Source organism: Phyllobates terribilis, unplaced genomic scaffold (assembly GCF_046119375.1).
Source record: "Phyllobates terribilis strain yellow unplaced genomic scaffold, ASM4611937v1 Scaffold_4__5_contigs__length_816908805, whole genome shotgun sequence".
Lineage (NCBI taxonomy): Eukaryota > Metazoa > Chordata > Amphibia > Anura > Dendrobatidae > Phyllobates > Phyllobates terribilis.
The window spans coordinates 101,128,338-101,200,426 of NW_027362764.1; the positions used below are offsets into that span (position 1 = coordinate 101,128,338).

Genomic DNA, 72,089 nt, shown 5'->3' on the forward strand with positions numbered 1-72,089 from the left:
TTAGTAAGTGAGACAAAATCATTCCCCCCAATACATCTGTTAAACTACAGATAAAATGGACTTTAAAATACAAAAAAGGGGACGTGATAATATAATCTCTGAGCGCTGCAGCAGTTTTAGATTATGCAGTGACTGATTACATATGATTTTCTGCTCTAGCGGCAATTAATTGAAGGAGCGGGAGAAATAACAGGGATAACATTTCTATTCAAATGAGGCCAATTTTGAAGAATAAGATATCTGCCATCTGTTAATATCAGATGAAACGGCGTCATTTTTGCTGGTGGGTAGGCTCGGTGATGCAATGTTATTGCTGCACTGATCAAATATGACCATTTTGGCAATGGAACGACACTTCAGAAGCGCACATCACAGCAGCTGATTCAGCTTTTAGAGCTCAGCTAAATTATATGGGAACAGTAACAGCCATTGTTAAAAAAGGCTGTTTGGAAAACAGTTTGTGACATTTCTATACGTCTTTTTAAATAAAGGTATAAAATAACCATTACTTCTGTGTTATCCTGTGTTTTTACCACACACTGCCACATATATTGTATATTCTTGCCAAATACATTTGTAATCTGGTATAACAAAAATTCAAGCTTAAGGGCTTTAAAGGATACTGCAAAATTTTATATTTTTTTACATACACGATCTGTCATGAATTTCTAACAAATTTGCAGCTGTTTCACCCATTGCAATAATGCATAATCTGCATCATAAATAATCTTCTGCAGCAGATTTCATGCATCTGTTGTATATGGATATGGAGAAAATTCCAATGTAAACCTTGGATCTAAGGGGTAGTGTTTCTCCTTGTGGAGAGTGGCATGCCAGGTCTGGAACACCAGTATGAGGAGACTTAAATGCCTTCCATGCTCCTCTGGGAAATTAAATGTGCAAATTGTCTCTTCAGAGAGAAAGAGGACTTGAACTCTAGTGCCACGTATTGGAAGTAGCAATCCTACAAGTCATTATCGACCCTTTAAACGAGTTATCCACTTCTTTCACATTGATGCCCTATGTATGATCGGCCGAGGTCCCGCACGCGGCACCCACGCCGATCAGCTTTTATCGGTGCTGCCGGCAGCGGCTGCCGGCCGGAAGTCCTTCCCTGCGGTGCTTGCCTGTCAAGTTGTAAGTGGCCGCCGCTTTTTTCTGCACATCCGCCTCCTATTCAATTGAATGGGAGGCGGATGTGCAGTACCCCGCACCGGCCACTACAACTTGACAGCCAAGCACCGCAGGGAAAGACTTCCGGCTGGCGGCCGCTGCCGGCAGCACGGATAACAGCCGCTTGCCGGACCCTGGCCGATCATATATTGATGCCCTATCCCACAGATAGGGCATCAATGTGAAAGTAGTGGACAACCCCTTTAACGAGCCTTGAAATATGACTTAAGATAAAAGCCAAATCAGAATCTCAATTTGTAGACAAGGTGTTTTGGGGTATTGCCCCTCATCAGTGCAAAGTATGAGATCTGATTTGGCTGGGTGAGAGGGTAAGACTTGGATCTAAGGGGTAAAGTTTCTCCTAGTGGAGAATGACATGCCTGGTCTGTCATGCCAGTATAAGGAGACTTAAACACCTTGCATGCCTCTGTGGGAAATTAAATATGCAAATTGTGTAAACCTTAAAATTTAGAAGCAATTGCAGGTGGAGACTTTCACATGTCCAACAATCACGGTCTAAGTATGGACCACAATGTCCAGACCGTCTGTGGATCTCCTACCCTGAAATCAACAGCCTCATAAAACATATGAAACCACCCTTACATGCCATTGGAGGCATCTGGAGGTACAGTAGGGGGCTTATGCATCTATATCATAGCATATCTTATACATATATTATCTATGGGTCTCTATCAGATTTAATATCAATATTCCATTCTTTCGATGTCACACACGTAAAAGGAACCTGAGCATGCTCGCCGAGTTTTTTAATTATGAAAACAATTCTAAAAATAAATGGAGAAAAAGACAACCTCAAATTGATACAAAAACAATAAAGCAAAGTATTTACCCATTGGTTGTTTATCCTATTATTTTTTTTATTTATGACTCATTAATTCTGTATAACTATTAAATTGTATAAGATTATCATCCGCAGCGTTTCAGAATCAAACATACACGGCTAAATCATGTAGCCAGTGTCTGATACATGCTGTCTCTGGATAGGGCAGCATTTATCAACTGTCAGGTTTAGTGATGAGCGTGCATGCTCGTTACTCAAGATTTATGAGCATGGTCGGGTGTTTCCAGAGTATCTTCAACGTGCTCGGGTGTTATGTTTTAGTCACTCCGTGCTCATGATTTGAGACTGTTTGACAGGTTTAATACATGTGAGGTATGCCTAAGAAACAGGCATTCCTCACATTTATTAAAGCTGTCAAACAGTCGCAAATCATGCACACAGCTTGACTAAAACATAACACCCGAGCACGTTGAAGATACTCTGGAAACACCCGACCATGCTCATAAATCTTGAGTAACGAGCATGCACGCTCATCACTAAACCTGACAGTTGATAAATGCTGCCCTATCCAGAGACAGCATGTATCAGACACTGGCTACATGATTTAGCCGTGTATGTTTGATTCTGAAACGCTGCGGATGATAATCTTATACAATTTAATAGTTATACAGAATTAATGAGTCATAAATAAAAAAAATAATAGGATAAACAACCAATGGGTAAATACTTTGCTTTATTGTTTTTGTATCAATTTGAGGTTGTCTTTTTCTCCATTTATTTTTAGAATTGTTTTCATAATTAGTTGGTTGCCATTAGCAGTCTGCCCTACCCGACTATAAAACAAGTTGTCCGATACCACATTAATGCTCAATTTTTTTGGGATTCACTCAAATTGCAATGTTACACAGTTCCTGATCTGAGGCATTATACTGCTCAACAGTGTCGGACTGGGGTGCCAAGGGCCCACCAATAACCAACTCCAGGGCCCCACTTTTCAACTACATGCAAATGTGACATTATCCTTAATCACAAATTTATATTACAATGAACTGGGTAGATTGTTAAATGAATAAGATGCTGCCTTTGTCTGTACATCGTGATTCAAGTATACAGTGCCAAGTACTGCTCATATAAGAGGGTGGTGGCCCACCGGAGGATTCCCCTGTTTTCCTATGGGCCAGTCCAAGCCTGATGCTCAATACCATTTTACATAGATCCACCCACTGTAAAATGACCTAATGAGTAAGTAATTTACTGGGTTCCTAAACCCCCTCTGGGCCCCAATGCAGATGGACACTACATTGTAGGACTCATAGATTTCTGCTCCATTTGAGTCCATTCTTCCTAGATTTTGGTGAATGCCCATAAGGAAGCAGCTAAAATAGAGCAGAAAGTGCTCAGTATTAAGCTGAAATCAAATGGCCATGAACCACGGTACAAATACAGACCGTGATTTTCAGACTAACTGGTATGAACGGAGCAGCTTCATAGGCTAAAGAGCGGATAGTTTACATCTCATCTCAGAAACCTCTTGCGTTTGATGGAACAGAGTGAGAGAATTACTGACCCTAGAATGCTTCATAATGCTAAAGCCTCATTCACAAGGTCAGTCAGGTTTTTTTTCATGTATAGAACACATATCCATTATAGTCTATGGGAATGTTTCCACATTACCGGTCACAGTGTTGGACACATCTGTTCATGCAATGGTTTCCTTGTTTTTGTTGGAATGTACACACTGTAGATAAACAGTAAAGAAACACATGTGAAACAAACCAGAAAATGGGTTAATGGGGTCATCTGGGAGTTTGCTTATTTTTCACTACGGGGTTAAAAAATTACAGGCAGGTAGTTTTTAATTACCTGTCTATTCTGCCCGGCGCCAATCTCTGCCATCTCAGAGTGGTCACGGACCACCCCTGCCAGCGATTCTGTGGCATCAGTTGACCTCACATCAACACAGCAGCTCTTCTGACCTGTTGACGGGGCGTCACTGATGATGTCATGTTGATTGACAGCCGGTTCCTTGCAGTTAGGCGGTCAATCAGCAAGACATCGTCAGAAACGCCACATTGACAGAGCAGAGCGGAAAAGAAGAAGCTGCTCTGTTGACGTGATGTCACCGGAAGCCACAGAATTGCCACCAGGAACTGTCCATTAGCAACTAAATGCCTGTAAGTTTTTAGACCCATAGGTAAAAATAATCAAAGTCCTGGAAAACTCCTTTAAACCTTAGATTCCTCAAAGTAATCCCCTTTTAGTCTAATGACAGCTTTACACCCCCTTGACATTTTCTCATGCAGTTTCAGCAGGTTGTCACCTGGAATGGCTTTCCAACAGTTTTGAAAGGGTTCCCATAGGTGCGGAGTAGGGATGGGCAGACCGATGGAAGTTCGTTTCTGGTACATAACTTTTGAAAAAGTTTGGTTCGGGTACCAGAGCAGTACCGGAACTTCCATCAGAACCCGAACCCCTTTGAAAATAATGGAGACTCGAACTCATGAGAAACTTAAAAAAATTCTCTCTCTCTCCCTTCTTACAAACAAGAAAAATTGATTCTATAGTAATAGCAAAAAATGGACAGAAAATTGGATAAAATCAGAATATAAAATCACTGGTGAAAATTGATCATTGTTTCTCTTATGCAGAACAAAAAGGAATGTCTCAATGAGTCCTAATAAATGCAAACATTTTACTAACTGGAAAATCGTGCATAGACGATTCAATTTAAAGGTTTTTGTTTATTTTTCCAAGGCGGACATTTATGATCTTCTACAGGATGATAATATATAGTATGTCTGATCCCCGGGAAGGGAGGTGTCTTCACTGTAATCCGACGCTGACCGTTACAAAGGGGGTCCCGTTCTAGTATTCTCACATCTCAGACTAAAATGAAAATGGGACAAATAACAATAGATGAAACTATGAGCATCAGATTACAAGATTAAAGAAATGTAAGTGATAACAGCTCATAAGTATTCTGCTCTGGGCTAAAAGTGAAGAGACAGGAAGTCTTTGGTACAGTACATGAAGTCCTAGCAGCATGTCGAGACGCCTGACAAATATGAGGTTACAACATACTGAGGGCCATGAATAACGTACATTTTTAGGAGCCATTAACTCTCTGCTATTGATAAAATGCTGCTCCAATGCGTTTTTCTTCCCCTTGGGCTTTCTAATTGCAAAGTCGGCAATTCCTGCAGTTTTGCAAACAGATCTGTTAAAAAAAAAATAAAATAAAGAGAATAGGAAGAACTGTCAGAACAAAGCTCAAGTATTTCAAGTTGTGTCAATGGCCGTAACTCCAAATATAAACATCTACTGCCACCTAGTGAGAGACTGCAGAATACGTCTAATCAGTAGATCGAAAACTGGCATGGAAATTATAATACACTGTGTTCCAAATTATTATGCAAATAATATTTTCTCAGATTTTCCCAAATGACCTATATGAATTGCAGTCATTGTAATTTTCCAGTCAAATAACTATTAGAGTACAATTGAAAGGTTTTTGTACAAACTGCCTATGATAACAGTATATTTTTAAAAAAATAAAAAACTCAAACTGCACTCAAAATGCACGGTCTAAATTATTATGCACAGTAGAGTTTTCAACCTTTTAATTTTAATAAAGAACAAAAAAATGGTCATTTTTGAAATTATAGGCATTAGCAGGTTATTACAAACTGAAATCAAACAGTTTTCAACTCAAAACTTTATTCTAGGTGATGTTACATTTGCACATAGGACCCCTTGTTCGAAAGGAGCTTCTGAACTCTCTCGTCCATTGAATTTGTCAGGTTTTGGATGGTTTCTGCTTCAATTGTTTTGCATGAGGACAGAATACCCTCCCAGAGCTGTTGCTTAGATGTGAACTGCCTCCCGCCTTCATAGACACTCCTTTTGATGATGCTCCAGAGGTTCTCAATGGGGTTGAGGTCAGGGGAGCATGGGGGTCACACCATAAGTTTGTCCCCTTTTATGCCCATAGCAGCCAGAGATGCAGATGTGTTATGTGCAGCATGAGACGGTGCATTATCATGTATGAAAATGATCTTGCTGCGGAATGCACGGTTCTTCTTCTTGAACCATGGAAGGAAGTGCTGTTTGAGAAAATCAACATACTTTATGGAGTTCATCTTTACCCTTTCAGGGATCCTAAAGGGGCCGACAATCTCTCTCCCAATGATTCCAGCCCAAAACATTACTCCACCTCCTCCTTGTTGGCGCCGTAGCCGTGTTTGCATGGGGTGTCCATCAACCAGCCATCCTCCACTCCATCCATCTGGACCATCGAGCGTTGCACGGCACTCATCCGTGAACAAAACAGTTTTAAAGTCAGTCTTCATGTATTGTTTGGCCCACTGGAGCCGTTTCTGCTTGTGGATAGAGGAGGTCGACAGGATGGCTTACGCACAGCTGCAAACCTCTGAAGGACCCTGCATCTTGTTGTTCGGGGGACGTTGGAGGCAACAGCAGCTTCAAAAACTTGTCTGCTGCTATGACAAGGCTTTTTTGCCGCTGATCTTTTAACCTGACGTAATTGCCTGTAGGAAAGAGTCCTCAATTTTCCCTTATCAGCACGCACATGTGTGTACTGTGAATCAGCTACATACTTCTTGATTGTGCGATGATCAGGATGAAGTGTCTTGGCAATGTTGATTGTAGTCATGCCTTGACCTAAACACTCCACAATTTGTTGCTTCTCAGCAGCCGACACATCTTTTTTCTTTCCCATTTTGGCAGAAAATGTAGGCTGCTTAATAATGTGGGACAGTCTTGCCTTTCATTGGACACACCTGCCAAACTATCTAGCACAGGTGTCTGCAATTGCTTACAGTGATATAAAGATCCCTGACACACATCAATATCAATGAGTTTAATTGACAAACAAAAAAATTCTTACCTTATCACTCCTAAACACTTTTTGCATAATAATTTGGAACACAGTGTATTTATCCATAATTCTACACTATATGCCAGACATATCCCAGCCTATAATACCGCTTCCGATGGAAAGTCAGATTCTGCGAACATCCTAGGCAGCAGAGGTAAAGAATGGGATCAAAGAAGCTTGTGGGTGCTATTACTATTAATAATAATTATCTAGCAGTATATAGCACCACCATATTCATTGATTTCAGGGGGGAAATGTACAAATAATATCAGACATTAAAGAGCAATACATTACTTTACAATTCAAAGAAGAGGAGTGAGGGCCCTGCTCACAAGAGCTTGTGAGGAAATAGGTAAAAAGTGCTTGTATTTGTAAGGTCTAGCCATCACTATAATAAGGTTATATATACAAAGCTTTATAATCCAGCCAGTATCTATATATGTCCAGGTATGACATGATACTGAGTGCATTGAGTGTGGATGAAACTGTTTAACCTCTTTACCCCCGAGGGTGGTTTGCATGTTAATGACCGGGCCAATTTTTACAATTCTGACCACTGTCACTTTATGAGGTAATTACTCTGGAACGCTTCAACGGATCCCCCTGATTCTGAGATTGTTTTGTCGTGACATATTGAACTTCATGACAGTGATGAAATTTGTTCAATATCATTTGTGAAAAAAACGGAAATTTGGGGAAAATTTTGCAATTTTCAAACTTTGAATTCTTGTGTCCTTAAATCAGAGAGATAAGTCACACAAAATGGTTAATAAATAATATTTCCCACATGTCTACTTTACATCAGCACAATTTTTTAAACAAGTTTTTTTTTGTTATGAAGTTATAAGGGTTAACAGTTGCTCAGCAATTTCTTATTTTTCCAACAAAATTTACAAAAACATTTTTTTTTAGGGACCATCACATTTGAAGTGACTTGGTCTACAGGTGCATCTCACAAAATTAGAATATCATCAAAAAGTTAATTTATCTCAGTTCTTCAATACAAGATTTATTTCTGTTAATGTTAATGATTATGGCTTACAGCCAATGAAAACACAAAAGTCATTATCTCAGTAAATTAGAATACTTTATAACAACAGCTTGAAAATGTTGGCCTATGGAAATGTATGTTCAGTAAATGCCCTCAATACTTGGTCGGGGCTCCTTTTGCATCAATTACTGCATCAATGCGGCGTGGCATGGAGGCGATCAGCCTGTGGCACTGCTGAGGTGTTATGGAAGCCCAGGTTGCTTTGATAGCAGCCTTCAGCTCGTCTGCATTGTTGGGTCTGGTGTCTTTCATCTGTTGACAATACCTCATAGATTCTCTATGGGGTTAAGGTCAGGCGAGTTTGCTGGCCAATCAATCACAGTGATACGGTTGTTTTTAAACCAGGTATTGGTACTTTTGGCAGTGTGGACAGGTGCCAAGTCCTGTTGGAGAATGAAATTTCCATTTCCAAAAAGCTTGTCGGCAGAGGGAAGCATGAAGTGCTCTAAAATTTCCTGGCAGACGGCTGCGCTGACTTTGGTCTTGATAAAACACAGTGGACCTACACCAGCAGATGACATGGCTCCCCAAACCATCTCTGATTGTGGAAACTGCATACTAGACCTCAAGCAGCTTGGATTGTGGCCTCTCCACTCTTCCTCCAGACTCTGGGACCTTGATTTCCAATTGAAATGCAAAATTGACTTAGTGTGTCAATGACTGCCTTCTGGACATCTGTCAAGTCAGCAGTCTTCTCCATGATTGTGGAGCCTACTGAAAAAGACTAAGGGACGTTTTTAAACGCTTAGGAAGCCTTTGCAGGTGTTTTTTGTTAATTATTTTAATTTGCTGAGATAATGACTTTTGTGTTTTCATTGGCTGTAAGCCATAATCACCAACATTAACAGAAATAAACACTTGAAATAGATCACTCTGTTTGTAATGACTCTTTATAATGAGTTTCACTTTTTCTATTGAAGAACTGAAATAAATCAACTTTTTGATGATATTCTAATTTTGTGAGATGAACCTGCATATGACAGAAAATACCCAAAAGTGACACCATTCTAAAAACTGCACCCCTCGAGGTGCTCAAAACCACATTTAAGAAGTGTATTAACCCTTCAGGTGCTTCACAGGAATTTTTGGACTGTGGAAGAAAAAAATGAACATTTTAACTTTTTTTTCACAAAAATGTTACTTTAGACCCAATTTTTTTTTTATTTTCGCAACGGTAACACAATGGACCACAAAATTTGTTGTGCAATTTCTCCTGAGCATGCTGATACCCCATATGTGGGGAAAATTGAGTGCAGGGAGCCAGTATTGAGCATGTTCTCCACGCTGGCTGTCAGTTTAACAGCTGGAGTGGAAAATGGGTGAATCATACTCCCAACGGGCAGCAAAACGCTGCCGCCTGAGTGACACCTCGGACCACCACATTAGACGAACCGACGGCGCTCCCTTGTGGCTGCACCCGGGGCAAATGTCCTGCCCACCCCTTTCTAGATACGCCCCTGCTGTTACTAAGTAAAAAAAGAAATAAAAAACAATATTAAAAAGACCAATATTAACACCATACAGTGACTACCAGTCCTGTAGAACATATAAGGGATTGCGGTTCAAGTATATATAATATAGTGACTTACAGCTGATGTTCTTTATGGTGACAGTGTAAGGTGCCCCAGCGAGGTAGTCGTGGGCGAGCTGTAGCCCCCTCTCGCTATGGCACCCTACAGTCAATACGTGTCCTCCCTCTGAAGTGTGGCTGTGTATGTAGTGCTCTTCACTTACTTCAAGCCATCCGATCGCGGCTGTCTCCAGGCATTTCTCTTCTGGGACCAGGGCAGCAATAAATTCAGAGGACACGAGGTTCTTAACCAGAACTTGGACTTTACTTGGGGAAGAGGAATATGTACAATATTTTCAGGCAGATATAATGGATAAGGCCCAACAGGTTATCATCTCTCTCACAGGTGCTGGTAACTCCTTCAGCCCTGATTCCCTCTTTAAGTGAAGCATCTCTGTGACTCTAATCTCTGGCCCAAGAGACTCTTCTGTAATACTGACAGTGACCTGGATCCGATATCTCTCCCCCACATCTTAGCTTGGAGTCCTATTTATCTTCCTCTGCTTCCTGCAGACTAGAAGTGCCCCGGGTCCTCACTACCTTTGATGAGTTTCTCCGGCCGGCTGACAGGACTCGTGCTCTTGTGTGGGGAGACTTGCACACTGGTGATCCCACTGTCTGAGGGTATGGAGCTCCCGTCTACCCTAGCAGCCACTATAGTCAGGCTGCCTGAACGATTTGCTGTCCAATCTCTTACTGAAGAATCACTTCCTGATTCTGGAAACTAAACAGAGATTTTCCTAATGTGCCCACCCTCAGTGAGCTGTCATCACACAGCATTAACTCATCCCTGTCTGTAACACTGCTAGCAGACTCAACCTGACATCTGCACCCAGGACAGTGGCATCTTGTGGCTGTTTACAGGTACTGCAGCCCACAATGAATTATGCCAGGAACAAGCTCTATATCACTCAAGGCTTGATCTGGGCACTAAGTTCCCCCTCTACTCTACTGACTGGACCACTGAAGCTAACCCCTTAGCTTGGCCTACCACAGTTCAGAGAGGATTAACTAAGGGAACATTTTCCTTAACTACTTCAGTGCCTAGGGAAGGCTACATCCTTCCCCACTATTACAACAGCGTTCACTTTTCCAGTCTCTTCTATCCGGCACAGACCGACATAATGACTTCTTCCAGCCACAACTCACCTGCAGAGTTTAGAAGAAAAACACATTTAGGGTATGTGCCCACGGTCAGGAGCCGCAGCGGAATCCCATCTCCTCTATGCGTCTCTGTGCACCTGCGGATCACCCGCGAAAACTGACATGCAGCGTGTCTTTCAGGACCGCAGCATGTCAATTTCACTTGTGGGTCTGCATGTGGACTTTCCCCATAGATTAACAACTATGAGGAAAATCGCATGTTAAAAAAAAAATCACGCCGCTCATTTGTATAAAATGAAGGTAGAAGCCACGCAGCTATCCCGTAGCATCGGGGCCACAGGCAGCTCCTGACCAAGGGCACATACCCTTAAAGGGAATCTGTCGCCAGAAATAACGCTATTAACCTACAGATATGCGGTTAATCTGCAGGTCATACCATTGGTGAAACCTGTGAGGCCGCACAGAAGCCCAAGAGGTAAAAGGACCCATTTCCACCTTCGAAGCAGGAGAAAATGTGTATTATTATCAGATTTTTGGCTGCAAAGCACCCTGATATTGTTTTTGTCTTCTGTCTGTGCCGCCAGTGCTGCAGGTTAATAGCTTATTATGCTTCCCGGCGCCGGGGGTGCGGTTACAGTCTCCGCTCTGTATACTCAGTGATGACTGAACCAGCACTGCCCCCCATGACAGATACCCAATGCTGGCGGGGAGAATAAAGTTAATTTTCTCCCTGCTGCATTCGGCTGCATGCAGGCACCGCACAGCATAATGCTATTACCCTGCAGCTTAACCGCATATCTGCAGGTTAACAGCATTATTTCTGCTGACAGCTTCCCTTTAACTTCTCACATTTCCAGCACTGTCCCTATCTATTCCCAAACTACAAAAACGCCTCATCCTGACTGCTCTTGCAGTGTGAACAGTGACCCCAATAATTAAAAAATTGTGTCATTACTATGATTACCCTCTTCCCCCAAAAAATGCTAGAGACTTTGTGTCAGATAGACGGTGCCTCTAAAAATTATAGTGTCCCATGCAAAGAATTAATGCTCCCACTATCCAACCTAGAAAGTAGTAATGCCCCCTGTATACTCCTATAAAAGTTATAACATCCCAAGTGCCCCGTCAAGCAAAGTGGTGTTCCCTTAAAGTAATAATGCCCCCCAAAAAAGTAATTATGCTAACCTGAGAGCCCAATCAAAAAAGTAATAATGCCCCCATTTAAACAAATGTCCCAAGTGTCCCCAAAGCTCTCTATATACTGTTTTATGGCCTCCAGCTACTTATACACTATATGATGGCCCCCACAACCCCTTATACACTGTATGATGGCCCCTATAGCCCCATATATACTGTATTATGGTCCTCACAGCCCTTTTTAAACTGTATTATAGTCCCATAGCCCCTTATATACTGTATTATGACCACCACAGCCTTATATATAGTACACCACAGCTCACCTATAGCCTCATAGTAACTTATACATAGTATTATGACCCTCACAGCCCTTTATATACTGTATTACGGCCACTAAAGCAATATGGCCCGCACAGCTCACTATATATAGTATAATGGCCCCTACAGCCCCTTACACACTGATTTATGTCCCCCAAAGACCCGTTCCCTACATCTGTCTCTGGCGACTGTGTACTCATGACAACGCTCATTATTGTTGCTGCCTCATGCTGCGCTCAGCGAGACTCGGTGGCTCTGATGAGCATTATCGTCACAACCTGGCGCCTGTGAATAGTAATTTTACTGCTATTCACAGTCACCAGAGACAGATTCAGGGAACATGAACTACGGCGAAGCTTCGTGGGAACATTTTGGGTAATAAATTGGTGTACGAAGCACTGTCTGTTGTTTTTGTCTTTTTATGTTTCTCAGGGTTCCTTTTCTGGAGTACTTCGGATTTGGTGTAATACTGCAGACCTGCAAGGGATTTTTTTTCAATAAGTTGGTGAGCGAATGATAGTGTGGGGGATTCTTTATTCAAATTGTTTTTTTTTTCTGTGTGTTTTTATTTTTTATTAACGGGTTAGTAATGGGGGTGTCTGATAGACACCTCTCCATTACTAACACCAGGGCTTGATGATAGCTGACATTTATGACAAATCACAGCTGTCATCAACCCTCCAGCCCAAATACCCAGATTGCCACTGATCCAGGGCAATCGGGAAGAACCGGGCAAAGCATCAGAATTGGCGCATGTCATCTGATGCACCAATTCTGGGGCAGCTGCAGGCTTGTATTTTTAGGCTGGAAAGGGCCTAATAACCAAGGACCTTCCCAGCCTGATAATATGAGCCTGCAGCTGTCTGCTTTACCTTAGCTGGTTATTAAAAATAAGGAGGACTCTACATCTTTTTTTTTTTTTTTAATTTGGTTAAATAAGGCTAAACACCCTTTAGTGCCACATGAAAGTCACTAAAGGGTACAATTTTATTATATGTAGGGGGCTTGTGAAATTATATGTCTACAGGATATCTATTTATTCTAGCTATTTATTATCTAATATCTTCTATCTGTATCTTTATATAGCAACTAGCTTTAAATTACATAGAGAATTACAATATGTAAAAGATGTTAAAAAAGCATGTCATACAGATGCTAGGTGAGAATAATCGCATTGTGTTCGCATTACTCTCGTCCGACTTTTCAGGAGCAACATTTTAGCTATTTTTAATACTCTGATGTGAGCGAACCCTTAGATCGTCTTTATACACAGTGGGTACGGAAAGTATTCAGACTCCTTTAAATTTTTCACTCTTTGTTTCATTGCAGCCATTTGGTAAATTCTAAAAATTTAATTTCTTTCTCATTAAAGTACACTCTGCACCCCATCATGACTGAAAAAAAACAGAAATGTAGAAATTTTTGCAAATTTATTAAAAAAGAAAAACTGAAGTATCACATGGTCATAAGTATTCAGACCCTTTGCTCAGTATTGAGTAGAAGCACCCTTTTGAGCTAGTACAGCCATGAGTCTTCTTGGGAATGATGCAACAAGTTTTTCACACCTGGATTTGGGGATCCTCTGCCATTCTTCCTTGCAGATCCTCTCCAGTTCCGTCAGGTTGGATGGTGAACGTGGGTGGACAGCCATTTTCAGGTCTCTCCAGAGATGCTCAATTGGATTTAGGTCAGGGCTCTGGCTGGGCCAGTCAAGAATGGTCACAGAGTTGTTCTAAAGCCACTCCTTTGTTATTTTAGATGTGTGCTTAGGGTCATTGTCTTGTTGGAAGGTGAACCTTTGGCCAAGTCTGAGGTCTAGTGCATTCTGGAAGAGGTTTTCATCCAGGATATCTCTGTAATTGGCTGCATTCATGTTTCCTTCAATTGCAACCAGTCGTCCTGTCCCTGCAGCTGAAAAACACCCCCATAGCATGATGCTGCCACCACCATGTTTCACTGTTAGGATTGTATTGGGCAGGTGATGAGCAGTGCCTGGTTTTCTCCACACATACCACTTAGAACTTTGTGGTGATAATTCTATCTTTGTCTCATCAGACCAAAGAATCTTATTTCTCATAGCCTGGGAGTCCTTCATGTGTTTTTGAGCAAACTCTATGCAGGCTTTCATATGTCTTGCACTGAGGAGAGGCTTCCGTCGGGCCACTCTGCCATAAAGGCTCGACTGGTGGAGAGCTGCAGTGATAGTTGACATTGTGGAACTTTCTCCCATCTCCCTTCTGCATCTCTGGAGCCTCAGCCACAGTGATCTTGGGGTTCTTCTTTACCTCTCTCACCAAGGCTCTTCTCCCACGATTGCTCAGTTTGGCTGGACGGCCAGGTCTAGGAAGACTTCTGGTGGTCCTAAACTTCTTCCATTTAAGGATAATGGAGGCCACTGTGCTCTTAGGAACCTTGAGTAATGCAGAAATTATTTTGTAACCTTGGCCAGATCTGTGCCTTGCCACAATTCTGTCTCTGAGCTTCTTGGGCAGTTCCTTTGAGCTCATGATTCTCATTTTGGTCTGACATGCACTGTGAGGTCTTATATAGACAGGTGTGTGCCTTTCCAAATCAAGTCCTATCAGTATAATTAAACACAGCTGGACTCCAATGAAGGAGTAGAACCATCTCAAGGAGGATCACAAGGAAATGGACAGCATGTGACTTAAATATGAGTGTCTGAGCAAAGGGTCTGAATACTTGTGACCATGTAATATTTCAGTTTTTCTTTTTTAATAAATTTGCAAAAATTTCTACATTTGTTTTTTTTTTTCAGTCAATATGGGGTGCAGAGTGTATTTTAATGAGAAAAACAATAACTTTTTAGAATTTACCAAATGGCTGCAATGAAACAAGGAGTGAAAAATTTAAAGGAGTCTGAATACTTTCCATTCCCACTGTACATATTATTAGTTTGGGGTTTAAAATCCTGATGACAGGTACCTTTTAAGTCCTGGGATGCCCAGAGCCACGTACCTCCTTCCCTTTAAGTGCCTACAGTAGTGCTGGAGAAGTATTGTATTCTGCACTGTGCTGTTGAGTAACCTGTCGACTAGGATTCTCTGCTTTGTTCCAGTGGATCCAATACTACTATTAGCACACAGGGACTGCTTGTATAGCTATGGAAACGGAGCCGGGTCTGACAATCTGAAAATAAAAGGTGTTCATTGCATAATTAGAAAAAGCTTGCAAATAAACTTGCTGTATAATTTATGGTTTTCTGGATCTCTATTTTGAATTGTCCACTGTATTTGCAGTTGATGAAAGTCAGAAATGGCCATGTGATGGACACGGAGGTGCACGGCAAGTTACAAACCATTGCTCTGAAAGCTGTAGTGTAAGGGTGTGTGCACACGGTCCGGAAACACTGCAGATTTTACGCAGCACACTTGCGCTGCGTGCAATCCACAGCGGCCAGATGTTACAGCATAGTCCACTATGCGTCTCCGTACTCCTGCGGATCACCCGTGGACACGGACATGCAGCATGTCTTCACAGACCGCAGCATGTCAATTTCTCTTGCAGAGACGATATAGTCTCCGCAAGAGAAATTCTCATTGTAATGTATAGGATGCGGTGAATCCACATGGTTCATTGAACACATGTGGATTCACCTGCGTGCAGCGCTTTGGACGAAGCATCAAGTATCCTGCGTTCAAAGCACAGCAAATACCGACCTTGTGCACATACCCTAATTGTATGTAAGAGTCCTGCATTAGTGGAGTCGGTTTCAGCCAAAAGCAATAAATTTTGTTATGGTGCCCACACTAATAGTGGTGCTATATCCCAATCTCCAGACCAGTTCAGCAACCGATGACCGTCTAGGTAAGCTCTAAGTGACTGCGCAGTTTGTGTAGGATTTCTTGCTTCCATGCTTGTGATAGCACGTGGCACTGGACTGTCACGAATGTTCTGCATCCTGATTAGACCTTTGCGGTATCTGGGATCAGACTGGCAGATCACAGATCTTCTTTGGAGTCCGCTTGGCGTTTAACTTGAATGTGCAGATTGATTTTTGGTTGGTGTAGATGGGTTTAAGAGTTCCTTTTTGATCCTCCTGGGATTCCATATGGCTCTAATCTCAGCTGCTGCATCTTACTGTCACTCCCTTCCATTATTTAAACTCACTCCTCGCTCTGTCCTGTGTCGGTTATAGGTGTCCTATGCTGACCTCCCTGGAGAAGTTGTTCCAGTTTAAGAAGTTGTGGAGTTCCAGTTGTTGTTTGATTGCTCCCTGTTTGTTTCCCTCCCGTTTCCTTACCTTAGTTGTGAGACTTGTGTCTTGCTGACTTACTCACTAGTTAGAGCCAGCCAGGGTTTAGGCACCTGATGGCGCATGGGGGGGCGGACCCATCCGGGAACAATAGGAAGCACAGGGTGCAGTCTTAGGCGAGTGTTCAGGGGTGTCCCTTCTCCCCTTTCCCTAGCGTGTCAGGGCAACCTTTACCTTCTTTCCCTTCTTTGTGCCGCACTTGGGCATTTCCTTGCTCCAGTCATGGACTGGCACAAGATACAAGCTTGTTCTGACTGCCACATGCATTTCCACAAGTATTCCTTAACAAGAGATGCTGGTTTGGGTGCCAACAAGGAATGAATAGAGAAAAAAATCCCCCAAATTACAAAACATGCCCTGCTCAATCACAAGCTATATAATGGACGGAGAAATGGCAATGCATCGAAGGAAAAATAATCCAGATATGCGTCACCTGACAGACCATGGGACATAGAATCTCCATACATCAGTTTTCTACCATAAAACTGCTGAAAATGTCTCAAAATGTTTGCACAACTCATAGTGGTGCAGAAAATATTGAGATTTTTAATGATTCTTAGGCAGTTTGTTTCAGCCACGTCCGCCTACTTTTTGAAAAGTTGGGGCTTTTTTTTGAGATGGCGGGGCTGAGTGTAGCCCACTCCCTTCAAAAAAAGTCATAATTTAAGCCATAAAAGTCGCATGTAAATTACGACAGACATGTATGCCGATCTGTAGCTGGAGTACATTTCTTGAGATGTCTTACAGCAGCTGAATGATGGGCCTCTTAATATTTGCCACATCTTAATCCAGCACACCCTTCATGAGGATGGGCGTACAAGACACCAGTCTTCATTACTCAGAGCCTAAAGCCCCCCGTACTCATTAGTCTGATGTCAGCCAATATTATAATGTTGGAGGGGATCTGGGGGGAATGCTGATTGCTTTGCTTGCCCAGAGATAACATGCCGGCAAAGATGTCTGACGATGGCTCTCTCAAAGAGAACATAGGAGCGCTTAGCCAAATGCCTGTGTATGGTAGAGATGGCTATTGCCTGAATGATTGGACTACAGACATCTCATATTTATGTCCACCATCAGTCTATGATATGTGCTTAGTCACAAACCACCCCTTATACTCTTGCTCAGCGGGGTCAGCAGCTGGACGCACACAGATGGGAAACTCAAATGATAAAGAAGTTTGGAGATATAACAGCACTTATGAGCGCCCCCTGTTGCAGTTCATAGGAGATAGGACCACAGACATTTCCTTATTTTCCATAGGCTTCAGTGGCGAGTGGCCAAACATACTCACCATCTCCTTCCTCCTCTATGTAACACTCACACATAAAAATAACAAATGTTTTTAGTGCGACGTCTCTTTTAATGATTTTAAATAGAAAAAGAAAGAGACAAATGCATGAGAAAATATTGACAATATTGTAGAGGTTCAATTCCCCCAGGGGTTTAAGCAAGAGTGTAACACCCCCAAAAATCTTAAGGGAGGTCGATTCATTAAAACTGGCATTGAGCACAGCAGTCTTAATCAAAGGCTTGCTGGAGTATGAGGCACCGAATTTAAAGATGCATCTTGTTAGTGGTGTGCCCATCGCCAGAAATGTTCATCCAATCAGAGTCTGGAAAAGCATTTCTGGGGTAAGAAACGCCAGTATTTCCACTGAATGTGAGGAGCAGCCAAGACCAGGCCCCGTTCTGCCCCGACTCCTGCTCAGCTCTGTGCATTAAAAGGCCAAAAGTTGTGCAAAACTCTGCTTTCCACAAAAAAAACACAACTCTTCAAAGCTTTTAAGCCAGTTCCCCCCTCACAGGCTCCTCCCCATGGTTCCCCCCTCACAGGCTCCTCCTCATGTTTTGCCTCAAAGGCTCCTCCCCATGTCTCCCTCCTCACAAGCTCCTCCCCATGTCTCCCTCCTCACAGGCTCCTCCCCATGTCTCCCTCCTCAAAGGCTCCTCCCAATCTCACAGGCTCCTCCCCATGGTTCCCTCCTCACAGGCTCCTCCCCATGTCTCCCTCCTCAAAGGCTCCTCCCAATCACAGTCTCCTCCCCATGGTTCCCTCACAGATGCCTCCCCATGGTTCCCTCCTTACAGGCTCCTCCCCATCTTACAGGCTCCTCCCCATGTCTCCCCTCAAAGGCTCCTCCCCATGATTCACTCCTCACAGGCTCCTCCCCATGGTTTCCTCCTCACAGACTCCTCCCCATGATTCACTCCTCACAGGCTCCTCCCCATGGTTTCCTCCTCACAGACTCCTCCCCATATCTCCCCCCTCACAGGTTCCTCCCCATGGTTCCCTCCACACAGGCTCCTCCCCATCACAGACTCCTCCCCATGGTCCCCTCCTTACAGGCTCCTCCCGTTGGTTCCCTCTTCACAAGCTCCTCCCCATGTTTCCCCCTCACAGGCTCCTCCCCATGGTTCTCTCCTCACAGGCTCCTCCCCATGTCTCCCCCTCACAGGCTCCTCCCCATGTCTCCCCCTCACAGGCTCCTCCCCATGTCTCCCCCTCACAAGCTCCTCCCCATGTCTCCCCTTCACAGGCTCCTCCTCATGTCCCCCCCTCAGCCTCCTCCCCATGTCTCCCCCTCACAGGCTCCTCCCCATGTCTCCCCCTCACAGGCTCCTCCCCATGTCTCCCCCTCACAAGCTCCTCCCCATGTCTCCCCCTCACAAGCTCCTCCCCATGTCTCCCCCTCACAAGCTCCTCCCCATGTCCCCCCCTCACAGGCTCCTCCCCATGTCCCCCCCTCACAGGCTCCTCCCCATGTCTCCCCTTCACAGGCTCCTCCCCATGTCTCCCCTTCACAGGCTCCTCCCCATGTCTCCCCTTCACAGGCTCCTCCTTTGGGTTCCCTCCTCACAAGCTCCTTTCCATGTCTCCCCTTCACAAGCTCCTCCCCATGTCTCCCCCTCACAAGCTCCTCCCCATGTCTCCCCTTCACAGGCTCCTCCTCATGTCTCCCCCTCACAGGCTCCTCCCCATGTCTCCCCCTCACAGGCTCCTCCCCATGTCTCCCCCTCACAAGCTCCTCCCTATGTCTCCCCCTCACAGGCTCCTCCCCATGTCTCCCCCTCACAGGCTCCTCCCCATGTCCCCCCCTCACTAGCTCCTCCCCATGTCTCCCCACCTCACAGGCTCCTCCCCATGTCTCCCCCCTCACTGGCTCCTCCCCATGTCTCCCCACCTCACAGGCTCCTCCCCATGTTTTGTCCCGTATATCCACATTGTTCAATGACCATATGCGGATTTACCTGCGTGGTCGGACACAGCGAAAATAAGCTGCGTCCAATGCGCTACTATATCGTGGGAGTGGGACCATAGCAGTGCTGTTCTCTCCTCCGCCTCCCCCCCGCTGCTGTTGTTCCCTGCCGGATCCTCGTGCTGTGGCTTCTTTCCCTGCCTGTCTGGTATCTGATATCAGCTATAAGCCCCGCCTCTTCCTGCCCGGCGGTCATGTGACCTGCTGTGTAAACTGCTCCTCTCCAGCCTTAGTGGGTGAAGCCGGCGGCCGAGTGCATTGAAGACATGAGGCAGTGCAGAGCCGGGCTGCTGCTGAGGCGGTATGTGTGCGCGGCGCTGTGTGCACGGGATTATAGAGGTGTGTGCGGCGCTGTGTGCACGGGGTTATAGAGGTGTGTGCGGCGCTGTGTGCACGGGGTTATAGAGGTGTGTGCGGCGCTGTGTGCACGGGGTTATAGAGGTGTGCGCGGCGCTGTGTGCACGGGGTTATAGAGGTGTGTGCGGCGCTGTGTGCACGGGGTTATAGAGGTGTGTGCGGCGCTGTGTGCACGGGGGTTATAGAGGTGTGTGCGGCGCTGTGTGCACGGGGTTATAGAGGTGTGTGCACGGGGGTTATAGAGGTGTGTGCGGCGCTGTGTGCACGGGATTATAGAGGTGTGTGCACGGGGGTTATAGAGGTGTGTGCGGCGCTGTGTGCACGGGGGTTATAGAGGTGTGTGCGGCGCTGTGTGCACGGGGTTATAGAGGTGTGTGCGGCGCTGTGTGCACGGGGTTATAGAGGTGTGTGCGGCGCTGTGTGCACGGGGTTATAGAGGTGTGTGCGGCACTGTGTGCACGGGGTTATAGAGGTGTGTGCGGCGCTGTGTGCACGGGGTTATAGAGGTGTGTGCGGCGCTGTGTGCACGGGGTTATAGAGGTGTGTGCGGCGCTGTGTGCACGGGGTTATAGAGGTGTGTGCGGCGCTGTGTGCACGGGGGTTATAGAGGTGTGCGCGGCGCTGTGTGCACGGGGTTATAGAGGTGTGTGCGGCGCGGTGTGCACGGGGTTATAGAGGTGTGTGCGGCGCGGTGTGCACGGGGTTATAGAGGTGTGTGCGGCGCGGTGTGCACGGGGTTATAGAGGTGTGTGCGGCGCGGTGTGCGCGGGGTTATAGAGGTGTGTGCACGGGGGTTATAGAGGTGTGCGCGGCGCTGTGTGCACGGGGTTATAGAGGTGTGTGCACGGGGGTTATAGAGGTGTGTGCGGCGCTGTGTGCACGGGGTTATAGAGGTGTGCGCGGCGCTGTGTGCACGGGATTATAGAGGTGTGCGCGGCGCTGTGTGCACGGGGTTATAGAGGTGTGTGCGGCGCGGTGTGCACGGGGTTATAGAGGTGTGTGCGGCGCGGTGTGTGCACGGGGGTTATAGAGGTGTGCGCGGCGCTGTGTGCACGGGGTTATAGAGGTGTGTGCACGGGGGTTATAGAGGTGTGCGCGGCGCTGTGTGCACGGGATTATAGAGGTGTGTGCGGCGCTGTGTGCACGGGGGTTATAGAGGTGTGTGTGCGGCGCTGTGTGCACGGGGGTTATAGAGGTGTGTGTGCGGCGCTGTGTGCACGGGGGTTATAGAGGTGTGTGTGCGGCGCTGTGTGCACGGGGGTTATAGAGGTGTGTGTGCGGCGCTGTGTGCACGGGGGTTATAGAGGTGTGTGTGCGGCGCTGTGTGCACGGGGGTTATAGAGGTGTGTGTGCGGCGCTGTGTGCACGGGGGTTATAGAGGTGTGTGTGCGGCGCTGTGTGCACGGGGGTTATAGAGGTGTGTGTGCGGCGCTGTGTGCACGGGGGTTATAGAGGTGTGTGTGCGGCGCTGTGTGCACGGGGGTTATAGAGGTGTGTGTGCGGCGCTGTGTGCACGGGGGTTATAGAGGTGTGTGTGCGGCGCTGTGTGCACGGGGGTTATAGAGGTGTGTGTGCGGCGCTGTGTGCACGGGGGTTATAGAGGTGTGTGTGCGGCGCTGTGTGCACGGGGGTTATAGAGGTGTGTGTGCGGCGCTGTGTGCACGGGGGTTATAGAGGTGTGTGTGCGGCGCTGTGTGCACGGGGGTTATAGAGGTGTGTGTGCGGCGCTGTGTGCACGGGGGTTATAGAGGTGTGTGTGCGGCGCTGTGTGCACGGGGGTTATAGAGGTGTGTGTGCGGCGCTGTGTGCACGGGGGTTATAGAGGTGTGTGTGCGGCGCTGTGTGCACGGGGGTTATAGAGGTGTGTGTGCGGCGCTGTGTGCACGGGGGTTATAGAGGTGTGTGTGCGGCGCTGTGTGCACGGGGGTTATAGAGGTGTGTGTGCGGCGCTGTGTGCACGGGGGTTATAGAGGTGTGTGTGCGGCGCTGTGTGCACGGGGGTTATAGAGGTGTGTGTGCGGCGCTGTGTGCACGGGGGTTATAGAGGTGTGTGTGCGGCGCTGTGTGCACGGGGGTTATAGAGGTGTGTGTGCGGCGCTGTGTGCACGGGGGTTATAGAGGTGTGTGTGCGGCGCTGTGTGCACGGGGGTTATAGAGGTGTGTGTGCGGCGCTGTGTGCACGGGGGTTATAGAGGTGTGTGTGCGGCGCTGTGTGCACGGGGGTTATAGAGGTGTGTGTGCGGCGCTGTGTGCACGGGGGTTATAGAGGTGTGTGTGCGGCGCTGTGTGCACGGGGGTTATAGAGGTGTGTGTGCGGCGCTGTGTGCACGGGGGTTATAGAGGTGTGTGTGCGGCGCTGTGTGCACGGGGGTTATAGAGGTGTGTGTGCGGCGCTGTGTGCACGGGGGTTATAGAGGTGTGTGTGCGGCGCTGTGTGCACGGGGGTTATAGAGGTGTGTGTGCGGCGCTGTGTGCACGGGGGTTATAGAGGTGTGTGTGCGGCGCTGTGTGCACGGGGGTTATAGAGGTGTGTGTGCGGCGCTGTGTGCACGGGGGTTATAGAGGTGTGTGTGCGGCGCTGTGTGCACGGGGGTTATAGAGGTGTGTGTGCGGCGCTGTGTGCACGGGGGTTATAGAGGTGTGTGTGCGGCGCTGTGTGCACGGGGGTTATAGAGGTGTGTGTGCGGCGCTGTGTGCACGGGGGTTATAGAGGTGTGTGTGCGGCGCTGTGTGCACGGGGGTTATAGAGGTGTGTGTGCGGCGCTGTGTGCACGGGGGTTATAGAGGTGTGTGTGCGGCGCTGTGTGCACGGGGGTTATAGAGGTGTGTGTGCGGCGCTGTGTGCACGGGGGTTATAGAGGTGTGTGTGCGGCGCTGTGTGCACGGGGGTTATAGAGGTGTGTGTGCGGCGCTGTGTGCACGGGGGTTATAGAGGTGTGTGTGCGGCGCTGTGTGCACGGGGGTTATAGAGGTGTGTGTGCGGCGCTGTGTGCACGGGGGTTATAGAGGTGTGTGTGCGGCGCTGTGTGCACGGGGGTTATAGAGGTGTGTGTGCGGCGCTGTGTGCACGGGGGTTATAGAGGTGTGTGTGCGGCGCTGTGTGCACGGGGGTTATAGAGGTGTGTGTGCGGCGCTGTGTGCACGGGGGTTATAGAGGTGTGTGTGCGGCGCTGTGTGCACGGGGGTTATAGAGGTGTGTGTGCGGCGCTGTGTGCACGGGGGTTATAGAGGTGTGTGTGCGGCGCTGTGTGCACGGGGGTTATAGAGGTGTGTGTGCGGCGCTGTGTGCACGGGGGTTATAGAGGTGTGTGTGCGGCGCTGTGTGCACGGGGGTTATAGAGGTGTGTGTGCGGCGCTGTGTGCACGGGGGTTATAGAGGTGTGTGTGCGGCGCTGTGTGCACGGGGGTTATAGAGGTGTGTGTGCGGCGCTGTGTGCACGGGGGTTATAGAGGTGTGTGTGCGGCGCTGTGTGCACGGGGGTTATAGAGGTGTGTGTGCGGCGCTGTGTGCACGGGGGTTATAGAGGTGTGTGTGCGGCGCTGTGTGCACGGGGGTTATAGAGGTGTGTGTGCGGCGCTGTGTGCACGGGGGTTATAGAGGTGTGTGTGCGGCGCTGTGTGCACGGGGGTTATAGAGGTGTGTGTGCGGCGCTGTGTGCACGGGGGTTATAGAGGTGTGTGTGCGGCGCTGTGTGCACGGGGGTTATAGAGGTGTGTGTGCGGCGCTGTGTGCACGGGGGTTATAGAGGTGTGTGTGCGGCGCTGTGTGCACGGGGGTTATAGAGGTGTGTGTGCGGCGCTGTGTGCACGGGGGTTATAGAGGTGTGTGTGCGGCGCTGTGTGCACGGGGGTTATAGAGGTGTGTGTGCGGCGCTGTGTGCACGGGGGTTATAGAGGTGTGTGTGCGGCGCTGTGTGCACGGGGGTTATAGAGGTGTGTGTGCGGCGCTGTGTGCACGGGGGTTATAGAGGTGTGTGTGCGGCGCTGTGTGCACGGGGGTTATAGAGGTGTGTGTGCGGCGCTGTGTGCACGGGGGTTATAGAGGTGTGTGTGCGGCGCTGTGTGCACGGGGGTTATAGAGGTGTGTGTGCGGCGCTGTGTGCACGGGGGTTATAGAGGTGTGTGTGCGGCGCTGTGTGCACGGGGGTTATAGAGGTGTGTGTGCGGCGCTGTGTGCACGGGGGTTATAGAGGTGTGTGTGCGGCGCTGTGTGCACGGGGGTTATAGAGGTGTGTGTGCGGCGCTGTGTGCACGGGGGTTATAGAGGTGTGTGTGCGGCGCTGTGTGCACGGGGGTTATAGAGGTGTGTGTGCGGCGCTGTGTGCACGGGGGTTATAGAGGTGTGTGTGCGGCGCTGTGTGCACGGGGGTTATAGAGGTGTGTGTGCGGCGCTGTGTGCACGGGGGTTATAGAGGTGTGTGTGCGGCGCTGTGTGCACGGGGGTTATAGAGGTGTGTGTGCGGCGCTGTGTGCACGGGGGTTATAGAGGTGTGTGTGCGGCGCTGTGTGCACGGGGGTTATAGAGGTGTGTGTGCGGCGCTGTGTGCACGGGGGTTATAGAGGTGTGTGTGCGGCGCTGTGTGCACGGGGGTTATAGAGGTGTGTGTGCGGCGCTGTGTGCACGGGGGTTATAGAGGTGTGTGTGCGGCGCTGTGTGCACGGGGGTTATAGAGGTGTGTGTGCGGCGCTGTGTGCACGGGGGTTATAGAGGTGTGTGTGCGGCGCTGTGTGCACGGGGGTTATAGAGGTGTGTGTGCGGCGCTGTGTGCACGGGGGTTATAGAGGTGTGTGTGCGGCGCTGTGTGCACGGGGGTTATAGAGGTGTGTGTGCGGCGCTGTGTGCACGGGGGTTATAGAGGTGTGTGTGCGGCGCTGTGTGCACGGGGGTTATAGAGGTGTGTGTGCGGCGCTGTGTGCACGGGGGTTATAGAGGTGTGTGTGCGGCGCTGTGTGCACGGGGGTTATAGAGGTGTGTGTGCGGCGCTGTGTGCACGGGGGTTATAGAGGTGTGTGTGCGGCGCTGTGTGCACGGGGGTTATAGAGGTGTGTGTGCGGCGCTGTGTGCACGGGGGTTATAGAGGTGTGTGTGCGGCGCTGTGTGCACGGGGGTTATAGAGGTGTGTGTGCGGCGCTGTGTGCACGGGGGTTATAGAGGTGTGTGTGCGGCGCTGTGTGCACGGGGGTTATAGAGGTGTGTGTGCGGCGCTGTGTGCACGGGGGTTATAGAGGTGTGTGTGCGGCGCTGTGTGCACGGGGGTTATAGAGGTGTGTGTGCGGCGCTGTGTGCACGGGGGTTATAGAGGTGTGTGTGCGGCGCTGTGTGCACGGGGGTTATAGAGGTGTGTGTGCGGCGCTGTGTGCACGGGGGTTATAGAGGTGTGTGTGCGGCGCTGTGTGCACGGGGGTTATAGAGGTGTGTGTGCGGCGCTGTGTGCACGGGGGTTATAGAGGTGTGTGTGCGGCGCTGTGTGCACGGGGGTTATAGAGGTGTGTGTGCGGCGCTGTGTGCACGGGGGTTATAGAGGTGTGTGTGCGGCGCTGTGTGCACGGGGGTTATAGAGGTGTGTGTGCGGCGCTGTGTGCACGGGGGTTATAGAGGTGTGTGTGCGGCGCTGTGTGCACGGGGGTTATAGAGGTGTGTGTGCGGCGCTGTGTGCACGGGGGTTATAGAGGTGTGTGTGCGGCGCTGTGTGCACGGGGGTTATAGAGGTGTGTGTGCGGCGCTGTGTGCACGGGGGTTATAGAGGTGTGTGTGCGGCGCTGTGTGCACGGGGGTTATAGAGGTGTGTGTGCGGCGCTGTGTGCACGGGGGTTATAGAGGTGTGTGTGCGGCGCTGTGTGCACGGGGGTTATAGAGGTGTGTGTGCGGCGCTGTGTGCACGGGGGTTATAGAGGTGTGTGTGCGGCGCTGTGTGCACGGGGGTTATAGAGGTGTGTGTGCGGCGCTGTGTGCACGGGGGTTATAGAGGTGTGTGTGCGGCGCTGTGTGCACGGGGGTTATAGAGGTGTGTGTGCGGCGCTGTGTGCACGGGGGTTATAGAGGTGTGTGTGCGGCGCTGTGTGCACGGGGGTTATAGAGGTGTGTGTGCGGCGCTGTGTGCACGGGGGTTATAGAGGTGTGTGTGCGGCGCTGTGTGCACGGGGGTTATAGAGGTGTGTGTGCGGCGCTGTGTGCACGGGGGTTATAGAGGTGTGTGTGCGGCGCTGTGTGCACGGGGGTTATAGAGGTGTGTGTGCGGCGCTGTGTGCACGGGGGTTATAGAGGTGTGTGTGCGGCGCTGTGTGCACGGGGGTTATAGAGGTGTGTGTGCGGCGCTGTGTGCACGGGGGTTATAGAGGTGTGTGTGCGGCGCTGTGTGCACGGGGGTTATAGAGGTGTGTGTGCGGCGCTGTGTGCACGGGGGTTATAGAGGTGTGTGTGCGGCGCTGTGTGCACGGGGGTTATAGAGGTGTGTGTGTGCGGCGCTGTGTGCACGGGGGTTATAGAGGTGTGTGTGTGCGGCGCTGTGTGCACGGGGGTTATAGAGGTGTGTGTGCGCGGCGCTGTGTGCACGGGGGTTATAGAGGTGTGTGTGCGCGGCGCTGTGTGCACGGGGGTTATAGAGGTGTGTGTGCGCGGCGCTGTGTGCACGGGGGTTATAGAGGTGTGTGTGCGCGGCGCTGTGTGCACGGGGGTTATAGAGGTGTGTGTGCGGCGCTGTGTGCACGGGGGTTATAGAGGTGTGTGTGCGGCGCTGTGTGCACGGGGGTTATAGAGGTGTGTGTGCGGCGCTGTGTGCACGGGGGTTATAGAGGTGTGTGTGCGGCGCGGGGTTATAGAGGTGTGTGTGCGGCGCTGTGTGCGCGGGGTTATAGAGGTGTGTGCGCGGGGTTATAGAGGTGTGTGCGCGGGGTTATAGAGGTGTGTGCGCGGGGTTATAGAGGTGTGTGCGGCGCGGTGTGCGCGGGGTTATAGAGGTGTGTGTGCGGCGCGGGGTTATAGAGGGGTGTGCGGCGCGGTGTGCGCGGGGTTATAGAGGTGTGTGCGGCGCGGGGTTATAGAGGGGTGTGCGGCGCGGTGTGCGCGGGGTTATAGAGGTGTGTGCGGCGCTGTGTGTAGTGAGCTCGGCATGCCTGTCACTGCTGTCATGTCTGGTGAGGTGACACGTGTTTGTCCAGCACTGGGACCATCAGAGCTGTCATGTCCTTCTGCCTGTCAGTGGCTGGTGTTGCTGGGACTTGTAGTGCCGGCTCTGGGCTGTTCAGCTTTTGTGTTATCCTCTGCCGTCCAGCAGAGTCCTGAGTGATGTTTTCCATGTTTTTACTCCTTATTTTTCTTGCACACGTTTTCAGAAAAAAATTGACACCAGTGTGAACAAAGCCTGAAGATAAGAGGATTTAGAGATTTTCTATTGAACCTTGTGATCACATTTGGCAGCTGCCATCTAATTGGCACATAACCATGGAATAAATGGCTCAATAATAATAAGCGGTCTAAAGAAGCTGAGGGGGGAGTCTTGTACAGTTACTGAGGTGCCCGGACGGCTTCTCCCACCACGGCTGTTGGGATCATGCACATGTTGCAGTTTTGGATGTAAATAATCCCAATGGCCGCTTTTGACCCTACGATCCCTGGAGCGGCTGCGGATCTCCTGACTCACTCTTCACAGAATCATAGAGATTTCCACTTGGATATGAAGCGTGGGACCCTGTCCTTACACTTCTGATGAGATTCACAGGTGGATGGTGTCTCCAAGATTTTTTTAAAGGGGTTTTCTAGGATTTTAATAGACAATAAGTTGTGTTTTTTGTTTTCCAATATTGCAAGCAAACCTCATCAGTTAAAGGGGCTATTTGGTGCCATCCAGCTGGAGGGTCACTTCCTTAGGCCTCTGCCAGCTTCTGTGCACTTAATAACTGACCTCCGCAGCCTTGATTGTAGATACAGCATGACAATGCTAAGGCCAGTGACTGGCTGCAGCAGTCATGTGAATGTACAACACATCACATGGCTATACACCTTCTGATATATATTTTTTTTTAAATGACTATCCTGCTCACCCCCATAGATCTCCATACATACATACTCTGTGGGGAGAAGGGATCAAGGTGCTGCCCAACACATCTGGCAGTGTCTAGAAAATAAAGGATTGGACATATTGAAATTCAACAAGTCCAAACGATTTTGCCGGTTGTGACATGTGAGAAACCCAGTGATGATTGTATCTCACGGCTTTACCCTCAATGACATCGCCAAGACAGGGCCACTTGATGCCTTACTGCTGCTCTGTGTACCAGTCATACATAGGCAAATTGTGTTTTCTGAGAGACAGAGGACTTGAATCTAGCGCCACCTATTAGAAGTAGCAACCTGAAAAGTCAATATCCACCCTTTAACGAGCCTTGCCACATGACTTGGGATAAAAAACTTGGGGTCTAAGATTTCGTTTCTCTTTATGGAAAGTGACATGCCTGACAATTTTGCATATTTTATTCCCCAGAGGAGCATTGCACAGCTTATAGGTCTCCTTACCCTGACATGTCGGGCTTGTCACTCTTCATAAGGAAAAACGTTACCCCTTAGACCCCAGTCATAGGCCTTTTATCCAGCCAAATCAAATCTCATGCTTTTGCACAGATGAGGGGCAACATCCCGAAGCATGTGTCTGTATATTAACATTTTGGTTTTGCTTTTATCCTCAGTCTTGTGGCAAGGCCCGTTAAAGGGTGGATATTGACTTTTGAGATTACCAATGGGTGGTGCTGGAGTTCAAGACCTCTTCGTCTCTGAAGAGACGATTTAATTTCCCAGAGGAGCATTGCTTGGCCTATAATTATTATTTATTATAGAGCTATTTATTCCATGGCTCTTTACATGTGAAAAAGGGGTATACATACAAAAACAATTACAATGATCTTTAACAAAACGTGACGGCGATTGGTACAGGAGGAGTGAGGATCCTGCCCGTGAGGGCTCACAGTCTACAAGGGATGGGTGAGGGTAGAGCTGGTGGTGGAGCGGTGGTTACTGCAGGTTGTAGGCTTGTCGGAAGAGGTGGGTCTTCAGGTTCCTTTTGAAGGTTTCCACAGTGGGCAAGAGTCTGATATGTTGGGGTAGAGAGTTCTAGAGTAGGGGGGATGCACGGGAGAAATCTTGTATGCGATTGTGGGAAGAGGAGATAAGAGGGGAGTAGAGAAAGAGATCTTGTGAGGATCGGAGGTTGCGTGCAGGTATGTACCGGGAGACTAGGTCACAGATGTATGGAGGAGACAGGTTGTGGATGGCTTTGTATGCCAAGGTTAGGGTTTTGATCTCGAGTCTCTGAGCAATGGGGAACCAGTGAAGGGATTGACAGAGAGGAGAGGCCGGGGAATAGCGAGGGGACAGGTGGATTAGTCGGGCAGCAGAGTTTAGGATAGATTGGAGGGGTGCGAGAGTGTTAGAGGGGAGGCCACAGAGCAGGAGGTTGAAGTAGTCGAGGCAGGAGATGATGAGGGCATGCACTGGTGTTTTTGCAGATTCGTGGTTGAGGAATGTGCGGATCCGGGAGATATTTTTGAGTTGGAGTCGGCATGAAGTGGAAAGGGCTTGGATATGTGGTTTGAAGGAGAGGTCAGAGTCTAGGGTTACCCCGAGGCAGCGAGCTTGCAGGACTGGGGAGAGTGAACAGCCATTGACTATGATGGATAGGTCAGGTGGGGGGAAAGAATGAGATGGTGGAAAGATGATGAATTCAGTTTTATCCATGTTAAGTTTTAGAAATCTAGCAGAGAAGAAGGATGAAATAGCGGACAGACATTGTGGGATTTTGGTTAGTAGGGAGGTGATATCGGGTCTCGAGAGGTAGGTCTTTGTGTCATCAGTATAGAGGTGATACTGAAAGCCGTGAGACTCTGAGCTGTCCCAGGCCAAAGGTGTAGATGGAGAAGAGCAGGGGTCCTATAACTGAACCTTGGGAGACACCGACAGATAGGGGGCGAGATGAGGAGGTGGTGTGTGAGTGGGAGACACTGAATGTCCTGTCTGTTAGGTATGAAGAGATTCAAGATAGGGCCAAGTTTGTGATGCCAAGAGATGAGTGTAGTAAGAGGGAATGGTCCACTGTGTCAAAGGCAGATGACTGGTCCAGGAGGAGGAGGACAGAGTAGTGTTGCTTGGATTTGGCGGTTAGTAGGTCGTTGGTGACTTTGGTCAGGGCTGTTTCTGTCAAGTGATGCGGTTGGGATCCAGATGGCAAGCGGTCAAAGAGGGAGCAGGAGGAGAGATGGGAGGACAGTTCAAGGTGGACATGTTTCAGTAGTTTTGAGGCATAGGGGAGAAGTGATATGGGACGGTAGCTTGTCAAAGAGGATGGGTCAGGAAGGGCTTTTTGAGGAAGGGGTGTGATCGAGGCATGTTTGAAGCATGAGGGGAAGACACCAGTTAGTTACAGGTTGAAGAGGTGGGTTGGGATGAAGATAGTGGTAAGGTTGGGGATGAGGTGGGACGGGATAGGGTCAAGATTGCAGGTGGTGAGGTGTGATTTGGAGAGTAAAGAGGAAAGTTGATCTTCTGTCATGGTCCAGAACCTGGTTTTGGAGGAGGAGGATTAAGTAGGTGTGAGGAGAGGCTGGGGGGACTTGAGGCAAAAGCTTTGTCTGATGGTGTCATTCTTCTGCTTGAAGAATGAAGCAAAGTCTTTGGCTGAGATGGGAGGAGGTGCTGGGGGGCGGGGGAGAGAATTGAAAGTGTTAAATAGCTGTTTAGGGTTGTGGGACAGGGAGCATATGAGAGATGAGAAGTATGTTTGTTTTTCTGTAGTGAGAGACTGTTTGAATGTGATGAAGTGCTCATTGGAGTGGGACCTTTTCCATCTACGCTCAGCAACCCTGGAGGCCCTTTGCAGTTCTTTGGTTAGGCTGGTGTGCCAGGGTTGCCCATTGATTATGCGAGCTTTGGTTTGTGTGAGGGGGAGACCGAATTGAGAGCTGCAGCTGTTGTTGTGTTATAAAAAGCGGCAGCAACATCTGCGACATGTAAGGAACTGATTTATGTAAGAAGAAGATGGCGGAGGGATTCAGAGAGTGAGTGTAGGTCAAGGTGTTTAAGATTTCTGCGAGTGTGTACAAGTTTGTGGAGTGGGGATTGTTGCCCTGGAGAAGAGAGGGAAGAGAATGAAAGTAGGTTGTGGTCAGAAAGAGGGAGGGGTGAGTTAGAGAGGTTAGATAGGTAACAGAGGCGGGTGAAGATGAGGTCCAGAGTGTGGTCATCTCTGTAAGTGGCTGCGGAAGACCATTGAGGGAAAGAAGCTTAGAGGCAGATGACTGGGAAGTGTCAATGGGGATGTTGAAGTCGCCTATAATGATAGTGGGTATGTCAGTGGAAAGGAAGTGAAGCAGCCAGGTGGTGAAGTGGTCAAAGAAATTGGTGGCTAGCCCGGGGGGGCAGTAAATGACGGCCAGTTGGAGGGGGAGTAGATGCGCACACAGTGCACCTCAAATGAGGGGAGAGTAACGGAGTATGTGTATGTATGTATGTGTGTGTGTATATATATATATATATATATCTTTTTTTTCTTTTATCCTTTTCTTTAGTGCACTTTTCAAGAACTCATGGAGATGGCAAACAAGCTCAGCGAGCGAACGAGCTTTACAGTATAAGCTAGGAGAAAGTATCCATGGATTCACTGTGAAGGAGGTATGACGTAGTCATGCTGTAAAAATGTTTCACAGAAAGATAAAGACCACCTGAGCTGCACTGAGACCCCCTGATGGGCAGCAGCTAATGTAACCTGCTTAAAATATGTAATCAGAAAGTTCTGGTATTCTACATGGTGGAAATCTGCAGAACGCTCCTGTGTATTTAATACAATATGTATTTTTCATATTATTTTATTGCAGGTCACTCCTGTTCCTGACATGTTTTTAACTGCAGTAAGGCTGAACCATGAGGGCACCGGGGCCAGATATTTGCACGTTGCAAGAGAAGACACCAATAACTTATTCAGGTAAACAGCAGAGCATTATCATACTGCCGTTACTTTTTGTGCAGAAAGCTCTTTAATGTCCATATTATGTTAAGTTTGATGTGTGCCCTAATGCAGAAGATCAGCGCTTATGCCTGCTGAGCAATGCACTGCAGAGCGGCTCAATGGGGGTCTCAGGACCAGGACCCCACTGATCTTCTGCACTTGTTAGGTAGTACATATCATTAAAAAAAAAAAATTAAATGATAGCTATTCTTTAAAAAGAATTATCACATACGCACGTCTCGGATATGACATGCAGTGCGACTTCAAGAGCTCCCCTCACTCAATCTTGCACTCAGCCTTTCTTATAAACTTCAAATTGAGCATAAATCACACCACAACACGCTGCCACCACTCGCCCCTGAAATATAAACCACTGTCTTTCAGTCAAAAAGCCACATACTCTCTGAGAGGCTATGGGTTCTTTAGAACTGGGGTGGCCCCCCTATATTATATACAACGTGTGAGCCCCCTCACAGTGCCCTGCCTATGTACAGCCTGAGACCCCCACGTAGCCAGTGTTATTTGTCTGATGTTATAGTTTTCCTTACAAGACGCAATACTTTCTTTAGATTAAGATTCCAAAATGAGTGTTTGACTCTGTATTTTTGCTGAGCAAAAAAAAACAAAACACAAAAAAACCACAGCGTCTTACGGTTCCAATGAAGCCTGAGACTTATAGAAATCTCCTGCCCTCTGTGCTTTTTTTAATTTTTTTTATTCAGTGTAAACTGACCCGCGGTACATGTTTGAAATCCACAACATGTGAATTTCTCTTGCGGGTACGCTGAGTTTTGAGTGTGTTTTCCCCATTTTTAGTCATGCACATTGCATCACTAACACACTGTGAACAGTTTAGTTGCTAAAAATGACGTGACCGGTTCCCTTTAAGGTTTCAACTAATTAATCTGCTGGTGCAAAAAGAATAAACTTTTAGTAAATTTGTTTTGCTGTTTCAGATGTTTTCTCGCTGTTGGTGCAGATGACTGTTTTTTACACTTTTGAGAAAATCGGTCCAATTATTCTAATTACACTATGATCAGACTCTGATTTTTTTTTTTTTCTCTCTCGGAGGAGAGAAAAAAAAGTTTCTCCACTCTCTTTGTAATGTCGGACCGTGCTTGTATGATGGTCTGATTTTATTTATTTTTTTCCGTCTTACCTCAGACCCATAGACATGACTGGGCGAGAGTAATATGATTTTCGAAGGCAAATCGTGCATGCAGAGTTTTTTGTTTTTTTTTCCTTCTTCTTTGGACCGATCCAGTCCGAGGAAAAAAATCGGACATGTGCACAGACCCTTAGAATAACATGGGGTAGAGTGCTATCCTGTCAAAATGAGGGAAAGCACTGGTTGGAGTTGCAGCTTTCTGCAAGAGCCCTCATCTTGCCTCATGCCTCCATTATAGTAAATGTGTAGTGTAATGCTACCACTTGTGTCAGGAGGGGGCTGTCACAGACTGATAGGATGGTGTTCACACAAGGCCTTCAGCTGGGCAGAGATAACAGATGTTATGTTAACCTTTTGAGCACCAGTGTTCACGACTGACCCTTTTATTCTCTTACACGGGTGCATAAGTTACCGAGCACCGACTAATGATGTAGCAAGTGGTTCAGCACTTGTTTCCTGGCATTTATATACTACAATAAATTGAGTCTTTTTTTTTTTCCTCCCCATCATACAAGTTTCTGTTATGAATGACAGCTGAGTGTTGGCACGAGGGGATGCGCTGATCATTTTTATGTCACACAAGTGAATTCCCCATGATCTGATTCCGGGAGATTTTGCGGAATGATTGTGAAGGAGCATTCGTGCAAACTATGATTTGGGAGCCATAGAGCAATTATTTAGGAAGTTTTCCTTCCACCTCCTGTTTCGTAGTGTACAGTTCCGGACGACTCCTATGGACAGCACCGGCGTCCCACATATCCTGGAACATACAGTTTTGTGTGGCTCCCTGAAGTTTCCCTGTAGAGACCCTTTCTTCAAGATGTTAAATCGATCCTTGTCAACATTTATGAATGCGTTCACAGGTAAGATCATTTCACCTTCTCACTCCTTCAGTGTTACATATGACTAAATGATGAAACCCGTGCTGGCGCCTTGTTTAGTATGTGAAATGTTCTTATATTTAAAGTAGTGTGTTTTAAAGAAAAAAAAAAAAAAAAATGCAGTCAATTATATTGTAAAAATCTCTTCTGCTTCTCCTTCCCATTTTGCACTGTGTAGTAGCTCCATTGCAGGCATACTCTCATGTATTCATGTATTGCTTTTGGAGCACAATATGTGAAATCTCTGCTTCTAATTCAAAGATGCATTTACTCTGTCGCCTCATTGGGGGACACAGGACCTTGGGTGTTATGCTGCTGTCTACTAGGAGGCAACACTATGCTTATCTGAAAAAGATTAAGCGTGGCTCCTCCTCTGCAGTATACACCCCTGGACGGCATCAGCCATCTTCAGTTTTTGCTTAGTGTCGCAAGGAGGCACACCTCAGACCTTCACTCGTCCCTCGCTTCAGCACGGGATTACAGATGAAGAAAAGAGGGTCTCTATATAGACCCCCGGCATGGCTCCTTCCTCTGCCCCCTACTAGGGGTGCACAGTTAAAGTTGAGATGACGTAGCCACCATGCTGCTCCTTCTCCGTCCCCTTGGGTCAGGCTCGAAGTTGAGAACCCCCCTCCTTCCCCAATTCCCTCGGTCTTGGTCCGAAGTTGAGGCGAGGACAAAGCCCCCTGACAGGTGACAGCGGCACCCTCCCTAATCCCCCCTGGGGGTATTAGGTTGAGAAACCATCAGGTAGGGCCTGGACGGCAGCATCTGCAGCTCTCACCAGCCAGCACACTGCAGCTGAGAACCAGCAGCAATACAGGAACCCCAGCTTGACTGCGGGACCCTGTAGGAGCCGGGGGGAGTGCAGGCAGCCATGGCACACACAGGCACAGGCCTTCACAGGCCCTGCACCTGCGGCAGCTTTTCATGTTAAGCGCCTAAGGGGGACTCTTTTCAGAGACCCCCTTCCACTTATGTCCCCACCGCCATTCTGCCTTTCAATCCGGTGGGGGGTCCGGTTCTGATCCGACCCCCCCCCGGACTACCGCGCTGGCCTTGCCGAAGCCGCCGTCCATTTTCTGCCCCCCGGCCCGCCCCCCGGATGACTATTTTGACTCACTGCGGTGTCAGACAGGGGGCGGATCTAGGCTGCAGGGCGCGCATCTCCATAGCAACTGCCGCCCTTGCAGCGTTCCGCCCCCCTTCTCCTTCATCTCTGCAAGCAGGAGAAGAGCCACGGCGGCCATATCCAGCTGCAGGACGCATACAGGCCAGCCAAGTCTCCGGGGAGGCACAGGACCAGGCTCTTCAGTCTGAGTTACCTCAGCTGTGAATTTTTATCACTCTGTATCCTCCTCTGCACAGTTAGCCCCCTTGCATAGCCACTCCAGGTGCACCATGCTGGGCTCAAAGTCTAAGAAAACCAGGCAGGACTGCTTTTACGCTTTCTGTACAGCCTGCAGTAATGCTCTTCCCAGCGGCTGCACATATCCGCATTGCAAGGATTGTGCTCAGACTACTGTGTCGGAGTCCCAAGTAGCCCCTACCAACCCTTCAGTGTCTGATGCTACGCCGGAATGGGTCACTCAAATGTCACAATCTATGACAGTCCATAGATAACATGACCTTCAAATTGCTTCAGGCTCTGCAAAGCCATACCTCGACTATGAATGCTACCCAACAAAGGGAAAGCCGGACTCAGTCACATACTGACCCAGGCACATCCATGTCAACACTGGGGGTGGAGCTTAGTGGGGAAGCGCAGGCTGAACAGGCAGGGAGCTGGGTAACAGTTAGAAGGGATAGAGGGAAGAAGTATAGGAAGGCTGGTTCAGAACCGGCATTATTGGAGCACGACAGATCCTCTGACCGCCGGGGGAGTGTATGCTCCAGTAATGAGGGGGAGGGGGGAAGTGTAGGGCAGGCTAGACAGGTCCTGGTAGTGGGTGACTCTATTATTAGGGGGACAGACAGGGCAATCTGTCACAAAGACCGGGATCGCCGAACGGTGTGCTGCCTCCCTGGCGCTCGAGTCCGGCACATCGCGGATCGGGTTGACAGGTTACTGGGTGGGGCTGGCGAAGACCCAGCGGTCATGGTCCACATTGGCACCAATGACAAAGTGAGTGGTAGATGGAGGGTCCTTAAAAATGATTTCAGGGATCTAGGTAGGAAGCTTAGGGCAAGGACCTCCAAGGTAGTTTTCTCAGAAATACTACCAATCCCGCGAGCCACACAGGAGCGCCAATGGGTGGTTAGGGAGGTGAATAAGTGGCTAAAGAGTTGGTGCAAGGCAGAAGGGTTTGGGTTCATGGAGAACTGGGCCGACTTCGCTGTCGGCTACAGGCTCTACCGTAGGGACGGGCTGCACCTCAATGGGGAGGGTGCAGCGGTGCTGGAGAAGAAGATGGCTAATAGGTTGGAGGAGTTTTTAAACTAGAGACGGGGGGGGGGGGGGGGAACCAAGGAAATAGGTGGGATGTGAGGCAAGCAAGGGGGAAGGGGAGAAGTGAATATAATGAGGGTGGAGAGGGGGGTGGGGATAGTACAGTTAGATCGTTAGAGAAGAATAGGATGCTAAATAACCCCAAAGTTTTATCTTGCATGCTGACCAATGCAAGAAGCCTGACCAATAAGGCGGATGAGCTGCGGGCGCTTATATCGGAGGAGAGGTATGACATCGTAGGTATAACAGAGACTTGGCTAGACGATAGCTACGACTGGGCGGTAAATTTAACAGATTATAGTTTATTTAGAAGGGACCGGAAACAGGGGAAGGGCGGAGGAGTCTGCTTATATGTAAGGTCACGTCTAAAGCCCAGACTAAGGGAAGATATAGGAGAGGGAGAAGAGGGGGTCGAGTCCATGTGGGTAGAGATAGAGGGGGCAAAAAATAATAATAAAATATTACTGGGGGTCTGCTATAAGCCACCAAATATAACAGAGGAGAATGAGAAACTGCTATTAGGACAAATAGACAAAGTAGCAAAACATAATGAGGTGATTGTAATGGGGGACTTCAACTACCCGGATATTGACTGGGAAACAGAAACCTGTAGATCGCAGAAAGGAAAAAGGTTCTTGACAAATATCAAGGATAATTATCTCTCCCAACTAGTGCAGGAACCAACGAGAGGGAAGGCCGTGTTGGACTTAATATTGACTAATAGGCCTGATAGAATAACTGAGGTACAGATAGGGGGGTACCTAGGTAATAGCGATCATAATATTATCAATTTCAAAATGCCCTTCAGTAGGGTTATCAATAAGGGAACAACAAAAACATTAAACTTTAGGAGGGCGAAGTTTGATCAGCTGAAAGAAAACCTTCAACTTATAGACTGGGACAAAGTTCTTAATCAAGGAAATACGAATAGTAAATGGGAAACCTTCAAAAGAATTCTGAATACTCAGTGCGAGAGGTATATACCGTATGGGAATAAAAGGGCCAGAAATAAGAGGAAACCAATATGGTTGAACAAGAACGTAAAAGGGGCGTTAAATAGCAAAAAAGAGGCATTCAAGAGATTAAAACAGGAAAACAGTAAGGCGGCACTAATGTGTTACAAGGAAAAAACGAGAACCTGCAAAAAACAAATAAAAATAGCAAAGGAGGAAACAGAGAGACGTATTGCTAGGGAAAGTAGATCAAATCCCAAACTGTTCTTTACGTATATAAATAGTAAAAGGATTAAATCGAATAATATTGGACCGATAAAAAGTGATGAAGGCAAAATCATAGAGAAAGATGAGGATAAAGCTAATCTATTAAATACATTTTTTTCGTCAACTTTCACAAAGGAAAAAGAACTAACAGGCGAAATGAGAAGTGACAAGCTTAATCCTCCACTAAGTATGACAAATCTAACCCAAGCTGGGGTACAGAAACGCCTCAGTAACATTAAAATAAACAAATCACCAGGACCTGATGGCATACACCCACGTGTACTAAGGGAACTAAGTAATGTGATAGACAGACCGTTATATCTTATATTGAAGGACTCTATTGAGACTGGGTCTGTGCCACTTGATTGGCGACAGGCGAATGTAGTGCCAATATTCAAAAAGGGAGCAAAAAGTAACACCGGAAACTATCGGCCGGTGAGTCTGACGTCCGTTGTGGGCAAAATTTTTGAAAGCTTCATTAAAGAGGCAATTACGGAGCATCTTGATGCTAATAATCTTTTAATCCCGAACCAACATGTATTCATGAGGAATCGCTCCTGCCAAACAAACCTGATTGACTTCTACGAGGAGGTTAGCTCTCGAGTAGATCAGGGGGAACCAGTGGATGTCGTGTATCTCGACTTCTCAAAAGCGTTCGATAGCGTGCCACATAATAGGTTGGTATACAAAATGAGAATGATGGGGCTGGGGGAAAATGTCTGCAAGTGGGTAGCTAACTGGCTAAAGGATAGAAGGCAGAGGGTGGTTATAAATGGAATATACTCAGATTGGGTAAGCGTCACTAGTGGGGTACCACAGGGGTCTGTACTAGGCCCAATGTTATTTAATATCTTTATTAACGACATAGTCAACGGGATAAATAGTAAAATATCAATATTTGCAGATGACACAAAGTTATGTAAAACAATTAATAGAAAAGAGGACAGTGCAGACCTACAGTGGGATTTGGATAAGCTGGGTAGGTGGAGCATTAAATGGCAAATGAGGTTTAACGAGGAGAAATGTAAGGTCATACATATGGGAAGGAGAAATGGAAGTCACCAGTACTCACTGAAAGGGAAATCATTGGGGAATTCAGAGATGGAGAAGGACTTGGGCATCTTGATTGATAGCAAACTAAATTGGAGTGCCCAAAGTCAGGCGGCTGCTGTAAGGGCAAACAGGGTAATGGGATGTATCAGAAGAGGTATAGCTGCAAAGGATGAGAACACTGTTCTTCCACTGTACAAAGCTCTGGTCAGACCACACTTGGAATACTGTGCTCAGTTATGGGCCCCAATATATAGAAAGGATATAAATGAGCTTGAAAAGGTACAAAGGAGGGCAACAAAATTAATAAGGGGAATGGAGGGACTGCAATACCCAGAGAGGTTGGCAAAACTAGGACTATTCAGCCTGGAAAAGAGAAGGTTGAGGGGGGACATAATAAATGTGTACAAATGTTAGGGGACAGTATAGAGACCTTGCCCGGGATTTGTTCAAAATGAGGGATATTAAGGTAACAAGAGGGCACTCACTAAGACTGGAAGAGAAAAGGTTTCAGCACCAGCATAGGAAGGGGTTCTTTACGGGAAGAGCAGTGAGAATATGGAATTCACTGAGTGAGGAGACGGTAATGTCGGATTCACTAAACTAGTTCAAGCGGGGACTGGATGCTTTTCTAGATACCAGGCAGATTTCAGCATATACTTAAAAATAAAATAAAATAGTAGGTTGATACAGGGATTTATTCTGACTGCTGGTTTCAGAGTCGGGAGGGAATTTTTCCTCAGGTGAAGATTGGCTAAATCATTTGGGGTTTTTGCCCTCCTCTGGATCAACTTTAGCAATTACAGAACTAACAGGTCGAACTTGATGGACGCAAGTCTTTATTCGGCTTTACTAACTATGTAACTATGTCAGGGTCAGGACGCAAGCGCACCCATAGGTCACGCTCATCTGCGTCATCCCATAGCACACAGTCATCCCTGTGTAGGGAGAGATACCGTAGTCACAGGTCATCTACACAGTCCCCTACCAGGGACAGACATGATATTTCTCCGCACCAATCCCCGTCCAGAGAAATACCCCATTCTGGGTCACCTAGGAGACACCTTAGTGATACACAGGAGTCAGAGGGCGTCTGCGATTCTGACTCAGACAAGGAAACTGATGGATCCCTAACTCCAATCCCACCTAGCAATGCAGTGCTAGTTGAAGACATTATCTCGTCCATACATCGGGTGCTGGACATCTCTGATCCGATCCCGGACGCACCACAAAATAAGATTTCATTTGAAGGAGCTCTGAAACCACCTGAGGTTTTCTTGGATCATCCAGAATTTAAATCTATCCTCACAAAACAATTTTCACAGCCTCACAAGAAGCTTAACAACCGCAAGTTTCTGGAGGCCCGTTACCCCTTTCCAAAGGAAACCACCAAAGAATGGGCAGACCCACCAGCAGTGGACCCCCCAGTCTCCAGACTGGCAGCACAGACACTTCTTTCACTGCCAGATAGCTCAACCCTTAGGGATGCAGCAGACAGGCAGGTAGAAAGTATGGCTCGCTCAATTTGCGAAACCACAGGGGCCTCCCTAGCCCCCGCATTTGCTTCAGTCTGGGCAGCCAATGCCATACTGGCTTGGGCAAAAAATCTACAAACCGGCCTCCAAGCTCCTGCCCCTGAACTGTCGGACCAAGCAGTTCAGATAGCAGCTGTGGCAGATTACATGCTTCATGCAGTTCTGGATTCTGCAAGGGGTGCAGCGGCCGCAATTTCACACGCCATCACAATTCGGTGTATCCTTTGGCTGCGTGAATGGAAAGCGGACGCAGCCTCAAAGAAGTCGCTCACGCACCTTCCATACCTCAGCTGTCGACTCTTCGGTGAAAGCTTGGACACGATGATATCAAATGCCACAGGGGGTAAGAGTACCTCTCTTCCCCAACTGAAACCCAGGCGCAATTATAACAAGCGTAACCAAGCTCGCTTCCGTTCCTTTCGGAACTCTTCCGGCTGGTCCATTTCACGGCCACCACAAAATAACAGCCGCTTCACACGCAGGGAAGACTCGAGGCCGACACAGAAGTCGGACAAATCCTGGCAGTCAAAGGCAGGCCACTCAAAATCAAAGAGGAAAAGCTAAGAATTTCTCCTCATCATGACTCACGGACTCAGGAAGACACTCCACCTGTAGGAGGCCGACTTTTACTCTTTCATCAAGTCTGGCTACCTATTACAGAAGACAAGTGGGTCAAGGAACTAGTATCTTCAGGATACAAAATAGAGTTCACTTCCAACCCACCAAACAGACTCCTTATATCTGTTCCCCCAAAATCGCCAGTAAAAGCTCGCACCTTCCACCAGGCGGTCTCATCGCTTCTTCAAGCACGAGTCATAATACCCGTTCCCCCAGCCGAGCGCTTCCAGGGGTTCTACTCCAATCTTTTCGTAGTCCCCAAGAAAGGAGGAGGGGTACGCCCCATACTAGACCTAAAACAACTCAACAAATCTGTACAAGTACGTCACTTCTGTATGGAGTCCCTCCGGTCAATCATTGCATCTATGGAAAAAGGAGAATATCTCGCCTCCATAGACATACAAGATGCATACCTGCATATACCGATTGCGCCTGCCCATCAGAGATTTCTCAGGTTCGCAATCGACCAGGACCACTACCAGTTAGTGGCTCTCCCGTTCGAGTGTTTACCAAAGTCATGGCAGCCACCATGCACGTTCTACACTCCAGAGGCATAGTAGTCTTTCCATACCTGGACGATCTTCTCGTCAAGGCTTCTACCTTCAAGGACTGCGAGCTCAGTGTCTCAATCACAATCGACACCCTGAGTCACCTGGGTTGGTTAGTCAACCTACAAAAGTCATCACCAACCCCAAACCAGTCTCTGACATTCCTAGGAATGCTATTCAATACCTCCAAGGGCCTAGTGCTTCTCCCCAAAGACAAGGCACTGCCTCTCCGTCTAGGAGTTCGCACCCTTCTCGGCAAACCACCTCGATCTCTCCGGTTTGCAATGAGAGTCCTTGGCAGGATGGTGGCGGCAATAGAAGCGGTTCCATTTGCCCAGCTTCACCTCAGACCTCTCCAACTAGACATTCTCAAGTCATGGGACAGGAACCCTTCTTCTCTCGACAGGAAGTTCCAGATGACGTCGTCAACCAGGAAGTCCCTTCACTGGTGGCTCATCTGGACCTCTCTAACAAAAGGGAAATCTTTTCTCCCAGGTCAATGGAAGGTCCTGACCACCGAAGCAAGCCTAACGGGTTGGGGTGCAGTACACCTACACCACAGAGCACAGGGCAAGTGGTCCCCAGCGGAAACAACCTTGCCCATCAACATCCTGGAGATTCGTGCCATCCTCCTGGCGTTGAGAGCCTTCCATCACTTACTGGCAGCCTCTCACATCAGAGTACAATCGGACAATGCCACGGCCGTGGCATATGTCAATCACCAAGGGGTAACCCGCAGTGCCAGAGCGATGCGAGAGGTGACACGCATCCTCCACTGGGCGGAGAAAACGAGCTCCATTATCTCTGCGGTCCACATTCCGGGTGTAGACAACTGGAAAGCAGACTTCCTCAGCCGACAAGGAATAGACTCGGGAGAGTGGGCTCTCCATCCCGAAATCTTCCAACAGATCTGCCATCGTTGGGGCACTCCGGACGTGGACCTAATGGCGTCTCACCTCAATGCCAAAGTCTCCAACTTCATGGCCAGAACACGCGACCCGAGAGCGCTAGCGTCAGACGCCCTGGTTCAGGACTGGACCCAGGTCCAGCTCCTGTACATTTTAACATCCTCTCCTCCTGATTTCCAGAGTGGTGAGAAAGATCAAACAGGAGGGAGTTCCAACCATCCTAATCGCACCGGACTGGCCCAGGCATACATGGTACGCCGACATCGTGCGACTCACAGCAGACGTTCCCTGGCGTCTTCCCGACCGCCCGGATCTTCTGTCACAAGGCCCGTTCTACCACCAGAACTTAGAGGCCCTCAATTTGACGGCGTGGCCATTGAGTCCTGGGTTCTAACCCAGGCAGGTTTTTCGCCAGACGTCATTAAAACCATGATCAGAGCACGAAAACCAACCTCTGCCAAGATCTACTACCGTACCTTGAAAACTTTCTTTACCTGGTGCGAATCTCGTAACCAGACCCCACTCCCTTATTCCCTACCCAGGGTGCTCGGTTTTCTCCAATCGGGTCTGGAAGCCAGACTATCCCTGGCCTCTCTTAAGAGCCAGGTGTCAGCTCTTTCAGTGCTTTTTCAAAAATGCATTGCTCATAAACCGCAAGGAAGAACATTTCTCCTGGGGGTTTTCCGATTGGTTCCCCCCTACAGAAGACCTCTAGAAGCGTGGGACCTCAACCTGGTGCTGACAGCATTACAGGAAACACCCTTTGAACCCCTTAGGGAAGTCCCACTCCGTCTTCTATCCCAGAAAGTGATTTTCCTCGTGGCAATCACCTCGCTACGCAGGGTGTCTGAACTCACGGCACTCTCCTGCAGACAGCCCTTCCTGATTTTTTTTCCAGGACAAGGTAGTCCTTCGTACGGTTCCATCCTTCCTTCCGAAGGTTGTGTCCAGCTTTCATCTCAACGAAGAAATTTCACTACCATCCCTCTGTCCGGTTCCGGTTCATAAAGTGGAAAAGGCTTTGCATACGCTTGACCTTGTCAGGGCACTGCGTATCTATGTGTCTACGACTGCGCCCTTCCGGAAGTCTGATTCTCTTTTCCTTCTTTTGGAAGGCGGCCGCAAGGGTCTACCAGCTTCTAAAGCTACCCTTGCCAGGTGAATCAAATCCACCATACAAGAGGCCTACCGCCTCAAAAATTCACCTATTCCTGCAGGTATTATGGCACATTCTCCTGGGCCATTCGGCACCAGGCCTCGGCACAACAAGTGTGTAAGGCAGCCACCTGGACTAGCCTACACACGTTTACAAAACACTACAACGTTCATACCCAGTCCTTAGCAGATGCGAGCCTGGGCAGACGTGTTCTGCAGGCGGCGGTGCCCCAATTGTAGGGACCCGTCTACACAATATTTGTCCATTGCTTCCCACCCAGGGACTGGTTTGGGATGTCCCAAGGTCCTGTGTCCCCCAATGAGGCGACAGAGTAAAGGAGATTTTTGTGTACTCACCGTAAAATCTCTTTCTCTTAGCCTCTAATTGGGGGACACAGCACCCACCCTTTGCCCGTTCCGGGCCGTTAAGTTGAGTTCTCATATTGGTTTTCCTTTGAGTTCTTACATAGTTGCCTTCTTATAGGCATGGTTATGTTATCTATGTTACGTTCCTCCTACTGCTTTTGCACAAAACTGAAGATGGCTGATGCCGTCCAGGAGTGTATACTGCAGAGGAGGAGCCACGCTTAATCTTTTTCAGATAAGCATAGTGTCGCCTCCTAGTGGACAGCAGCATAACGCCCAAGGTCCTGTGTCCCCCAATTAGAGGCTAAGAGAAAGAGATTTCACGGTGAGTACACACAAATCTCCTTTTCTCTAATAACCCCCCACGACAGCACACAGGAGGATGTAACCCCACCCTAATAGGGACAGGAAATATGAACAGGTTTAAATAGCCCCTCCCACATCCTCCTTCCAGTGTTATTTCCTGTCCCTATCAGGGATGAAGAGGTCATCCCCGGTGTGCTGGGCCGGCGACAGGCACTGGGGGAAAGCTAAAGCTATTAGCCGGGCAGCGGAGGGCCGAGCGGTTTTACATCTCCTCCTCAGGGCGCTGCTCCCGTCTCCTCCTTATTCGGGACCCTCTCCTGCAGTCCGCGCTCTCTGGCAAGGTCTGCAGGATCTTCTGACCGGAGGCCTCTTTGAGCTTTCCGGTCCATCTCCTCCTCCTCTCCCCCGCTGGATGCGTGGGCGATGACGGCTCCAGGATGTGGAGCGCACGCCGTGACGCTGGGCGGTGGATGACGTCACTTCCGGCAGTTTTGCGTTTCACTGTGGACTGCATCAGAAGCCATGGGAGAAAAGAGCGGTAATGCCGCTGGTGATCACAAATCTTCACCTGGACATCGGGGGAGAAGCCCTCTAAACAAAGGGAGGTTCTGGTCCAGTCGCCCATAATGGAGCCCTGGACAGGAAGACAGCTACAGGTAGGACAAAACTATGTCTGTTGAAGCTTCTCGCTCTGCATCTGTAGAGCCCAGCGCCGTTCCGGTCCCAGTAAGTATGGCACTGGTAGTCCATCTACCAGATGCTGGTAATAGTGATTTATAGCTCCCCTTCCCTTCTCCCCTCTCTTGTAGGGGGACAAGGAACCTGCATCTGGAGACCAAGTTAAACCGTCACGCAGATGTCCCATCTGTACAAAAAAACTATTCTCCCATAGAAAGCCCCTATGCAAGGACTGTACGGAGAAGATTATCAGGCAGGAACAACCTTCCTTAATGGAAGAGATAAAGGGGATTGTACCTCAAGAGATCAAATCCTCCTTAGCCTCGGTCACTCTCCCTACGCCCTCACCTAGTCAGGGTTCTACATCTACTCCCTCAGCAGCCAAAAAGAGGAAGATTAGCCCGCCAGAGGGAGGGGAGGAAGACTCTCAAGAGGAGATATATACAGTACAGACCAAAAGTTTGGACACCCCTTCTCATTTGAAGATTTTTCTGTATTTTCATGACTATGAAAATTGTACATTCACACTGAAGACATCAAAACTATGAATTAACACATGTGGAATTATATACTTAGCAAAAAAGTGTGAAACAACTGAAAATATGTCTTATATTCTAGGTTCTTCAAAGTAGCCACCTTTTGCTTTGATGACTGCTTTGCACACTCTTGGCATTCTCTTGATGAGCTTCAAGTGGTAGTCACCGGAAATGGTTTTCACTTCACAGGTGTGCCCTGTCAGGTTTAATAAGTGGGATTTCTTGCCTTATAAATGGGGTTGGGACCATCAGTTGTGTTGTGCAGAATTCAGGTGGATACACAGCTGATAGTCCTACTAAACAGACTGTTAAAATTTGTATTATGGCAAGAAAAAAGCAGCTAAGTAAAGAAAAACGAGTGGCCATCATTACTTTAAGAAATGAAGGTCAGTCAGTGCGAAAAATTGGGCAAACTTTCAATGTGTCCCCAAGTGCAGTTGCAAAAACCATCAAGCGCTACAAAGAAACTGGCTCACATGAGGACCGCCCCAGGAAAGGAAGAGCAAGAGTTACTTCTGCTTCTGAGGATAAGTTAATATGAGTCACCAGCTTCAGAAATCGCAGGTTAACAGCAGCTCAGATTAGAGACCAGGTCAATGCCACACAGAGTTCTAGCAGCTGACACATCTCTTCAACAACTGTTAAGAGGAGACTTTGTGCAGCAGGCCTTTATGGTAAAATAGCTGCTAGGAAACCACTGCTAAGGACAGGCAACAAGCAGAAGAGACTTGTTTGGGCTAAAGAACACAAGGAATGGACATTAGACCAGTGGAAATCTGTGCTTTGGTCTGAGGAGTCCAAATTTGAGATCTTTGGTTCCAACCACCGTGTCTTTGTGCGACGCTGAAAAGGTGAACGGATGGACTCTTTATGCCTGGTTCCCACCGTGAAGCATGGAGGAGGAGGTGTGATGGTGTGGGGGTGCGTTGCTGGTGACACTGTTGGGGATGTATTCAAAATTGAAGGCATACTGAACCAGCATGGCTGCCACAGCATCTTGCAGCGGCATGCTATTCCATCCGATTTGCTTTTAGTTGGACCATCATTTATTTTTCAACAGGACAATGACCCCAAACACACCTCCAGGCTGTGTAAGGGCTATTTGACCAAGAAGGAGAGTGATGGGGTGCTACGCCAAATGACCTGGCCTCCACAGTCACCAGACCTGAACCCAATCGAGATGGTTTGGGGTGAGCTGGACCGCAGAGTGAAGGCAAAAGGGCCAACACGTGCTAAGCATCTCTGGGAACTCCTTCAAGATTGTTGGAATACCATTTCCGGTGATTACCTCTTGAAGCTCATCAAGAGAATGCCAAGAGTGTGCAAAGCAGTCATCAAAGCAAAAGGTGGCTACTTTGAAGAACCTAGAATATAAGACATATTTTCAGTTGTTTCACACTTTTTTGTTAAGTATATAATTCCACATGTGTTAATTCATAGTTTTGATGCCTTCAGTGTGAATGTACAATTTTCAAAGTCATGAAAATACAGAAAAATCTTCAAATGAGAAGGTGTGTCCAAACTTTTGGTCTGTACTGCATCTCGGAAGATCATCCAGAGGAAGGTGAACTGAGTCCAACTCCTGATAACTCCCAGCGAGAGAGAGATTACTTTCCATCAGATAGCTTGGAGGAGCTCCTCATGGCAGTAAGGAGAACTATGGAGGTCGAGGAAGAAAAAGTTCCCCAAACAGTACAGGGGGCTACGTTCCAGAAAAAAATTGGTGTTCCCTATACACCAGAGTATAAGGGACTTAGTCTTAGAGGAGTGGGAATCTCCAGAAAAGAGATTAAATACCCCTACTGAGTTAAAGGATAGATTTCCTGTAGACAATGAGACGACAGAATGCTGGTCTGAAGTCCCAAGAGTGGATATCCAAATTGCACGAATGGTAAAGAAAACCACAATGCCCTTTGAAGATTCCTCTCAATTAAAAGACCCCTTGGAACACAAAATGGAGGGACTACTCAGAAAATCCTGGGAGACCTCGGAAGCACTATTAAACACCAACGCAGTCTCTACGGGCGTAGCTTGATCAATGGCTTGTTGGCTAGATCAACTGGAGGAACACCTAGTCTCGGGCACCCCCAGAGAAGACATCTTGGCATCCCTACCGCTTCTACAGAAAGCTACGGGTTTTTAGCAAACGCTTCTGCAGAATCAGAGTGGCGGCAAGAGCATTTGGGCTATCAAACTCTGTAAGAAGGGCCCTATGGTTGAAATCCTGGAACGGCGACGTGGCATTCTTTTCTCTCCCAAAATCAACGTCTGAACAGACCATGACGTCAGGGTAGTCGGGGGCCGCATCTCGAATTTTCTCCCTCAGTAGAAAGAAATCTGCTCAGACCCATGGGTCCTGAAGGTTGTCGAGTTCGGAGTAAAAATAAATTTCTCCTCCTATCCAGAGCGGATAAAATTAACACCGCTCTCTTCTCAGTCGTCAGGCCACCCTGATATCCGTTCTTACAGACCTATTGTCCTCAGGGGTGATATTCCTGGTTCCTACAAGAGAGAGGCACAGGACATTATTCCAGACTCTTCCTAATAAAAAAAACAAATGGCTCACACCTAGTTATAATCAATCTAAGGCCACTGAATCAGTATATCCACTACCAACGATTCAAGATGGAATCCATCAGGTCGACCTGATAGGACAGGACCATGTTATGGCCACAATCTACCTCCAGGATGCATATTACCACATCCCCATACATCCACTTCACAGGAGGTTCCTAAGATTCGCAGTGGCTCAAGGGGAACAAATAGTCCACTATGAATTCAATGTTCTCCCATTTGGAATTTCACCAGCCCTGCGAATATTTACAAAAGTCATGGCTTATATCTGGGGTCAGAACATTTCAATAGTACCATACCTCGATGACCTGTTATTAATCGGGCCCTCAGTACCAGTACTCCAAGAACATCTACAGTTGACCACTCGGATCCTATCGTTTCTAGGCTGGGTAGTGAACCACAAAAAATCGGATATGGTTCCCTCCATGACAAAAACATTTCTAGTAATACTATTGGATTCCCACAGCCAAAGCAAAGATCAATGTCCTAAGGAGCAGGAGATCAGTATCATTGAGAGATTCCATGTCGGTCCTTGGGTCTATGACATCCTGTATTCAAATGGTGGCCTGGGCTCAGGCACATACCCGAACATTACAGACCCACATCTTTACGAATTGGGATGGATCCCCACGGTCTCTGAACAGGAGAATCCCTATACCACCATGGGTAAGGACCTCTCTATTCTGGTGGCTGAGCGTAAAGAATCTCAACAGGGGAGTACCATGGGTCCAGAATCCGCTAGTACTCATAAAAGTGGATGCCAGGGAGAAGGGATGGGGAGCCAAGGTCTCCCAAGAGCTATTCCAGGGTGTATGGACCAGAGAGGTGTGCCAACGCTCATCAAATTTCAGAGAATTAAAAGCCGTAGAGGAAGTCCTCAGAGCAGCAGAGGCTGTCCAGAAATCTCACATTCAGATATTTTCAGACAATATCACCACCTTCGTCATCAAGGGGGCACAAGTTACGAAAGCTTTAAAGCAATCTCAGCAAGAATATTTTCCTGGGCCGAAGAACATCTTCTATCCCTGTCGGCTGTTCATATCAAAGGTTCAGTCAATGTCCAGGCCGATTTCTTAAGCAGAACAAAGATTCATCCAGGAGAGTGGAGTCTAAACCCAGACGTCTTCCAGGTGTTAGTCGCGAGATGGGGTTATCCAGAGGTAGATCTCTTTGCCGGACACCAGGACGCGAAGGTACCTCAATATTTCTCCCTGGATCCGAACGGCCCTTGCTTGGGAGTGGACGCATTCGCTTACAAATGGGAATTCAAACTAGCGTATGCCTTTCTCCCACTGCCTATCCTTTCAAAAACCTTACAGAAGATAAGGACCGAAGGGACCAGAGTAATCCTAGTGGCCCCTTTCTGGCCAAAAAGAAGTTGGTTCGGAACGTTAACCAGTCTGAGTGTGGAGAGCCCTGTAATCCTTCCTCCCATCAAAGATCTCCTGCTCCAGGGACCAATTCACCATCTGGATCCTGAGAGACTACAATTAACTGCCTGGCTTCTGAATTCCTGATATTAAAAAGAGGCCTGTCAGAGAAAGTCATCAAAACTCTCCAGAAGAGCAGGAAACCTGTAACGAACACTATTTACGATAAGATGTGGAAAACCTTCTTAGGCTGTGTGCCCACGATGCGTTCTTTAAGCATTTCTGCAGCGGCAGAAAAGGCCTGCCATGTTCCCCAATGATCTGCATGTGATGTGCACATGCTGCGGAAATTTCCGCTGCGGTTTATCATTGCGGAATAAAATGCAGCACTACCAATTATTTTGCGGAAGCGATGTGTTTTCGCCGCCATTGACTTTCATTGGAACGCTTGGATTCCACATCACTGCATCTGTACATGCGGATTCCATGCGTTTCAATGTGCGGATGATACCCTGGTGTGGAGAACAGGAGACTCTCCTCCGGACCCGGGTACCATAGAACCTGTAAATAAAAGAAAAAAATAAATATTATATTTACCTTCTGATGGCCCGCGGTCTCCTTGTCTTAGCTTGCCGGCAACTCGCGGTGGACTGAAGGACCTGCGCTTACATCTTAGTCATGTGACTTCAGGCTCTTCAGTGTACCGCGAGCTGCCGGAAAGCCAGGACGGACCGAAGCAAGACTGCGGGGGCCACCAGAAGGTAAGTATAGATTTATTTTTATTTTTTTACCATTCTTTAAGGTCACAGTATATAAATCCATGCCGTTTGCATGGATTTATATAGTGTGACCAAGTTGACAAGCACTTTCCAAGTGATGTTAAAATCGCTTGGAAAGCGCTTGACAACCCGCATGCAGAAATGCATGTGGAGAACGCTTCACATCCGCATGTCGATCAAAGACTAGCGGAACATAAGTGGGTGAGAAGTTTTATGACAGCAGCCACCCGCATCCACCCTAGAGTAACAGACCTGGTTCCCCCCTGGGACCTTAACATTGTTCTGAAGGCGTTAACCCTTCCACCCTTTGAGCCCTCGTCAGCCATAAGACTGGACAGACTGACCTGGAAAACGGCTTTCCTGGTGGCAATAACTACAGCCAGAAGAGTGTGTGAACTGCAGGCCCTTTCGGTCAACAAACCTGAGAATTCAGGAAGATCGTCTAATTTTTCAACTTGACCCTTCATTTCTACCTAAGGTGGTCTAAAATTTCCTCAAATCTCAGGAGATAATCCTTCCATCATTTTGTGACAACCCAAAAGACAAAAAAGAAATGTAATTCCACACTCTGGATGTTTGGAGAATAGTACTCCACTATCATTAGGAAACCGAAGAAGGAAGGAAAGACAAGAACCTATTTGTCCATACACAAGGTCCAAACAGAGGAAAGAAGGCAGCAAAATCCACAATAGCCAACTGGATTAAGAGGGCGATTACGGAGGCTTACCAGATCCAGGATCTACCTCCTCCAGCAAAGCTCAAGGCCCATTCTACAAGGGCGATATCTGTCTCCAGGACCGGACAGTGCAGGAAGAAGGAAAAGCCAAGATCCCCCCCCCCCCCCCCCCCCCCCATCCAGGAAGGTATCCTGAGACCATCCTCAAGAGGTGAAAGGAACGGACGATTACCGGACCCTGTCTTTCAGCTGCAGGTACCAGCACCCCGGTCCTCCCCCCTCCCCCTCTCACCTAACATGGCGCTTAACAGCACTTCCACTGGGCCACTTCCTCCTTCTTACCCCTTATGCGCGGCAAATCTGCCGCGCTTTTCTCCGAGGGGGGGGGGGGGGCGTGTCCTGTGGGCGGTCCCGCTCCGACGCCCATATTCCCCCTCCTATTTGACCAATCAGGGCCGAGGGGCATAGTGACGCTTCCGTCACGCCCTCGTGCCTTCCGCGGTCCTATCATTGGGGGGCCTCTCAAGCCCGCCCCCCCCTTCCCATCTGCCTATCGGAGCCTCGCGCGCTCCGTCATCAACGAGCGTCCTCTGCACCGACGCCATCACTCTGCCGCACGCTGCTCCCTACTCCGGCGGCACCTACTGCGACCCACTCCAACCTCACCTTCGGAACCTTCAGGGGGACACGGAACCGCTTCTCTGCAGGATCGGGTAGGCCCTGTCCTGACACAAGGTCCCCATCCCTCCCTGCTCACAGCGCTCCCCTCTGCAGTATCCCTGGTCAGGTACATATGCCCAAACCCAGGGAGCCCTCAGTCCGTCCCTCTCACATTGTCACATACTACGCCTGTGCTCTTTGCGGTACTAAGTGGCCCGCGGGTCTCACTGCGGCCTTCTGCTCGACCTGCAAACCTCCCGCTATGCTGGCACCCCAAGATCCCCCCCCCCCCGCCGCTCAGGACGTGGTAACCCCCTCCCCTCCGGAGTGGGCTGTTGCTATGTCAGTCTGTCTCTGACCTCACCAAGGTTTCTCAATCTCTGGTGCAGGTCTTAGAACGCTTGCCAGAACGTTTGCCTATGTTATCCACGGCCATCAGCGCTCCGAACGTCCCCACAGACGATTCGCAGGCACCCCTGCCCCCTCCTCTCAGGGGCAGACAGACGTCACGTTCTCAGAAACGGATTCACGCAAGCTCATCCTCCAGCTCTCCAGACTCCAAGATGCTCCCTGCATCTCACACCCCCTCCCCGGAGGTCACCCCGGGATCTGACTCTGCTTCAGATTCAGACTCTGGTTCTGACTCTGACCAGTATTCCAAGGTCCAGGACATGATAGACAGCCTTATAACGGCTGTCAATCAGACTCTGCATGTTACAGAAGACGAGAGCCCGTGCCGGGATCTCTAACTAATCTTCCTTTTCAAGGTTCCAGGCTGTTTGGCTCCAAGCTAGATCAGATCATCTCTGATGTTACTGGGGGTAAGAGCACCTCCCTCCCCCAGCCCAGACCCAAACGCCCCCTTCAGTTCCGGTCCTTTCGTCAGTTCGCTCAACCGAACCCCTCCTCTCTCCTCTCAACAGGACCGTACTCCAGCACAGCGGGACAGGCGTAAACCCTCCTTTAGGCCCACGCCTAACTGGCGCCCAAAGAGTCGCTCCTCCAAGTCCTCTGGATCACAATCTCAATCCAACAGGTTTTCCTCAACATGACGGGTCACTCCCACCTGGGACTTCTCCCAGGGTGGGCGGCCGTCTCCTTCTGTTCACAGATTCTTGGCTCCCGGCAAGAGGATGCCTGCGTCAAAGAAATTGTGACTTCCGGCTACAAAATCGAGTTTGATTCCAGCCCACAATCGCGTTTTCTCAGGTCCCGCCCCCCACAACCATCTCTGCTTCCTGGTTTCCTCCAAGCCATCACTTCTCTTCTACGCTCAGGAGTCATAGTCCCGGTTCCCGTTTAGGAAAGGTTTTCCGGTTTTTACTCAAATCTCTTCGTCGTCCCAAAAAAGGACTGCTCTCTACGTCCGATTCTGGACCTGAAACAGCTAACCGACATGTACGCATCCGACAGTTCAGGATGGAGTCCCTCAGGTCGGTAATCGCCTCAATAGAGGCCGGGGAATATCCATGTTCAGTGGACATTCAGGATGCATACCTTCACATCCCAATCTGCACGTCACATCAGAAATTCCTACTCTTTTTCCTTCAAGAACGCGCATTACCAGTTCACTGCCCTCCCCTTCGACCTCGCCACAGCCCCGAGGGTTTTCACGAAGGTGATGGCGACAGTTATGGCCATTCTTCGAACAAGGGGAATTGTAATCATACCCTACCTCGACGACCTGTTAATCAAAGGCCCCACGTTCAGGGACTGTCTCCACAGTCTCCAGATCACCTTGAACACTCTCTCCCGGTTAGGCTGGCTGATCAACACGGACAAATCCTCCCTGGTCCCATCCCAACGCCTAACCTTCCTAGGGATGCAGTTCGACACGACCCGTGCCCGGGTCCTCCTTCCAAGGGAAAAGATGAACTCCCTACGACAAGGAATTCACATCCTCTCCGACCCAGGTCCACACTCCCTTCGCCTATGCTTGAGTGTCCTGGGAAAGATGGTAGCAGCCATGGAGGCAGTTCCGTTTGCCCAGTTCCATACCCGGTCCCTTCAACTAGCCCTTCTCTCAGCTTGGGACAAGAATCCGTCATCTCTAGATCGACGCATCAAGTTGCATCGTCAAGTAAGACGGTCGCTAATCTGGTGGTCCCGCCCTTCTTCCTTCAGACCCGGGAGATCATTCCTTCCGCTTCGCTGGCAGGTGGTCACGACCGATGCCAGTCTCTTCGGTTGGGGGGCAGTTTTTCTACAACACACGGTCCAAGGCCGGTAGAGTCCCCACGAAGTCTCTCTCCCATTAAAATTCTGGAGATAAGGGCGATTTACCTGGCTTTGCTTCACTGGCAGAAGATCCTGGCAGGGTTCCCAGTCCGTGTACAATCGGACAATGCCACGGCAGTGGCATACATAAACCATCAGGGAGGAACGCGCAGCAAGCCCGTCCTAAAAGAGGTGGCAAGAGTGCTACTTTGGGCCGAGAAGATGGTCCCGGCAATATCGGTAGTCCACATTCCAGGGGTCGGCAGGGCCTCGCCTCAGGAGAATGGTCTCTCCATCCCGAAGTGTTTCACCAAATCTGCTTACCGTGGGGCACGCCGGATGTCGACCTCATGGCGTCCCGGTTAAACCACAAGGTTCCGGCCTTTGTAGCTCGGTCCCGCGATCCGCTAGCAATTGCCCAGGACGCGCTAGTCATATCATGGTCACAGTTCCAACTGACCTATCTCTTCCCACCTCTACCTTTGATCCCTCGAGTCATCAAGAAGGTCAAGACAGAGGGAGTACCAGTTCTCCTAGTGGCCCCAGATTGGCCCAGACGCGTCTGGTATGCAGATCTGATAAATCTGCTTGTCGACCAGACCGTCCGGACCTCCTCTCTCAGGGTCCTATTCTTCATCAGAGTTCTCGTTCTCTGAATTTAATGGTATGGCCGTTGAGGCCGCGGTGTTGAAGACGGCGGGCTTTACTGACCATGTCATTCAGACCCTGATTAACACCAGAAAACCCGCTACCTCGCGCATATACCACAGAACTTGGAGAGCCTTTTTTCGTCACTGCGAACAAGATCAGCTAACTCCTAAGTCCTTTTCTTTGCCAGTCATTTTGGCTTTTCTTCAGTCTGGCCTAGAGGCGGGACTATCTCTCAGCACTCTCAAGGGCCAAGTTTCGGCCTTGTCCATTCTATTCCAACGTAACTTAGGTCCTGACCTGAGGACAGCTAGCTTTCTACAAGGGGTGGCCCACCTGGCGCCCCCCTATCGCCCTCCAGTGGAACCATGGGACCTTAATATGGTTCTAAGCGTCTTACAGCAGCCTCCGTTTGAACCCATTCAGGACGTTCCAGCCTCTCTCCTTTCCTGGAAGGTGGCTTTTCTGGTGGCGGTTACCTCTATTAGAAGGGTCGCAGAACTCGCAGCCCTCTCTTGTCGGTCGCCTTTTCTGGTATTCCATCAAGACAAAGTAGTGCTCTGGCCAGTGCCTTCCTTTTTTGCCAAAGGTGGTTTCCGCTTTTCACATTAATGAGGACATCGTTTTGCCTTCCTTTTGCCCTGCTCCAGTGCATCCACGGGAGAAGTCCCTGAACAAACTGGACCTGGTCAGTGCTCTACGTGTGTTCCTTTCCAGAACGGCCGCCCTTTGGCGCTCGGATGCCCTTTTTGCCATCCCTGAGGGTCATCGCAAGGGTCTCCCTGCTTCCAAGTCAACCATCGCCCGTTGGATACGTTCGGCCATCTTGGAGGCACATAGCATCTCGGGCAAATCTCCCACTCCCGGAGTAAGGGCTCACTCCACCAGGGCGGTGGGGGCCTCTTGGGCGGTCCACCATCAGGCTTCGGCCTCTCAAATCTGCAAGTCCGCAACGTGGTCTTCTCTTCACACCTTTTCAAGGTTTTACAAGGTCCACACTTATTCTTCGGCTGACGCCAGTCTTGGACGGAAGGTCCTGCAGGCGACAGTTGCTGAGGTCTGACCTAGTCTGTGACTATCTTCTGTTCTCCCACCCAAGGGACTGCTTTGGGACGTCCCATGGTCCTGTGTCCCCCAATGAAGCGATAGAGGGATTTTTGGTACTCACCGTACCAATGAAGGCTCCAAGAAAGAGATTTTACGGTGAGTACCAAAAATCCCTCTTTTAAATTCTAGTTTTTTCATGTGGAAGAGCATGGACACCCATGGTGAATATAGTGACACCCATGGTGAACATACAACACAGTGCAGATAGTGTTCTCACCTTTATTAGTGTAGTTGTCTGGGACTTGTGCTGCGACAACTGCATTTTTAAGGCCCTGTCACACATAACGAGATCGCTAGCGAGATCGTTACTACGTCACAGTTTTGAGATCGCTGGAGAGATCGTTCGGGAGCCGTCAAACATGTATAACTTGCCAACGATTTCGGCCGCCCCAGCGATCTAACTAACGATCTCGTTGGTCGCTGGGACGCTGTCACACAGCAGCTATTTCAACGATCCACACTCAACGATACACACTTTGAGGGACTGTACTGTGACAGAAAGGCGTACATAAAATTACCTTTCCGCGCCCACTCATCTTCGATTGGTGGACGCTACTGCGTTCTGATTGGCCGGGGGTTTTTAAAAAGGCGACGTTGGGGCAATTCCGCTCCCTTGTTCCTATCTGCGCTTTGCTTTCGGATCGTAGCAGTGTTCTCCGGGCAAGTTTCGTCCATCTGGGATTTGTTGAAGTCTTGTCAGCGTCCTGATTTTTGGATCCTAGTTGCGTTCTACTGCTGTGATTCCATTCATTTGTGGATTTTCTTCAGCTGTGACTGAACATTGACTTTTGGGTTTTTCAGGCACTGTATTTCTTTGTTTCCACGGTAAGTTATTTTAGTGGATTTTTATCACACTCAATAAGTATATATTTGCTTATATATTGGAGGCCATTTTTAGTCAGCAAATGGTGTGTAGTACTTTTTACTTTGTTTGAAAATGTTTCATGTATGCTCACTGTATTGCTATCCTTTTCAGATGGCTTTCAAAAGTGAAGAGTTTGTGAGGGAAATGATTGACCTCTACCGCTCCCTGCCGTGCCTTTGGCAAATAAAATCAACAGACTACTGCAATAGAGAGAAAAAGAGGGAGGCCTACCAGCAATTGATTTCCCTCTTTAAAAGGCATGGCCCCAACGAGAAGGTGGATGAAGAGCTGGTGAAGAGAAAGATCCAGGGTCTACGTACCGTATATAAGAAAGAACTCAACCGGGTGGAGAAATCAAAGAAGTCAGGTACCGGCACAGATGAGGTTTATGTGCCGACATTATGGTATTATGATTTGCTTGCCTTCACCCGTGACCAGGAGCTACCTCGGCGAATGGTGTGTACGATACGGCAGACCCCGGAAGAAGACCCCGACATACGGACTGACTCCCCTGTTGAAGATGTAAGTACCTTCTTTGCTTCCCTGTAAATAGCATTTATACTTTCAATGTACATGCCATAGTTTAGCCGCCCCTCATATTTGTTTTTTAGTGCACGTGTACCCATGCTGGTCATAACATACCTGCTGGATGTTGTAACCAAATCTTAACTTTATTTTTGTGTTCCCACAGCACCATTGGCAAGATGACGACATCTCGGCTACGGAACGTGGTATGGAGGAGGCGAGTGTTATGTCAAGGAATGAGGAACCTATGGCATCGGTGAATGAAGACCCTATGGCCTCTACAAGTGAAGACCTTGTGCCTCGGCGACAGAGAAAATCAAGGAAAAGAAAGGCCAGCTTGCTGCCATCGCCAGATCTAGTATCTCTGGCGAACAAGATTCTACTTCTGCAGACCCAGGCCAAGCGGGACAGCTTTGCAACATATGCTGGCGAGAGACTACAGAGGCTGGATGACCGACAGAGGGCGCATGCAGAAAGGGTCATGTTTGAGACTTTAAATAAAGCGGCAGCCGGTGAACTTAATGAAACGTCTACTGTACATACTCTGATTGACCCTGGCCATTTTCAACAACATTCTTGGACCCATAGGCAGGACCCACTTCACAGCACACCAGTGCAGAGGATCCGGCGTCCACAAAGCCTTGCCCCTCCCCCACAGTATCCCATGTGTTCTGATTCTTTTGTTTCCCCCAGGCACGGATACACAAATACAGGTAATCGATATGAAGAACTGTAGTGATGTTTCATTTCAATTTTTTTTTATTATTTTGTAAATATTGTTAATTTAATACTTATTTAAATTGTTAAAATTGTTTATATTTTTGTTTGTTTATAAAAACAAGGTTTATTGTCCTCTTTTTTAACTTTACCCCTGCCCTCTGATCTCACCCTGATTGAAATAAAAATGTTTTTTGGTTGCCTTATTTTCTGCTTTACCTCTTCCCGAGGGTGGGACCCCTCACCCCTGCCCTCCGATCCCTTCCCAATCTCCGTTCCCTCCCCTCCATTCTCTACCGTCTATTCCCATCCCTGCTCTCCGCTGGTGATCACCTCCTCCCCTTCTCCTCCTCCGGCTCCAGGCTTTATCACCTGTCTTCTGTCTTTTCCCTGTGTCCTCTGGTCTTCTTCACAGCTGGTTTTCTTCCCCTCCTCTTCCTACTTCCCTTCTTTTAGTCTTTGGGGTCATAGTCATGGTGCACGGTATGGCAATGATCTGCCATACCATGCACTATGAGTCTGACTCAGATTATAGGTTGTATATACTAGATTCTTGATAGGGCGTTGATCCAGGGAACTAGTCTGATTGCCGTATGTGGAGTCAGGAAGGAATTTTTTTTCCCAAAACGGAGCATGGGTTTTTTTTGCCTTCCTCTGGATCAACATGTTAGGTCTTCCTTATAGTTTTCATACTATGTTCCTATTCTTTCCTCTTCTCTCTTCTTCTTGAATTAGCTGGCATCTGTGAAAGCCGACTTCAGACGGCTTTCCTGCCCCCACCCAACTTCAGCTAATAATATCAATAAGTAGGCGGCAATGAAAGCCGACTTCAGACGGCTTTCCTGCCCCTACACTACTTCAGCTGATAACATCAATTAGTAGGCGGCAATGAAAGCCGACTTCAGACGGCTTTCCTGCCCCTACACTACTTCAGCTGATAACATCAATTAGTAGACAGCTATTAAAGCCGACTTCAGACGGCTTTCATGCCCCCACACAACTTCAGCTGATAACATCAATTTGCAGGCGGCTATTAAAGCCGACTTCAGACGGCTTTCCTGCCCCTATACAACTTCAGCTGATAACATCAATAAGCAGGAGGGTGTGAAAGCTGACTTTGGAGTGGGCTTTACTGCCCCTGCACTGCTTGTTTTAGGCAGTATCACACAGGATAGGATTAGATACACAACCCGTCAGGCAGTATCACACAGGATAGGATTAGATACACAACCCGTCAGGCAGTATCACACAGGATAGGATTAGATACACAACCCGTCAGGCAGTATCACACAGGATAGGATTAGATACACAACCCGTCAGGCAGTATCACACAGGATAGGATTAGATACACAACTCTTTAGGCAGTATCACACAGGATAGGATTAGATACACAACCCGTCAGGCAGTATCACACAGGATAGGATTAGATGTAACAAAGTGTAGACAATAGTGGATATAAACTAATTTTTTTTTATAAAAATATAAAAAATATAACCAACCAAATAATATCAACTACATAACAAAAAATAAGTTATTGGCTGCCGTGACGGTCATGGGCTGCCACAAATCTTGCCAGCATCACTCCGTGCTGGTGGATCTCTTCACTCAGTCTCCGTTGTGACGCCAGGAGATCTTGTAGTGTTGGGATTTCTACGGAGGTAATAGTTAAACTTAAAAGTCCAATAATTCTGTACATTCATCAAATTAAGGCTATGTGCCCACGATGCACCACTCCCGGGTACCATCCGCACATTAGAACGCGCTAATTACGCAAGTACAGATGCAGTATTGCGGAATTGGCGCATTATAATGCAAGTCAATGGCGGCGCAAAAAAACCACCTTATGCAAAATAATTGGTAGTGCTGCGTTTTTTTCCGCAATGATAATGTGCAGCGGAAATTTCCGCAGCATGTGCACAGCACATGCGGATTATCATTGGGGAACATGGCAGACCTTCTACCATGCGCTTTTAATGCGTTTCCACAGCAGCAAAAACGCTGCAGAAACACCTTAAAAAACGCATCGTGGGCACACAGCCTATCAGGTACATGTTTGGTATTTAACACTTACGGTTTTCAGGTTGCTCGGATGATGACGAGCTTAAGGACCACCCGGATCCCCTGGCACCACCGGCTAGAGAAAGACACAACACTTAATAGTACATGACAGCCCTATACTTTCCAAGTTGTATGGACCGTATTTTATGTCAAAGCATTACCGAAAGATGAAGCTGCACCTATATCACGGAGTGATGCTGGCGAGCTGGTAGAGGAATGCTGCTGGGGCTCCAGGGCTGGAGGTGACTCCCTTGGGGGCTCTGGGGCTGCAGGCGCTGGAAAACAAATAACATTAGATACCTAAGGTGATTGCAGTTGTAACTAATGTGCTGCCATATATTGTGTTAACATATTTTAAAACCACTCACCACGGCGGGGCAGGGTCTGTGACCGGATGCTGACGATTCGGTCGGCAGACCTATATTTCAGGTCCGCCAGCTTTTTACGGATTTGTGTAGCAGAGCGCTGCACCCCAAATCTCCGGACCAGGCCCCGACCGATCCTCTGCAGCACCGCCTGTTTATGGAGCACTGGATGCTCAGAGTGCGCATGGCACTCATAATCAAGTGCATCCAGGTGCTCCACAAGGTAGCACACCTCAGCATCACCCCAAGGAGATGCCCTGACCCTGGATGCCATAATGCTCTTAATAAGCTAGGCCGCAACTACGTCGTTAGACCCGCCCACGACGCATGAACGTCGGTAACCACGCCCACGACGCATGAACGTCGCCAATAAACCCGCGGTTTATTAGAGAACCCTATTGTGACTTGAATTATTAGCGTGTCGGACTAGAGACGCTGTATTGATAATGCGACATCTGTAGAACGCAGCAGTGTCTCTATTGTGACGGTCACACAGGAATACTGGTGTTTAGGTGGTTTTATGTAGAAATATGTATCTATATTTTTATGTAGGTATGCATACTTCTGTGTCTGTGAGTATGTGTGTGTATATCTGGTTATCTGTATATAAGTGTGGATATGGGTGTAGATTTTTATGTATCTGAATATGTATGTGTATATGGATGTGTATATGGATGTATACATACGAGTACAACAGTGGCGTACCACCATTGGTGGCAGGCCACATAACTGCTATGGGGCCCGTGGCCGTAGGGGGCCCGTGAGCCAGCGGACCCCATAGCAGTCTCCCCCATTCTGGAGTAGTAAGTATGTATTTATATATTTTTGTAAATCAGTCAGTACTGATAATACTGGAGGACTGGGGCTGCCTTTTACCCTATGGGGGGCTGCATTATACTGTGTGCTCTCCCATCCTGGTATACAGGGCTGCGGAGTCGATAAGCCAAACCGACTCCTCAATTTCCATTACTCCGACTCCACCTCCCTCATACATGGCTCATGTGATACATTAGGGTCATTACACTGTGCATGTGGAGGCTAAAAAGGAGGAAGTCACCATCGGGGTATCATACTGTGTTAAGGGGGACACTTTTGTTGGCATCACATTTTTATGGGGCTATGAAAGAGTAATTTAGGAGTTCAGAAAGGAAGAAAGGCTGGAAGGTTGTGGGATCTGCTCTTCTGTGTCCCCAACAATTATTTTCTTTTTTTTTTTTTTTTTTTTTGTGGGGGGGGTCCCAATTATAACTTCTGCTATGAGCTCCCATGATTCCTATGTCCGCCCCTGGAGTACACGTATGTGTATACGGGCCCTTACTATTGAAACAATGATAAACAAATCTTTTGCAAAGTTAAACACAGTTTATTACACAAATCAATACAAAACTGAAAGTAGTGTATAATTGTCAGTAGTTGCCCACTATAAGTTCTGATGTTGCCAAGTAACAGCACCAGGACCGTTAAAATACTGGCAGTAGTTGTCGCGGCTGGTTTTCGCATCCTGGGTGTTTCTGCCATATCCCACTGGTTGAAGGCCTGCAATTGCAGGATCGTTTGAACGCCATTCACCGAGCTCTACTTCCCCATTGGCTAAGTCCACAGAGTCCACGAACCCAGGCGGACTGTACGTAATTGCATCACGTCGACGAAGAAAGTTGTGAAGTGTGCAACAGGCCAAAACAACAGAGTCTATTGATGTAAGCTTCATGTTAATTGGCGTGTGAAAAACTCTGAAGCGGTTGGCCATGATACCGAAGGCATTTTCGACAACACGACGTGCCCTTGACAAACGATAATTGAAAATTCTTCTTTCCTGGGTAAGACTTTTTTGGGGGAACGGTTTAATAAGATTGGGATGAAGTGGGAAGGCTTCATCGCCGACAAAAACAAAATTAAGGTTACCTGTAGTCTCTGAGTTGGGAGGCAAGTGTAGGTCACAGTTGTCCAATCGCTCTCCAAAAAGTGTGTGCTCTAAAACACCACCATCAGAAACCCTGCCGTTCATGCCAACATCTACATTTATAAATTCGTAATTGGCATTAACAAGGGCCATCATGATGATGCTGAAATAGCCCTTATAATTATAAAAATAGGATCCGCTATTTGGTGGCTGAGTGATTCGGACATGTTTCCCGTCCAAAGCCCCACCACAGTTAGGGAACTGCCACAGCTGCTCAAAATCAGAGGCAATCTTTTTCCATTCCTCCTCCGTGTTGGGAAACTGTATGTAACTACGTAGACTGTGGTAAATTGCATTACATGTCTCCGGGATTAGAACACTGAGCATGGGCCTGGAAATGGCTGCAGAAAAATGCAAGTCTTGGAGTGAGCGTCCGGTGGCCAGGAATCTCAGTGTGACTGCCAATCTTTCATCTGCCGGAATGGCAGCACGCATCGCTGTATCCTTCCGTTGAATACGTGGCGTAACTCGTTCCAGTAACTCTTTAAAAGATTCCTCTGACATCCTCAGATAGTTGCGGAAATCATGAGGATTCTTCTCCTGAAGCTCTCTTACAAGTTGCATGTGGGACAATTCAGACCTCTTCTGCAGCCACTCTCTGGTCCACATGCGACGCTTTCGTTTGGAACGCCTCTGTAGCTCTCGTGCCTCATCTTGACGCCGAGCTTCCTCAACCAGCAATGCAGCAACCACAATAGCACACTGCCCGTCGTCCATGATGTGCAAACTGCAAACATAACATGAAAAGATGAGAACACTTTCAACAAAACAATTAACACAAGTATTGAAACTGTATATAAAAAATATCATGGAAAACCATATTCCATTCTGTTAGTGAGCATGACAGAAAATGCGCTATGTGGGTGCATGTGCATGAGACCCCTAAAATATCTGCCCATGCAAAAGCATACATATATATATATACAAATAGAAGCCAAGCCCTCCCTCCCTGAAAAGCAAAGATAACAGATAATTAGTAAATGTGATAAAAGAATAAAAATGGAAACGCATCTGAGACCTCAAACAATACCTACCTTACTAAAGATGTCTGATACGTTCAAAGCGGAGTCACAGCTGGAGAACGCTGCAATGATCCGCAAAAATCAGCACTAGTCCAATGAACGGATATTAGCAGCCCGGAGAACTCTGGTAGGATCTGCAATAAAGCACGAGGTCAGAAACAAAGGACGGAATCGCTATTCTGTTGCCTTCTTTATGCGCGTCCGGAAATGAGAACGCCGTAGCGACCACCAATCGGGGACGAGGGGCGCGGAATAGTCCAATTTATACACGCCTACGTGTCTCAGTTCTGAACCGCTGGACGAGGTCGTTGGCTAGGTGTCAAATACAGCGATGCACACTGCCCAGCGGGAGTGCAACGACCCAGGAATGGTCCAGGGAGCTTTGTAACGATCAACGATCTCGCAGCAGGGGCCTGATCGTTGCTACCGGTCAAACGTAGCGAGATCGCTAGCGATGTCGCTGTTGCGTCACAAAACCCGTGACGTATCAACGATCTCGCTAGCGATCTCGTTATGTGTGACAGGGCCTTTAGGGTCCCTATACACATTCGATAGCCGTCTGCCAAACACTACTTTCTTACTTGGCCATAAAAAGGACCACACGGCTGACATCAAGTGTTCTTCTGTTCTCTATGATAAAGCTGCCACCAGACGTCATGGCAGCGTCTTATCTCAGCATTGAAAAAAAGGATCTGTTGAAACTCAACTGGCCAGATCAGTCTCTTCCTGGATATACACATTAGATCAGGGTTCCCCAACTCCAGTCCTCAAGGCCCACCAACAGGTGATAATTGCATCATCTGCACAGGCAATAATTCCATCACCTGTGTAATACTAAGGAAATACTGAAACATGACCTGTTGGTGGACCTTGAGGACTGGAGTTGGGGATCACTGCATTAGATGATCTGCCATGTAAATACAGAAAATTTAATTCTGTAAAAATCAAATCAAGGCAGCAAATATTGAGACAGAGAATCATTGCCAGAGAAAGTAAAAATAATCCCAAAATTTTCTTTAACTACATAAATAGTAAGAAACTAAAAAATGATAGTGTTGACCCCCTTAAAGATAGTCTGGGTGAAATGGTGGATGAGGAAAAAGCCAATATGCTAAATGATTTTTTTTCAACCGTATTTACACAAGAAAATCGCATGACAGAAAACATGATCAGTGATAACAAAAATTCTCCATTAAATGTCACTTGCTTAACCCAGCAGGAAGTACGGCTGCATCTAAAAATCACTAAAATTGACAAATCCCTGGGCCCGGATGGGATACACCCGCGAGTACTGCAGGAATTAAGTAACGTCATAGATAGACCATTGTTTTTAATCTTTAAAGATTCCATAATAACAGGGTCTCTACCACACGACTGGCGTATAGCAAATGTGGTGCCAATATTCAAAAAGGGGACAAAAACTGAACTTGGAAATTATAGGCCAGTAAGCTTAACCTCTACTGTGGGTAAAATCCTGAAGGGTTTCCTAAGAGATGCTATACTAGAATATCTGAAGAAGAGTAACCTCATGACCCAATATCAACATGGGTTTACGAGGGACCGTTCCTGTCAAACTAATCTGATCAGTTTTTATGAGGAGGCAAGTTCTGGACTGGACCAAGGAAATACAGTGGATGTTGTGTATATGGACTTTTCAAAAGCTTTTGATACGGTTCCACACAAAAGGTTGATGCATAAAATGAGAACAATGGGGATAGGGGAAAATATATGCAAGTGGGTTAAGAACTGACTCAGTGATAGGAAACAAAGGGTGGTTATTAATGGAAAACACTCAGACTGGGTCATAGTTAACTGTGGGATAACTCAGGGGTCAGTATTGGGCCTGCTTCTTTTTAACATATTTATTAATGACCTTGTAGGGGGCATACAGAGTAGTATTTCAAGATTTGCAGAGGACACTAAACTCTGCAGGGTAATCAATACAGAGGAGGACAATTTTATATTACAGGAGGATCTATGTAAACTAGAAGCTTGGGCTGATAAATGGCAAATGATCTTTAATGGGGATAAATGTAAGGTAATGCACTTGGGCAGAGGAAATAACATGTATAATTATATGCTTAATTGTAAAACACTGGGCAGAACTGTCACTGAAAAAAACCTGGGTGTATTGGTGGACGACAAGCTCACGTTTGGTGGCCAATGTCAGGCAGCTGCTGCAAAGGCAAATAAAATAGTGGGATGCATTAAAAGAGGCATAGATGCTAATGAGAACATAATTTTACCTCTACACAAGTCAGTAGTGTGACCACACTTAGAATACTGTGTACAGTTCTGGTCTCCGGTGTATAAGAAAGACATAGCTGAACTACAGCGGGTGCAGAGAAGAGCGACCAAGGTTATTAGAGGACTTGGGGGTCTGCAATACCAAGACAGGTTATTACACTTGGGGTTATTTAGTTTGGAAAAACGAAGGCTTAGGCCATGTGCCCACGTAACATTTTTGTAGCGTTTTTACGGCTGCGAAAACGCTTGTAAAACAGTCTGCCATGCAAAGCAATGTGAATTTGGATGTGCTGTGCACATGATGCGCTAATTTGCGTGCCGAATTCGCATTGCGTTGCAAAACGCAGCATGACCATTTCTACCGCGATTACGCTGCAAATTCACGGCCATTGAGGAACATTGAAATGCAGCAACCCGCAGGTATATGTGGATTTGCTGCATTTCAATTAAATTCAATGGCTGCTATTTTGCAGCGTAATCACGGTGCGTGTGGTACCCGGGATGAAGAGGAGACTACAACTCCTCTTCATCCCGGCTACCACACGGTGAAAAAACGAAATAAAAAAGTTAAAAATAAACAAAACCTGTATATTCACCTCTCCGGCGGCCCCCGGTCTGCTCCCGGCCACGTCCTCTCTCCTTGGCGTCCCGCGGTGTACTGTCAAGACCTGCGGTGATGTCATTTAGTCACCTGATGGTCACGTGACCGCTGACATCGGCGGTCAGGTGATGGTCGCGTGACCATCAGCTGACTAAATGACGTCACCGCAGGTCCTGACAGTACACCGCGGGACGCCGAAGAGAGAGAGGACGCGGTCGCGAGCAGACTGGAGGAGACCGGAGAGGTTAGTATACAGGGTTTTTTTTTGTTTTTTTTATACTATAGATGCTGCATTTAAAGCATCAGTTGTTTACACATTATAAATCCATGCCTGTTGCATGGATTTATATTGTGTGACCAGCTTGTCAAGCACTTTTCCAAGTGATGCTCAAAATCGCTTGGAAAACTGCTTGAAGAAACGCATGTAAAAACACTGAAAAAACGCTTCTCTCTGGCAGAAAAAAACGCATGTAAATCTGCATGCGTTTTTTTCTGCCAGAGAGAGGCAAAAACGCTCTGCATCAAATCTGCTACGTGGGCACATAGCCTTAGGGGTGATCTTATTACTATGTACAAGTATATGAGGGGACAGTACAAAGACCTTTCTACTGATCTTTTTACTCTGAGGCCAGAGACGGGGACAAGGGGGCATCTTCTACGTCTGGAGGAAAGAAGGTTTAATCATAATCACAAACGGGGATTCTTTACTGTAAGAGCAGTGAGACTATGGAAGTCTCTGCCGCATGATGTTGTAATGAGTGATTCACTATTAAAATTTAAGAAGGGCATGGATGCCTTTCTTGAAAAGTGTAATATTACAGGTTATATATACTAGATTCCTTGATAGGGCGTTGATCCAGGGAACTAGTCTGATTGTCGTATGGAGTTGGGAATGAATTTTTTTCCCCAATGTGGAGCTTAGTGTTTGCCACATGGGTTTTTTTTGCCTTCCTCTGGATCAACTTGTTAGGCTATGGGTTGAACTAGATGGACTTAGTTTTTTTTTAAGGTTGAAGGAAGACTGTTACTAATACCTGTGGACTCAGCCAACTTTATTACTATTTTTTTTTTGAAGATCTAGGAGCAATTCAACTTGTTTGTTCCACTCCTGCAATGCTTCAAAACACAAAGGGGATATCCAGTTTAGACACCTCATTATTTGTATATTATTTTAAGAGTTTTGAGTTCTGTTTGAGAGTCTCATCTCTTGGCCAGAGCGAAAAATGGTTACAAAAGTGGTTCTCCCGAGAAACTGTCCTGTCAGACTTCACACAACCCATTCATCATTTCTTTGCATATGCTCTGTAAGGGTATGTGCACACGATGCAGAAATGAAGCAGAAAATTTCTGCATCTCCCTGGCAGAAAAAACGCATGCAGATTGTGCATGCGTTTTTCCTGCGGAATACATGCGGATTCGCATGCGTTTCCGCATGTGGATTGACAAGCGCTTTCCAGGCGATTTTAGCATCACCTGGAAAGTGCTTGACAACTAAGTCACACTATATAAATCCATGCAACCGGCATGGATATATATAGTGTGACCCGAGAGAGTGGTAAAAATAAAAAATAAATGTATACTTTACCCTCCGATGGCCCGCGCTGTCCTGCTCAATCTGTTCTCCCTCGCCGGCAACTTTGAATTGAAAGACCTGCCGACGTCAGCGTCACGTGACCCGTCACATGACTCTGACGTCTGCTCAGGTCCTTCAACTCACTGCCAAGTGCCGGGAACCAAGCGGGAGCGCTGCGCGGGCCGACAGAAGGTGAGTATATATTTTTTTATTTATTTTTTTGTTTGTTTTACAGCTTTTTTAATGGTACCTGGGTGTGGATGAGACTCTCCTCTCCTCCACACCCGGGTACCATCCGCACATTAGAACGCGCCAATTACGCAAGTACAAATGCAGTCTTGCGGAATTGGCGCGTTCTAATGCAAGTCAATGGCAGCGAAAACGCCGCGTTTCCGCAAAATTAATTGACATGCTGCGGATTTTTGAGCGCAGTGTTTACGCTGCGGAAAAATCCGCATCATGGGCACAGCACATGCGGATTTCAATTGGGGAACATTGCTGCCCTTCTACCATGCGTTTTTAATGCGTTTCCGCAACTGCAAAAACTCCGCGGAAACGCATTAAAAACGCATCGTGTGAACCCAGCCTAATACTTCATTCCACCTGTTGGAGTGCTGCAGGAAAATGTAACACTTACTAATTAGAATCTCTAGAGATTTTAGTTGGTCAGCGGGGGGAACGCTTTGTAATTATTTTATTGTCAAAATGAGGTTTTGAAAGCAGAGAGTGGTCACACCAAATATTGACTGATTTTAGATTTCTCTTTTGTTCATTCACTTTTTATTTTAATTAACAAAAACTAGAACGCTTTTACTTTTTTAAAGCATTTTTATTGTGCAGCATTTTTTCCTTTCCTGCTGAACACTTTTGCTCAGTAATGTTAGTACTGTGTGCGGGTATATTAAATATCTTGTCTTCCTTTAGACAGATAATGAGCGTGTATTTGCACAGCAGCTTCAGAACAAGCTTCTTCCGGACCACACATATTCTGTGGTATCTGGAGGAGAACCACTGGACATCCCAGATCTCACCTGGACCCAGCTGAAGCAGTTCCATGCCACTCACGATCACCCAAGCAATGCCAGGTACAGTATAGAGCCTCAAACAACTGAATTCCTGTGTCCGCGTGTAACCTAAATTGGGGTTTCCCGTCGTGTTTATTTTATTTTTTTTTAAAAAATCTGCTGTAAGAGGTTTATTTAATTGTAATCTGTCTCCAGGTTTTTGCCACCTAATCAGGGACCCAGATGCCAGCGAAGTGTCACTTATTAGGCTGCTTAATGTAGTTTTGATAAAATCTTTCTTTTTAACAGCAGGAGATTATCACTATAGGACTAGTAAACCATATTCTGAAAGTGAAGCATATTCATGAACTCTGTAAAACCCAGCTCCACCACTGACTGGCAGCTTTGTTTATACACTCTGCATAGGCAGAAAACTGTAGTGTGGTCGAATACATAGCTCAAAATTCAGAGAACTCCTAGCTCTGCAGCAGATAAAACAGTGATTTTATCCAAATGACAGCAAGCAGCTCAGTAAGTGACACATCACTAGGATCAGGGTCTCTAGCCCTTCATCATGCTGCTGACAGATTCCCTTTAAGCCTTTTGATCTTTTATGATTTTATTACAGATTTCTGTGCTTTTTATAGAGGTTTTTTTTTTCTTTTCTACCTCAAGATTTAACACAGACTAATTGGAAGGAAATATTCTGTATTAAATATGGCTGTATATGTAGAGTATTTGCTTTTATTGCTTTTACAAATAATGATTAAATGTAATGTTGGCAGTATCTTAGGATAATTATTTATTTTTCTCACTTGTATAACGCTATTAATTCAGACATTGTCATCGCTGTCCCCATTGGGGCTCACAATCTGGATTTTCTATTAGTATGTTTCTGGAGTGTGGGAAGAAACCGGAGAACCTGGAGGAAACCCACGCAAACACAGGGAGAACATACAAACTCCTTGCAGATATCCTACTAAAGACAGAGAGCGAGTCAATATTTCTTCAAACAATTGAACTGGATCGGTATACTGTGCTATGCCTCCGGTAACCAGATCATGCATGCGGTGATACGTCACAGGAAGTGCTCCCTTTGACCTGTGCGTGTTATCGGATGTTCCGGACGCATCGCGCTAAACCTCGCAGATACCTGTGAGCATGCGCCACATTATATTGACTCCATGCACCTGGCGTAAGATATAATCTCCAACGTGCACTGACACATCAGCTCCAATACCTGAAAAAGGTCATTCCGAAACGTGCGTTGGGGCATCAGGGTAGTGTACTTTAGTATTTACTTTACGTTCGATGTGTGGTCACCATGCATGTAACTACTATTTGTTGATTCCAAATGGTTGCACAAGAACATGCAGAATACAACATAATTAATAGATCCAGCATTGCTAGATCTACGTGTTTATTTTGCCTTTAGGCAACAATCACACCCATATCATTAACTTTATTTTGCCTTGATGGGTGTTTGCTGCACATAGGCATAGATATACAAGTTTGGTGCTATATATCCTACAGAAAAACGGAGTAAATAGTGAAAAATAGTTTAAAAAGTAAAAATTTATTTAAATAGACAGCATACATAACAAAGTTTTAAAAATAAATAAAATAGATGTACAAGCAGAGATGTGCACTCACACACTGATCACCCAAAAGGGTGTTTGTAACAGCTAAGTAGCTACCTCAAAATACCTACTGATGAATAACCAAAAGATCATGATCAAAGGATACATATCCCTAAGGTGAAAGATTCCCCCAAATATGTATATATGACTGTATAATATCGCCTATCACGTTATTCTATATAGTGGCAGATGACAGTCCATATAAACAGTATGCAAAACAACACACCATTATTCTCACGGTCAAAATATTAAAGTAACCAAATGAATCATAGTGCATGCATGTGCTGAATTAGGTATGGTAGAGGTGTCCAAATGGGTATTCTATATAAATGCTAAATTATGCACTGCATTAAGTGTGCATAAGGGGATAGCAAGGTAATACAAGCATTAGGGGACGACACAAATACATATTAAAGCCATCAATATACAGTAAAGGCATAAGGGAGGCATATCAGAGTGCTTGTGCAGCTAGGGAACACCCCTTACGCGCGTTTTGCATCAGCTTTCCCTAAGGGTTGACTCTAGGGTAGCAGCCAGCCTTTTTATATCGTCACTCACCAATCAGAACGAGCTTGTAATGGCGCTCATGCTGTCTCCACCGTGCCCGGAAGCCCCGCAGTTTGGCGTCCGACGTCACTTCCCTCCACCCACAACAGACGCGTGTCATGGTGTGGGCAGGAGGAAGCGAGGCTGGCAGGACCCATTGCCACAGAGACAAGAGACTGAGTCAGACATTGCGAGCGCGCACCGCTGGAAAGTGTGAGTTAAGTATGGTAAAATAGAAGGAGGATGAAGGCATTTAAGCGCTCCACATATGGACAGTAAGGCTATGTGCCCACCATGCAGAAATGCTGCATATTTTTTCCGCTTCTCCCTGGCAGGAAAAACAAATGCGGATTTTACATGTGTTTTTCCTGCCAGGTAGAAGCGTTTGTCAAGCGTTTTTGCATGCATTTCTGCATGCGGGTTATCAAACGCTTTCCAAGCGATTTTAGCACCACTTGGAAAAGTGCTTGACAACTTGGTCACACTATATAAATCCATGCAACCGGCATATATAGTGTGACCAAGTAATAGTTAAAAAAAAAGAATAAGTATGGTAAAAAATAAAGATTATACTTACCTTCCGATGGCCCCCGGTATTTTCTCCGCTCCGTCCGATCTCCCCGGTGTCTCGCGGTGGTGTGAAAGGACCTGTGATGACGTCATTGAGTCATGTGACGCGACCGCCGACGTCAGGGGTCACGTGACCTGTCACATGACTAAATGACGTCATCACAGGTCCTCACACCACCGCAAGCCGAACCTGAGACCGGATGCATCGCTGAGGAGGCCGGGGGACATCGGAAAGTAAGTATAATCTTTTAAATTCTATTTTTTTTCTTTACAGGTTCTATGGTACCCAGGTCTGGAGGAGAGTCTCATCTTCTCCAAACCCGGGTACCATCCGCACAGTGAATCGCATAATATCCGAATGTGCAAATGTGCTGACACGGATATTAAGCGTTTCAATGCAAGTCAATGGCGGCAATTACGCTGCGTGTCCGCAAAATTAATGGACATGCTGCTTATTTTTTTGCAATGATAATCCGCAGCGGAAATTTCCGCAGCATGTGCACAGCACATGCGGATTATCATTGGGGACCATGGGGCACGTATTACCAAGCGTTTTTTAAGCGTTTTCACTGCTGAAATTCCGCAGCAAAAACGCATAGTGGGCACGCGGCCTAACACTATCTCAATATCATCATTGGACCTCATGATTCTTGGATAAACAACATATATACACATGAAAAAGTGTGGAGGAAAAAAAAATTAAAACAAATATATGTAAAAAAACAAATACTAGTGTTACATATGGATGCAAAAAATATTATAACAGGAAACACAGAATGGATAACAAAAGTATCATGAGAACATAAAAAGTGGAAAGAGAAACAGGCAATGGAAAACCAAAAACCACTGACGGGGACAAAAAGTGAATACATGGGTAAAGTGTAATATATACAGAATGTGATAATGAAAAAAGAGGAATATAATGTGATCCCATGTGGCATCCACGAAAATGGTACCTACGCAGATGAGGTAGTGCGAGTGCAAGGATGAGCCTAATGCCCATCAACCACAAATG

At 47.5% G+C, this 72,089-nt stretch overlaps 1 protein-coding gene and 1 long non-coding RNA gene across 2 annotated transcripts; one reads left to right on the forward strand and one right to left on the reverse strand.

Annotated features, from left to right (window-relative positions):
* Positions 1-4,647: 4,647 nt before the first annotated feature.
* Positions 4,648-10,283, reverse strand: LOC141264218 (uncharacterized). Its single transcript, XR_012319839.1, has 2 exons — positions 9,658-10,283; positions 4,648-5,192 (listed from the first exon to the last, which is right to left on the reverse strand). It is a non-coding gene; the product is annotated as an uncharacterized lncRNA (long non-coding RNA).
* Positions 10,284-19,744: 9,461 nt separating this feature from the next.
* On the forward strand, positions 19,745-57,679 carry LOC141264219 (uncharacterized). The gene is made up of 6 exons (XM_073676517.1): positions 19,745-19,886; positions 31,496-31,598; positions 31,802-31,908; positions 33,812-33,963; positions 56,358-56,768; positions 56,938-57,679. Exons 4-6 carry the CDS (start codon positions 33,952-33,954, stop codon positions 57,505-57,507), a joined length of 993 nt encoding a protein of 330 aa, XP_073532618.1. The 5' UTR covers positions 19,745-19,886; positions 31,496-31,598; positions 31,802-31,908; positions 33,812-33,951; the 3' UTR covers positions 57,508-57,679.
* The last annotated feature ends 14,410 nt before the right edge of the window (positions 57,680-72,089 follow it).

Coding starts and splice junctions, on each gene's coding strand:
- LOC141264219 (XM_073676517.1), top strand. Junction 56,769..56,937: donor CTGACTCCCCTGTTGAAGAT/GTAAGTACCTTC, acceptor GTGTTCCCACAG/CACCATTGGCAAGATGACGA.